At 38.2% G+C, this 72,089-nt stretch overlaps 1 pseudogene; it reads left to right on the plus strand.

Moving 5' to 3' along the window:
* Positions 1-29,524: 29,524 nt before the first annotated feature.
* LOC102926686 (triosephosphate isomerase-like) lies at positions 29,525-30,026 on the plus strand (annotated as a pseudogene).
* The last annotated feature ends 42,063 nt before the right edge of the window (positions 30,027-72,089 follow it).

Raw genomic sequence — 72,089 nt, forward strand, 5'->3', positions numbered from 1 at the left:
TACACACATATAATGGAATATTGTTAGCTGTTAACAAAAATGAAATTACGAAATTTGTAGGTAAATGGATAGAGCTCTACATAATAACCATGAGTGAGGTAACCAAGACCCCAAAGGACAAATATTACTTGTTTACTTTTATAAGTAGATGCTAACTTTTAAGCTTTAGATATGTGTGTTTCAGTCCAAAGAACCAAAGAGGTAAGGTAGCTAGAAAGGGACTGGTGGTGGGGAAGAGGATATCTTTCAAAGAAGGGTAAGTAGGGTATAGTGTTATAAAGAGGTAAAGGAAAATTAGAATATAAGGATTAATGAGAAGAAGAATGGGAGGTTAGAATGAAAGAATGAATATAAGAAAGGAAATTAACAGTAAAAGCCTTTTGGAAAGCTATATGGGAACTACTATAGTAAAATACATACATGTATGAAATGAATTTAAATAAGGTAAGCATATATGGGGGATACAATGCCCAGATTGGACATCTTATGCCCCAAAATTAAACCTCCAGGTGCCAGGGATGTCTTTCAATTTGTTGAGTCATTGACCAAAGAGGTCCTAATCATCACATGCCTTTGCTGAGATCATGTTTGAAGTGATTATGTCATGTCCTGAAGGTATCATTCCACAGACCTTCTCCCTATTTTCCAGATTTTACATTCTCTGATGGCTATTCTTGGTTGTCAACTTGACTATATCTGGAATGAACTACAATCCAGAAATGGAGGGCACAATTGTGACCTGGATCTTGAGGAGGGAAGATACAGACTTTTGATCTGGATCTTGAGGCAGGATGACACATGCCTTTACAGATCTTGAGGGGAGAAGGCACATTTAATCTGGACCATACTTTCTGCTGGAAGCCTATATAAGGACAATGGAAGAAGGAAGGGTTGTTCATTCATTCTTCATTTGTTTGTCCTCATCTTGTCAGCACATTCATTCCTTCACTGGCATTGGCATCTATTTCTTTTGGATTCCAGCTTTACAGAATAGCTGAGACATCGAGAGAGAGAGAGAGAGAGAGAGAGAGAGAGAGAGAGAGAGAGAGAGAGAGAGAGAGATTCAATCTATAAGTTCTCTGACTCTAGAGAACCCTGACTAATACAGACTCTTACCAGTTTCTCTTTCATAATGCTCCCTGAGTCTTAGGGGCTTGGTACAGATGGACTCATAGGGTGAGCACACACACCTCACTTCTTGTTAGAACCCTGAGCACCCATGAATCTCTTCATTTACCATTGTTCAGTGCAAAGAGAATAATCTCTTCCATGTATTTGTCAGAGTGATAAAATGTCTGAGTCTCCATCCCCCTAGGCTTGAATTGTTTGATGTATCACGGTAATAAGAGGTACATGAATATTTGGTAAAATAAATGAAATACTAAGATCAAATCACGAATTTTATTTTATTTCTGATATGTTACATGGCATAAATATAGAATGAGAATTCCAACTTGTGTATCCTGTGGGTCAAAAGATCAACTTTGATATATTTTAAAAAAGAAAACTTAGTAGAGAATGACTAATATAGGTATGGAAGATAGACTTTCATACTCCACAGGAGCAAACTAGAACATTGCAACAAAGATGAAGATGATGGCAGATGCTTTATGTGTGTCAAGCACTGTTTAAATTGTTTTTTTATGTTCTATATTTCAAAAATCTTCACAAGTTACCCGAGAATGGCTATTGCCATCTATTAAACTAAGTTAACATTCGTAAGTAGTTTGTCATGTTTAAAAGATTAGCTGTAGTGTAGTAGATAGAAAACTTCCAAGTTAGAAAGACCTGGGTTTGAATCCTAATTACCCAAATTGCTAGACAGGTACTCTTGGATTGGTTATGCAATGGAGCTTCAGTTTCTCATCTTCAAGATGGAAGCATCATGCCTCCTATGAGTGAGAATTAGTAATTATGCACAGAGGATTCATAACTAACATCAGGCTTAGTTGACATACAAGCAATAGTAGATTTCTATCTTCTTTGTACTAAGTGATGATTACATGTTCTCTTATTTAATACTTTCAACAGCTAGATGAAGAAAGAAAGTATTATCATTTTTCCATACTTGAGGAAACCAAGACTTAGAAAAATTATATAAGTTTTCAAAGACAAATACTAAATTGCAAGGGCAGGATTTAAAGTCTGACAACCACTTGGGTGAGATGACTGTCTACTTAGAAGAGTGGCATCCTTTAGTCCCTTTAAACACACACAGATATTCTGCTTGATGTCCCCTTGCAGGTTGTTAAACAGACAAAAACTAAGATAAGTATGGGAATTAAAGATCATTCCAAATTTTACATCTTAATCCATTACAGACTCCAAATAATATCATACTGAATTTTCTGTAGTCTCATTTCTTCACTGAATACTTTTAGTTTATTTACTGAAAAATCCACCAGATCAGTATTAATATAATTATTCTTGAAGATAGAAAGAACTCAACTTCTCTCCATTTTTATTTTTTCCCATTAAATGTTTCTGGGTTCTCAAAGAGAGAATAATAAATATAAAATTAATTGCACTTAAGGACAGGTTCTATGATTGATCAAAGGTCTACTTTTTTTCAATTTCTGTGAGAGAAAGAATTAGTCCTGATGGGTCAATATCGGTGATCAAATTAGTCCAAGTCTTGAGAATAAATCAAGATGTTAAATAAAGAGAGATAAATTCCCAAGCAATCATGTCTCATTATTATGATATTTAATGATAAAGTTCATAAAATGTATACCATAAAAGAAAAGGGAAGGTAGTCAAATATTTCTATAAAAATTCTATATAAATGCTAAAGGAGAGTTATTTATCAGAAACTACACACAGAAAAAGGGCTGAAAAGTAAGCAAATATAAGGAGTTCAAAGGTGCCATAACCTCATAGTTGATTCCATTGCAGTTTTATGAGATGCAACTACATTTTAACGTGATAATCCAGACGTGACATCCTTGTCAATGATCCTGGACCTTTTCTGAGCTTTCCTAATAGGTATGAACTTACTTAAGTGACTACCACTAAGTCTTACACATCCTCATTTCTTTCACTTTTATCAGAAGACTCTATATTTTGACCTAAGCACAGTGTCTTAGTTTAGGTTTTTATTGCTGTGAAGAGACACCATGACCATGCCAACTCTTACAAAGAAAACATTTAATTGAGTGGTTCACTTACACTTTCAGAGGTTCAGTCCATTATCATCTTGGCAGGGAGCATGGCAGTGTGCAGGCAGATGTGGTGCTGGAGTAGTAGCTGAGAGTCCTACATCTTTCGGCAACAGGAAGTTGACTGAGACTTTGGACAGTATTCTGAGCATAGGAAACATCAAAGCCCACTCCAACAGTGACCCACTTCCTCTAACAAGGCCATACCCACCCCAACAAAGCCACACCTCTATTTATTTATTTATTTATTTATTTATTTACTTATTTACTTATTTATTTATTTATTTTATTTTATTTTACAATACTATTCAGTTCTACATAACAGCCACAGATTCCCTTGTTCTCCCCCTTCCTGCCCCCCTCCCCTTCCCCCCAGCACACCCCCTTTTCCCACCACCTCCAGATCAAGGCCACCCCCAAGGACTGAGATCGACCTGATAGACTCAGTCCAGGCAGGTCCAGTCCCCTCCTCCCAGATTGAGCCAAGTGTCCCTGTATAAGTCCCAGGTTTCAAACAGCTATTTCATGCAGCGAGCCCAGGACCTGGTACCACTGCCTAGATGCCTCCCAAACAGATCAAGCCAATCAACTGTCTCACCTATTCAGAGGGCCTGATCCAATAGGGGGCCCCTCAGCCTTTGGTTCATAGTTCATGTGTAATAGTGCCACTCCCTTTGAGATTATGGGGGCCAATTGCATTCAAACTACTACACACAGATACTTGGCTTTTGGGTTATTACACTATGTCTGTTCATTTTAACAATAATATTGTGGACAATAATTGAAATAAATTGAATCAGTGGTAGCAACCAGAATGTATATGATGATATAATATCTTTAAATTGTTTTAAAAATAATGAAAACATTTCACTAAAATTTAATAAGAAACTTTCTTTATATCTCTGTCTAAATAGCTCTACTTCTTTTTCTAAGCATAAAAGGAAACTAATCATAATTACCTTTTGGGGGAAGCAATGAAAGCTTAGAATTTGAGGGAAGGGAAGAACAGAATGGTACTTAAGACTTTTGAACTTAGCTTTACTCCTTGAAAATGTTTTACATCCATGGGTGAGTTAATTGTTTCTTACAAATCAACAAGACAGTATAATTCTGAGACACTGTTTAGTCTCTAACTTTTTTTGATAAAACAACTAATTAGTGTCATCTTGGTATTATTTCATGGCTATACTCAAACAACCTTTAGAAATATTTCACTTGCATATAATAGAATCTGCCTGAAGTCATGAAATTTCATAGACTTTTGGTATGTTATACCTGTGGAAGACATGGAATACTTTGACAATAGTTACAATATCAAATGGAAAAATATCTGATGAGTTACTTAGGGCAGTGATCTCACATATGGTTCTAATCAGTTAGTCTTCATCTTGTTTAGTTGCAAGGAACTGACAACTCCAGGAAATTATTTCTTCAAAACTGGCACCATCCTACCCATAGACATGCTAACGTTCTCATAATTGAATCTGCTTGGTTCTGAGGGGAGTAAGCACTCTTATTAAACTTGCAATTCTCCTCTGGTAGGACCTCAAATTCAAAAACACTAGATTAAAACCAATACCTTCACACATACTTGTAGACATGGTTGTCCAGGGGGAATAGTTGGAAAACCCACAAGGACACTGAAGCACAGTTTTATTCCATTTCTTTCCAAACCCTTTTAGTTCTATGAGGCAAAGATGTTTTTCACAGTTGCTAAAGAGTGGTTTGGCAGTGATATATGAAGGTTAAGAGATGTGGCTCTAGGGTTAGAAAGACCTTGGCTCCATTCTCTATCTAACACTTAGGAACTACTTAACCTTGGACAAATTTATTTAATCTCTCTGATCCTCAGATTCCCCATCCATAAAATGCAAATATTACCATACTTTATAGTGTTGAACTGAAATTAAGTGGGCAATTAATTTAAAGCACTTATACTCAATTATTGTTGGTGGTTAATATTTTCATCCCCACACACTTTCTTTATAGTTATGAAAACTTAGTTCACAAAGTGAGAAAATTTGTAAAAAAGTACAATCTAAATAACTCAAACCCTCAGTGTTCATAACAATGATAGATAAAAGTCATTGGATTATTACAAGTAATTTTATTTCAATATCTTATTTGATTTTGCACAATTGAACGTCTGGTCAAAATGGATAAAGTGAGACTTTTCTGTCTAAAATAATGAAACAAAACAAAACAAATAACAAAATCCAGAAATAGTATATAAAGAATAGTTTTCATGATATTGTATATGAAGCCATTAGAAGAGAAGTTAGATTGTTGGGGTGAGCCCTATCGCATTTCTTGCTTACTGAGGGACTTTCCATATTGGGATGAGCAGAGTCCCATTGTACACACAAAGCTTCTTCTTCAGTTGAAACATTACAGTTGAAGAGTAACTACAAGGTTCATAGGGAAGCACACCAGAGAGGAGAGAGTTGCCTAGAGAATCCAGGCAGTCCCCAGAGATCTCCCTTTGATCATGAATGTGCACTCTATAGGAGAAGTGACATTTTAGACACTGTAGATGAAAACGCTAGTGAATTTGAAAACACAGAAACAGGAAAAGACATAATGATATGCAATAGTAATGATGACTAAATGGAGCTTTGGTGAGCTATAGAATTACTTCAAGTGATCTACTGTGTGTATTTGGAGTTCTTGGAAAGAGAGGAAAGAGAAAATCAGGGAAACATTTGAAGAAATAATGACTGAAAAATTTCCAAATTATATAAACCCACAAGTCCAAGAAATTCAATGAAGTTAAAACACATACACACACACACACACACACACACACACACACACACACACAGAGAGAGAGAGAGAGAGAGAGAGAGAGAGAGAGAGAGAGAGAGAGAGAGAGAGAGAGAGAGAGACCAGTACACTAAAGCATATCATAAACAAATATCTCAAGACCAGCAATAAAGATCTGTCAGAGGAAAAGTTCCACCATGGATAGAGCTGAGTGACATACAGAAAGACAGCAGCAGGTTTCTTATTGGAAGTGTTGCATTTGAGATGAGAACAGAATAATGTATGTTCTGGGAGAGAATGATTACCAACCCAGCATATATGTATTTGAAAATCAATTGTGAAATAACGATCTTTGTACTCCAAGAATGTAAAAACAAATTCTTCAGGTAGAAGAAAAATTATGGCATATGGAAATATGGGGCTAAGTAGAAGAATATTTTAAATGTCCAATTAAAGTCAGAATTGACATATTGGATAAAAAAACAAAACCCAAGAATATATTGTACAAATATTATATACTTTAAACATGATGACATAAACAATTTAAAAATAAGAGGCTAGAATGTTAGAAACAAGCTAATAATATTCACAAGTAAACTGAATAGCTGCATTTAATATCCAACAAATTTCAGATAAAGGATTTTCACATTCTAATGAAGGTAAGTATATTAGGTTTCTTCAGAACACACACACACACACACACACACACACACACACACACACACACACACACACACCTGGCACCATAGTCTAGTTAAGTTAAACAGAATTCATGATCATGTGATCACATCTAGGCAATAGCCAATTAAATAAAAATCAGGGCTCAGAGAGATTAGTTTCACATGGTTGTACAATCAGTGGTTAGAACTGAGACTGGCACATAAGGTGTCTGGCTGCCTGTGTTCAAAATACTCTTAATGCAGATGTTGCAATATCAAATTACCTCTTCATTTTGACATAAATTTCATTTGACTCATACATATAGAGTATAATACTATAGGGTATTCTCTTCATTGTATCTCTATGTGGCCACACCGAGGCTTTACAGTATTTCTTAGTTTAAAGCTGTCAGGTGAGGTCAGATTCTTCTCTTATCTTTACTTTACAGATTATTCTATATTTAGCCCATGGTGGCTGAGTGTAGCATAAAGGTGAACTGATGGTGATAAAACTATTGTGCATTTATTTTGTGACTGTTATGAACAGGCATATTTTGATTCTATTACATTATGTACTTTCAGAAAAAAGAAGGTATTCTCCAAATTATTTCCATTATAACTTTGTAGCATTAAATGTTTTGAGTCAATGGTCAAATTATTCAAAAAATGCATTCCTTTTAGCCAGGCAGTAGGGGTGCACTCCTTTAATCCCAGCACTCAGAAAGTAGAGGCAGGCAGATCTCTGTGAGTTGAGGCCAGCTTGGTCTATAGAGCAAGTTCCAGGACAGCCAGGGCTACAGAGAAACCCTGTCTTGATAAACCAAAAACCAAAACCACCAACAACAATAAAAAAGCATTTCTTTGATTTACTGTCTTGAATGATTTATCTTCTGTATTTTTTCTTTCTTATTTTCTTTTATTTAATTTAGTATATGAAATACTAAGCTATCTTTAAACATACTTTACATAGATATGAACTATGAAAATGGAACCATAGTTTCTCATTTGGTGTGGAATTCACAGGGATTTATCAACAAATCACAGTTTTATATCATATTTGGTACTGGACCTTAAAGAGTTAAGTACCCAAACTCCTGAGCTAAATCATGCACAAAAAATGCTTAATAGCTGTTTGCACAGGAAGAATAGTGGTGACCTTGTTTCTTCTCAATGTATCCATTCTCAATTCAGAGCCAAACTTGAAGCTTCTCTTCCTGCCAAAAAGAAGTGGGATAACCCCCTGTCTATCATACAGCAGAGCAGAATACTGATGTTCTGCAGAGCTTAGGCAGTCAGCCAAAGACTGAGAATTAGACAGCAGAACCTGCCCAGCCATATTAGGAGAAGCCAGGCAGACTCCCTGTGAAAAAAGTAATCTTTGGCATGCCGTTTATTAGATGTTACTGGGAAGTTTATAGATACTCTTGCATTTGAAGTTAAGTCTATTGAGAAGAAAACCAGAATTAAGGCTTCCTGAAGTTAGTAATAGGTAACCTGACGCAAGGAAACATTCTGTTGCAGATTGGCATGAACCACAAATGAGTAAGACACAAGGACAAGAGTGGGCCAAGTGAACTGAAGAGCAAAATTAGCATAGACCAGAACAGGAAATGTTACCTTTTCAAATTAGGTGAAGAGTTTTCCTAGTAAACTGGGGATGACATGCATGCAACCTAATCTCCTTTATTTCTTTAGTCATTCAACACCTATCTGAGCATCCCTGGGAGAGAAAGCCGGGAGGATAATGGAGCAAAGCAGACACTGCTCTGACCTCTTTGGAGACTATTAAGGGAGGAGCAGATTAATAAAATAACCAAAAGACAAATGTGACATAATAGCTGTGAAAAGTCCTCCCAGTCTTCCATGTTTACTCCAGCTGTCTTCTCTGCCTGGAGCACACACACATAGTCAGATGTCTGGGTAATTCTTCCACCTTTCCAAAGCATTCGATCTCAGTGGCACGGGCTCTACCCAGCTCCCTTTCTCAGCCTTCCCACCCACTGTGTCCCACACTGCATTTTGCTGGTGGGACAAAAACTAGACAACTCTTCAGGCCACTGCTTGATTTAGTAATTTACAAGCACATTGCTGCTGCCTGTCTACTATAAGGACGCAAATTTCTTAAAGAAAGCCATGTATTTTATTCATTAGATTTATATTTTCTGGTACCTACAATTGTACTCAACATATTGCAGGTATTCAGCATGTGTTAAATGTGTGAATTTGTGAGAGTCTATAAAAACATCTTACTGTGGTCAAAATAGTCAAGTTGTTATATATTACTATAAATGTAATTTATTTGTATAATGTATTATAAGTTGCTGTGGGACAGTCTTTCTGTATGCTATGAATAAATGTTGCTCCCATTGGTTAACAAATAAAGCTGCTTTGGCCTATGGTAAGGCAGGTAAGAGCCAGGTGGGAAATCGAAGCAGAAAGACAGGGAGAAGAAGGCAGAGTCAGAGAATATACCATCCAGGCGCCCAAGGAACAAGATGCCAGAAGGCCAGTAATGCAACGGCCATGTGGCAAAATATAGGTTAATAGAAATGTGCTAATTTCAGATGTCAGAGCTAGCTAGCAATAAGCCTGGGTCATAGACCAAAGAGCTTGTAATTAATATAAGCCTCTGTCTGAGTGATTATTTTAAAAAGGGCTGCAGGACACAGGACTGGGGCGGGATAGAGAAAAGTCTCTGGCTATAGTAGGTCATTCACTTTTTCAGTTTTCTTGATTTTTTCTTCTTTTCACGAAGTTAAAGAATTAAACAACATACCCTCAAATTCAAACCAAGGCTGAAACAGTAAGACAGTCTTCATCTAACTCTTCATTTCAATTCTGATACTCAGATTGTGAGTGTCAGAATGTGGCTTCCTTGAAGAGTATTATTCTAACCTGATTTGCTTTTACCTTAGAGAGTCACAAGGTATATAAACTCAACATTACATACATTAGAAAGTTATGTTATAGATTTCATGACATATATGTTGTCTTGGCCTCTGAATTTTCCCTTTTTCTGGGAAATACCTTTTCCAGAAATGGCACATACCCCCCCCCCTTTTTTTTTCCCATTGCTGTTACACTTGCTTCTTTCCATTACTATTTTTCAAAGCTTTAATTTATGGAATGCTTTCATAATTTACAAAGAATATTTGAAATCAGAATTATTATAGGAATTTTGGGTTACAGGGGTCCATCCCTCTACAGTGGTTCTCGACTTTCTTAATGTTGTAACCCTTTAATACAGCTCCTCGTGCTGAGGTGACCACCAACCATAAAATTATTTCATTGCTACTTCATAACTGTAATTTAGCTACTGTTTTGAATCATACTGTAAGATTCTTATATGCAGGCTATCTGATATGCGACTCTTGTTTGGGTGGTGACCCATAGGTTGAGAAGCTCTGAGTGAGTCTATTGAGTCCCCTGCATATTGTTAAACATTGGTTACTTGCCAGTATCTGGGGATTTATAAATGGGAGGACACAGATCCTCAAGGAGTTGCTTGGCTCTATTAGCCTTGGAATTGAGCCATTAGAAATGCTTCATTGCAGCCTAAATTCTGGGCCAATCATGTATAAGTGTTGCCATAATTTAAAGAGGCTGGTGAAACTACCATTCTCTGGTTAATAATGATATTCTCCTCCCTTTTCTCCAGTGGCCCCATTTACAATTAAAGAGTTCACTACTGAATTTGAATGTAGATGTGACGTTTGTCTTTCTTACACAACTAGAATATAAGGATATGTTTTAGATTTTGGAAACATTCTTACTATATTGTCAGACTGTATCAGATACATAATAAAGACCTTTTGTAGTCTTAAATACTTCTTGTGTATTCTCAGCTACATGTAGAATTACAACTGTTCAAAGCCTTGTTTTTATCACCCTGTGTTGTTTTAATTAGAAAACCACATACCATTTATTTTGACAATAATCTTACCCCTCCCCTAGCTGCTCTTCGATCTTCCCCCATCCAACTTTGTGTTCTTTATCCCTCAAACAAACAAAAATAAAACCAAAACACTTCCCTGCCCTTCAAAAAGAGCACAAAATGAGCATGGAGTCTGTTTTGTGTTAGTCATCTATTTCTGGGCATGGGGCCTGCTCTGGAGTGTTGTTGATGTACCCAGTGCCACTCCATTGATGAAAGCTGATTTTCAGTCTCCCAGCAGACAGCAATTGCAAACAGCTTCTTGGTTATGGATGGAACCGTGTGTCCACTTTCTTTTTTTGTGCTAGGATTTTGTCTGCCTTGAAATTGCGCAGCTCTTCTGTGTTTTCACAGCCTCTGTGACTTTGTATATGCATCAGCCCTGTTGTGCTTGAAAAAACTCTGTTTTCTTAATGTTGCCAACCATCTTTGGCTCTTACAGTCTTTCTTCATCCTCTCCCACATAGGGCACTGAGCCATGAGGGGAGTGATTTAATAAAGACATTGCATTTAGGGCTAAGGACTCTAAGGCTCTCACTCTCTGCACAATGTCCAGATGTGGGTCTCTGAGTTAATTAACATCTACGGCAAGGAAAACTTTTCCAATGAGAGCTGAGCAATTCACTGATCTGTGGGTATAGCAATATGTAACTATGCTATTGAAGTGTGCCAAAAAGTGGCTCATCATAGCTAAAAATCGCAAGCTTGAGGATAATGGGAGAGACTTTTGGAGTTACTGAAGAGCCACATAGGAAAAATATCTTAAATTTCATTGGGTTGCTAGAATTTTATCTTGAGTTTATGATGAGAAGTATTTAAAGCCTCTCTCTTTTTTTTTTATCAAGGAGATGATGTGGTCAAATGTATGTTTTGATGGTCACTATGGGTTTGGCATGAAGAGTCTATTGGAGGGGTTATATCTGGGAATGAAGGAGGATAGTGTGAATTAGATAAATAGTAAATATAGAGGAAAGAAGTACAGAGATTGCCTTCAGGTGGATGTGCAGAGGAATTGAAGAAGGAGTAAAATACAACCCCTTTCCAGCTTACGCTCTTAGATCTCAGGAAAAAGCACTCATTTAATGAAATCCACAGACAGCTAAATTCAGTATATGCATGAAGAACTTCATCTTCTTAAAAGACTAAGGACATAGAAGAATTTTATAACTGAGGCTGGCACAGTGTAAAGGGCCAGGACAGAAACAGTGGGGAGTCATGTGAAGTGGAAAGCAATACTAGGTATGATGGTAATAAAGGAAATAATATGGCTGGGCAGCGGTGGCGCATGCCTTTAATTCCAGCATTTTGGAGACAGAGCCAGGCTGATATCTGTGAGTTTGAGGCCAGCCTGATCTACTGAGCAAGATCCAGGACAGGCACCAAAACTACAAAGAGAAACACTGTCTCAAAAAAGGGGGGGATAATAGAAAGTCAGAACACTTTTCTTGGGTGTTGTTTTAAGAAAGAAGGGTCCCAAGTTTAATGAGGTAATGTTGACAGTCAGCTTTGGCCCCAGCCTGTTTATAGATGGATTCCCTGTGGTTTTCAGGGAGTTATCTTTGGCCAAAAGAATCCTATTTTTTGACAGAGACGTATAATCTAGATATGATAATACATGGCCCTGGGTTTGGACTAATTGTGTGAGCTGCATAAGTGGCCCCATTTTCTGCAGAGTGATCGTGCAATATTGAGTACTACATGCCAACATTTGCACTCTATCTAACACTTCCCAACTCAAGGTCTGAAGCTTTCTTTATCCTTTGAGTCATAGTTACATGATCCTTTCAAGTATCATATAATTTCCCAATCAAAGTACATTTTCAAATATATTATTGCAAATTTATGTAGATACATCCCATACTGAGCTGTACTACTTAAATGACATACATTTTTCTTATCTGCTTGTGAATTTTCAGCAATTGGTGCTGTAGCTGAAATGTTTCCATTTATAATACACATGCATGTGTATGCACACACGTGTATTTTTTAAAGACTGAAATGCCTGGGTGATCTAGAATATAGTGCAGACATTGCTCTTTCTGTTTGCAGAACTATTCTGTGCCTGAGTTGTTCTGCATTAAGGCAGAATTTTCTGCACTCAGTGTCAGCTAGATGAGTGGAGCAGGGGGGCTGAGTTGCTTGTCAGTAACTCACACAGATCATGGCCAAAAGAGGGCAGCAGACGGTCACTGACTGGAGGTGATTTGCCATGGTACAATGAATCAATGCAAGAGGATCCCAGTCAAGAATGAGAATTTGGAGTACCAAGGGCAAGGTGCTACTCTTTAAAGAAGCCGGTCCAAGATGATGTGGTGGCTTAGTTAGGTAAGAGCTTGGAGATTCTAAGGTCTAAATAGAACACTCAAGGAAAACTAGAATCTTAAAAGAATAAAGCAGGAAGTAGTTAGTTGGACATTTGATCTTTGGATAGGAGGCAATTTGTGATTATTGCTGTTTTTGCTAAAAGGAATTTCTTTACTCAAGCTAAACTTTCACTTTGTTTTTTATGTCAAAGGTACCAGAGGCTGATGCTGAATAGGTGTGCTGGAAAGACAATTAAACGTAGAAGAGTAGAAGTTGGAGGATCCTGTCTCTTCCTATTGAATTAAAGTGAGAATTACTACTGATGAGTGGGAACAGCAAGAATGAATTATTAGTGTTGTTTTTGCCTGTTCTCTTCTTGTCTGCTCTTCCCTAGACACATTAGCCTCCTGTAGGTCTTCAAGCATGCTGTTTCCTGGAGCATCATGATAAGCACGGTTGGATGCTTGTCATCCCTCAGGACTTGACTTAACTAATTTTATGAGAAAATCTTTTTATATTAGTCTTTTGTTCTTCTCTATCATGGCCACATGCTCATTTCATGTAGAGCATTCATTAGCATTTAGAATTGTGAACTTAAAAAAAGAGATTCAATCTGACTCTCCTTGATTGCCAGGACCACATGTGTTTTATTTTCCATGGTATACTGAGCAGGTACCATATTTTATTTGTAAGTGAGAAATATGGGCTGTCCTGGGAGGTAGGGAGTTGCCCATCAAGGATGGTGTTTAATGTTCACTGAATATCCACTTAACCAAGATATTGTACCAGCTGAAGTGTTACTGAAATGACTCTTATAGTCACCATTATCTTTTGATTTTATTACTCAAGGAAATGAAGAATATGAATTCAGTGATTTTAAAGTGGGGACAGTAAGGAATCCATTGTTTATAAAAGTGGAACAAAAGAACAATGGCCTGTCTGGCTGATTAGAATCATGAAGCTTTTGCTAAGCCACCAAGACAAGAAGAAAGTGTGATTTTAAGAAACCTGGACCTTGGATGTGTAAGTGCATTGAAGTTAAGTTCTTAGAGGAAGGTTTAAAGACAAAGGCAGACCTGAACATGACTCTTGATTTTCTCTGTATCTTTACTAACTAAATAACATCTGGCACAGAGTAAATGAACAATAAATATTTGCTGGATACAGAACCTTTAGGAGCTACAATAGCTCTTTCCTAAATTTATCTTGTTGTGGAGTCTGCATTTTTCCAGTACTGTTTGCCCATTTACAGCTTAACATCGTGTCACAGGTAATTTATGTACTGCTTTTTATTGAAATGGAGATTAAATGATACAGTCATGAAGACAGCCATGCTCTTCATTGACAAATATGGGCACAAGACCAAGTCACTGCTACAAATATTTTCAGTTTTCTGAAGTTGCCCCATAAGTTGCCATTATATATTGTTAGAACTGTCATTCTTAAACATGTGTGATAACTAATATCCATTAAGAAGACATGCTTTAGGGCCGAGGAGGTGGCTTGGTCAAGAAAGAGTTTGCTGCTCAAACAGGAGGACTTGAGTTCGATCCCCAGAAGTGATGAGAACCTGGCTGTAGTGATGTACCCTTGTGACGTAAGTGCTAGAGACATGGAGATGGGCAAATGCTGGGGACTCACTGGCAAGCCAGTGTAGCCCTCATCGGAGACCCTTAGGCAAGTGAGAGGTTCTATTTTAACCTTTTCTTTTTCTTTTTATGTGGAAGGGTGTCCTCCCTGCATGTGTGTTTGTGCACCACATTCGTGCAGTGCTCTTGGAGGCCAGAAATGGCTATCAGATCCCCTGTGACTGCAGTTACAGATGACTGTGAGCTGCCATGTGGGTGCTGGGAATTGAACTCAGAGAGAGAGAGAGAGAGAAATTTTGTTTTAAAATCTAAGGTAGATGACACCTGATGATCTGGCTTCTAGATTTATGCACACATATGTACATGCATACCCACACAAGCACTCTCACCTACAAATATGAACACATGCACACACACACACACACACACACACACACACACACACACACACACACACGAACATGTTTTAGATAATTCATCTTCCTTATTTATGTCAACTACTAATAGCACTATTTATTTTAATAATTATAAGCCATTCATAATATTAACACAATTTACTTTATCCTAGGTCCTTAAGGTGGAGTCTTTGGTTTATGAGCATGTACAATCATCCTTTCTTGAGTGTCCTAGGATGCCCATGATATGACTGCTCCTTTCTAACAGAATATGGCAACAGTAATACAATGTCATTGCTGTGATTATGTTCCTGTGTAAGGCCCTGCTAACTAGCTTGTTCTATCATCTTTCTTCCTTTCTAGCTTTGAATAAAAGCTTCTACGAAGCTTCTATACTCAGAGGAAAATGACTTCTACTAATAACCTGAAAGTGCTTGGAGGAAGTTCTTCCCCTGTCCAGCCTCCATATCAGCTCCTATTTTGCTGATGACCTGTTTTCAAAGGACTCACTGAGACAAATGTGCACTGGTTTCAGTCAGTAAGTTTGTAGTAATTTTCCATAAACTATTGAGAGTAATGTAGCTGTGAGCACATAGAGCAGAATACATGGCAAAACCCAGATGCTCTCCAGTGTGTGTGTGCCACAGCAGCCAAGAGACAACCCTGCCTCTCATGTGACTGTGTGTGAAATGTGCAATTTAAGTTATCTGGTTATTTTTAAACACTTCCTGTTCTCATATTTCAAGCTTAGTCATCGCTGAAGTTCAGCTTGATAATTTATTTCCTGGAGCCATTTGTGTCTGATAGCCATCTCTCTTTTTTTCCATTTAGTATTGTCTTTTTCCAAATTCACTTAAATTGTAAAATTTATGGGAAGCTAATTCAACACATTCACTGCATAATGATCAAATCAGGGTAGTTGACGTTTCCATCTTTTTAAATATTCATAAAAAGGATTTTGACTAACAAACAATAATTTAATTTAGTAGCTAAAATATGGAGTCAACATAGATGCCCATTTGTTATAGGTGAGATTTGGTTTCTCTACAAATGCATGAGATTTGGTTTCTCTCCAAACGCCCATGTGTTGAATGTATGGGTCCCAGCCTGTGGAGCTCTTAGGAGGTGGTATAGTCTTCAGGAGGAGGGTATAATGTGAGAAAGTTAGGTAATTGAGAATGTATCCTTGAAAGGTATCATGGGACCCTGGGCCCTCCTTTGCTTGGTCACTATGGGGTGAACAATTTCTTCTGCAGCATACTCCTTTTGTGATGAGTTGTGTCATCATAGGCTCAAGGTGACAGTGCTGAAGATGCATGGCTTGGAACCCCTAAAGTCATGAATTAGAAAAAATATTTTTATTTCACATTGATTTTTCTCATAGCTGTAGAAATCTGACGAGCACAACCATCCATGGGTGGATTGAAAAGGAAAAAAAGACTGCATACACATATACAGATATTGTCCTGCCATTTCAGCATAATGGATGACTCTAAGGGGATATGATGCTATATGCACAAATGAATGCAGAAAGACGCATTACTCATGTTTTCTCTCACATATTGATGTTCAGGAAAAGTGCAGTGGATATATGACAGATTACAAAAGGCTGGGAAGGGAGGAAGGGGAAGGAAAATGGTGGTTAGATGAAGATACTCAAGTATACTTAGATAGAACTGGTAGTTTCTGGTGTTCTGGGTGACTGTAGTTTATAATAATGTACTGATATGTATTTTGTGAATAAGTAGAAGAGAGGGGTTTGAAACCTCATAATACAGGGTAATGTTAAGGAGATGGGAAGTACTAACTGTCTCAGGTATGCTATTACAGACATCACCGCTGGCGAAAATCAATTAATGGGACTATATCACATTTATAAATTTCTGTGTATGAAAGTATTCATCTACAAAATGGCAACACAATCTACATCACTGGAGGAAAGAGTTTAGACTTTTATATCTCATAAGGGGTTAATATTCAGAAAATATGAAGAATCCCACAATTCCATGAGACTCAAATGATGGTTAAGGGTTTGAGCAACCATTTCTCTGGGTAAATAGACAGCAAGCAAATGAAAGATGCTCAGCACTATTAGTCATCAGAGAGAAGTACAGCAATGAGGAAGTGAGGAAAAAGAAGAAAACCTCCCCAGACAATAACAAGTGTTGGTGGGGATGTGAGAAACTGAGATTCTTGCACATCTTTGTCAAGATTGCAAAGCAGTATATCTAATATTGAAAAGCTGTATGAATTTTCCTTATAAAATTAAAAATATAATTTTCAGTCAATCTAGTGATTCCAAGTTTTAATATATATATATTAAATTATATATATATATATATATATATATATATAAAATTATATATATATGTTTCCAAAAGAATTGAAAGCAGAATGTTTAAGAGCCTGTGTATCAGTTGTTACAGCAACAGCATTATTGCAAGAACTGTGTGTGGTTATATATACAACTATAAACATGATCTTCAGTCCTGGAGTTTTGACAAACTGAGCTGATTCAAGTCTACTGAGCAGAAAACTACAGTGCAGACAACTTCTCTGCCTGTGCACTGTCTGATTTTAATTAACATAGGACTCAGTGGTTATTCTTGAAATTATTCCTATACAACCAAGCCCACCCTACCTCGACTTCTTCCTGTAACAGTTACAATACGTGAACACAGACTCAACTGAAAGTTTATTAAACATAAATGTGTTTTCACAGATATGCACATGCATATAAACATACACAGGAATCTTAGTGTCACTGTGAATTTGGATTTTCTTGAAATATTTTTTTCCTGAATTACAAAGAATACAAAGTTTCCCAATGTAAAGAATTTGAACTTCACTAATACTGTCTTGTTCAAATATGACTAGAGAGAAGCTCATCAGCCCCAACTTAAAATAATTTTAATTGGTTGTCTCACACACATTCAAGACGAAAATTTGTTTACCCTCCTATCACTGAAAGTTTTATATTGCTCTTCTTGCTTTTTTCTGTTAATATTGTATTGTTTAATGGATATAAAGACAAAATGACTATTTTTCTTTATTTCTATTTTATCTATAGGACCTCTGACCTTGTTCATGCCTCTGTGCTTCAGAATGAACATTGCTTCTGCCAGGACCTTAGTTCAGGTCTCAGCACCTGCATCTGGTAGCTTCTCACTGACTAACCCCAACTCCAGGATCTGGTACCTTCTTCTAGCCTCCTAGGGAGCCTGTACTCATGAGCACATACCCACACACAGGCACACACATACACATGCAATTAAAAAAAAACAATTAGAGTCATTAGATGAAGAGAAAAATAAATAAAGTTAATGTAACAGGAAAGCCCAAATCATTGCTATGACTGTAAATAGGTTCATGTTTTAGTATTTGAAGGCGAGGCTATTTAGCTTTTGCTTACATCTAACTCAGTGCCTTGCAGAGTTTAACAATCATTTGTGGAAGGAAATAACTTAAGCAAGTACTTATTTGAAAAACATCAGAGAAAAATGTCATGGACTGATTTAATAAACAACAAGCATTTTGGGTATATATGGGTTCATGTGTGTCTGCAGATGCGTGCATGCGTGCGTGCATGCGTGCATGGGTGTAGGCCAGATGTCGATGGCGGTGTCTTCTTCACATGCTCCCTACAGGGTCCTAACTGAATCTGGGCCTCACCAATTTGGCTAGACTAGCTGGCCAGGGAGCTTTAGGGATACGCTTGTTTCTGTGTCCCCAAGCATGTGCTGCTATGCCCAACTGTAACACGGTCTTCATGCTCACTGAACAAGCAATTTACTTGCTGAGCTTTCTTCTTAGTTTCCTAGAAAGTAAACTTTGTGAGCACAGATAATTTATTTTCCATTCCACTTTCCATAAAAATGCTCTATATTGAGTTCAAGGCCAGCCTGGGCTACCAAGTGAGTTTCAGGAAAGGCGCAAAGCTACACAGAGAAACCCTGTCTCGAAAAATCAAAAAAAAAAAAAAGTTCTATATTAAGTTATGAAAACTTCATTTAACTTTTCCAAGAATTGTAAGAACATATTACTCGACTTTAATGTGCTAAACCTTGAAACTATTTCTGTAATCTCCATATACTACCTAAACATATGTGTGTGGAATTTTGTGAAAGCATTGTCAGTAAGTATCGGGCAAAATTAAAATCGATGGATAGTTAAAAACTACTGTCATCAAAATCACTTTAAAAAAGTCTTTAGGTAGGTGTCAAGTTAAAATAGTTAAAAATGATGTTATTTCCCTGATGGCTATAGATTAACCAAACAAAGCATAGGGTCAGACCATAGAGTATGTAACTGTTGTATCTGATTGAAAAGGAAAATTGTAAGTCCTCCTTAGCCCAAAGGCTCAGCAATGATAAAAGGGGAAATTAATAGTTACTTACAATGCACCTGCTGAATGGATATGTCATTAGCATTCAAATGAGTGGACTCATTACTATTTGAATAACTGACAAACTTTTTTGAAGATGGGACTATTTAGCTTTTGTAAACAATGACATTTTACTAAAAATAACTGAGCAATAAAATACATCCTTATTATTCTCCTATAGCATTTCATGGAAGAGAGCTTAGTATCCTTAACATAAACCAAGTGATAAGAATCAATATAAGAAAGACAAATACTCTAATAGGAGAATAAGCTAAGAAGATGAGCAAATAATTCACAGGAATGAAACTAGTAAGAAAAACAGGGGAAAAAACCCATATTCAACCCCAGCACTTATCAAATGTAATAAATATAAACACTTATCAGTTATAAGCTTTCAAGCTTCTATTCTTGAAAAAAATTGTGATATATAATTTAAGTGAGGTTACATTATTGATATTCTAGAGGGAGGTTTTGCAATACTGCTTGCTATAAGAGACCTAAAAAATCTTCTTGTAACTGACTGTGTAATTTATCCCTTAGGAATATATTCTTTGGTCATTTTAAGGGCTCTGCTGCAGAACGAATGGTCAGTAATTTCCACAGAGTCATTATTTATATTGTATTGAAATATAAACATCCAGTTAATAAAATTGGTTATAAAATAAAGCTTAATAATAATAATGACCAATGATGTATTTGAATGTTAAGATACATTGTTATTGAGGAATAGAGGTCATGGTAGAATTTTTACTGCTTGCTCAATTTGGAAGGAAAAGTATCTACTACTTTTAAAGACTGCAGTCTAAACGATATTATTTGTGATTATCTTTGAGTTTTTCAGGACATATTTGAGAGACTGTAAAAACTGTTTTTCTTCATCTTCCAAATTTAGTAAACCAATGTAAATTGTTCACATATGAAAATAGGAAATGGCCATATGCGTTTTGTATAGAACTAGGCTTCACACAAGTTACATGAGATAATTAGGGTGCTCATGAAGATAGTTTGAAAACCATTTGTATCTTGTTTAACTGTTGATTGCATTCTAAAGAATCTAACAGCCATTGGAAGATGAATTTGAGCAGAGACTGTTACTTGGTGAAGAACTACAAATTAAGAATGTTACTGATCACAGTTACACAATGACTTTTCAATAAGGGGTTTTACTTTGAGAACCCTATAGATATTTATTAGTTAACTAACCCTCTAAAAACTTCAGCTGTGGGGGCTTGGAAAATACTGGACAGACAGAGAATGAAGGAACCTTGGGTTATTTGACACATTTTTTTTCATTCCACATCTCAGAATATAGGAATATCATTAATAAACAAGACAAAGACAAATAATTGCCTCTGATTGTGCCCCCTCTCTATGATATGCTGTGTCTATTTATATGAAGGCTATTTGACAAACTCCTTTAATTGCTCTTACAGTTAATGAAAAATTCTTTGTGGTTTGAACATACTATTGCTCATACTTTGCTCGATTTATATGAAAATGGACCTGTCTTGCTTATCTACTATTTACTTATCTACTTGCTTAACATAAAATGCTCTGGTCTACCTGGACATAGACATACTTTTAGATGGGGTTGTGTGAATTAAATTTTAATATTGTACTAATTGCCAAGAATGTGCAGTCTTTAACTATGATTTTTCCCAATTACAAGGTTCTGAGTATAGTTCACATCAATTCTTTATTTTACTCATTTATTTTTTAAGTTAGAAATTTGAGGTGATTAATTTTCCTTTGATGTGAACTTTGAAAATATCATGCTGTGGCTACCTTTGATTTAGGGTGCATTCTGTTTCATCTGTAGTGGTGAAGCAAGATCTTACATGCTGTGACAATTTTTGATTAAGTAAAAATGATGTCCAGGTTAAGTAATGGAAAACATTTTGCATATGGTGCAAAAGTGTTGGCTTCATGTTCCTTCTTATTTCATTAAATATCAACCTCAATCTTGGAAATATTTGGTATTTATCTTAAATTTTGCATGTGTGCACATTAGTCTTTTATGAACATTTCATTACTTATTAATTATATATGATTCTTCAGTATTAAAATGGTAAATATTTTCAGTAATTATATTGAATAAAAATATTAAGAAAGCAAACAAATGACATTTAGAAAGCAAGGGTTATTTTTTTTCCCTTTAGCTTTGTGATACTGAAATTATCCCCAGGGATCCTGGCTGCAGATTACTAAGGCCATTTAGGGACACAACCAGTAATTTAGTCAGTGTATTTCAGAGTCTGGTCCTCATCCTTGCAGGGCTAGGAATTTGGTCTTATCAGATCTCGGATAATTAGGCCCTGGGAAATCACTTCGTTTCAATGAATAGAGATATATATAAACTAGAATATCAATTTACTCTCTTGTAATGAGAAATATAACTGTAGCTAGGACTGAATTACTGCTATCAGCAGATCAGCATATTCTTTCCCTGTAGGCAATTTACAAAGTTTATAACATTTAATCAGAAAACTCATCTAATGAATATAGGTGTATGTATATATTTTAATTTTAGGGAGTGACTCTCCTAAATTAAGGTAAGACTAAATTAAGACCACAGAAAATGGTCTTACTCATTAGAGGACAGATATTGGCTCAGTGTTGTATCTATAGGCTTCTAATCTCTGTTCACTGACTGTACATGAATAATAATCCTTCTCTACTTGTAGGATGCTACTTGTTATAACTCTATATTATATATTTTAAACTTTTAAAATCATTTTCAATAGAAATCCAGTGGTTTGGATTCTAGTGTTATATACACTTCATCTGGTTTTCTCACTGATCAGTATCCCATAATTTGTGTAGGTAAATGTTTTTGAACTCAGTCTTTTAGGAGATTCCACTGTATTCATCACATTATCTTTATATAAAACCATGAATGACATGTTCTGGGTCAAATTAATCTAAGGATCAAACTTGATTCCCAGATGACATCATACAAAGCATTTTGTGTTTTCTTGGGATAGATACTGGCAACAGACCAATATTGTGATTCTACCCAAGCCCTACTTGGTGAGCCAGTAAGTTTATTGGATTTACAAGAGAATGGATGAAGGATAATTTACAGAAGTATGGATGATTCCCTAAACAGTGTCATCATTGAAAAGGAACCTCCAGTAATGGTTGATAATTAAGAAGATGTAACATAACGTTCCAACTTCAATTAATCTGCTACCCCTTGTATACTCTTGTAGCCCTCAACAGTAAATGCTGTTCAGGAAGGTACGGTGAAATGCCAGGTGAGGTCCTTCTAATATGGAGTATAAATCACCTCATCACCACAAAACTACTCATAGATATCACTCACTCATTTCATTTTCATAACTAATGTTATGAGTCAAAGTAATTTCTGCTTCATGATGGCTAATTGCCATGTCAGGCCCCAAGGAAACCATATTACTCCAAAACTTACATTTACTTATAAGTTTTCCCTTCTTATTTTTATATGGATCCCTGCAACTATTCTGAGAAGTCTCTGGAGGTATTCCACTCTCAGTTTCCCAATGGTCATGAAGGAGTGTTGCATTCTGGCAATGTATACCTATGTGAACACTGCAGATGTCCCTTCTTGTCATCATTAGCATTGGCTCCTGCCTTTAGGCTGCAGTCTTGTGCCTGCTGCATGTGTTGTCTTTCACTGCAAGCAGGGCGGAATCTCATTTTCCTAAGAGCTACTGTTAATAAGTCATGTCACTTTGGAAGCAGCTGGAAAGGAACATGCTGAAATAATGAGATTTGCATATATGAAAGTAATGGTCAACAATGAAATTAGAGATTTCTGGATAAAGTCAGATCCTGAGGAAATGGATCAGCAGAGACAAAGTAAGAGAGTTAGTGATAACTTAGACTGTACCTGAGAATAGAAGAGGACTTTGGAGATAGAGAAAGCAGCTCATCATTGCAGGAGATTAGTTGTAGCTAGAGTGTTTTTGGTCCTGCCTGGCTCACAGTCAGGACAAATCTCTCTCATCCACCAGTTTCACAACCACTCAGACCCAACCAAGAAACCACACAGAGACTTATATTATTTATAAATTGTATGGCTATGGCAGGCTTTTTGTTAACTGTTTTTATATCTTAAGTTAACCCATTTCTATTAATCTATAAGTTGTCATGTAGCTCGTGGGTTTACCAGTATCTTAACATCTGTTTCTCTCTGCCTCAGCCTTCTACTTTTCAGAATTCTCTCTCCTTGTCCCACCTATAATTCCTGCCTGGCTACTGGCCAATCAGATTTATTAATCAATCAATCATCCACAGCACTTTTTCTTTTTTTTTTTTAAAAGGAAGATTTTAACTTTTACATAATATAATTACATATAACAAAACAATGATCAAGCAAGAATTACAGTTTTAATATCTAGTCTATTTGTATTTGGCAAAATTAAAGAAAACAGTCTATCTATTTTATTTTTTGAGTTTAAGGATTTATATCTAACTTTTTTAAAATCATAACTAAGGAAAATTATAACTATCTAGTCTTTAACTACATCAAAGGCCCCAGAAAGATACAATGTTATCTGAGCAATGAAAAAAGGACACAAGTAACTTTTGGGAGTCTTGCGACAGTAGACAGAGACAGCTGGCAGCCTGGACAGTCATCTAAAGTTTCTCTGTAAAGCTGGGGCATCTGTCTTTAGCCCGCAGGCCTAGAGTTTCTTAGTTACTTTTTTTTGTGTCCTGTAGAATGTTTGGCAGTTTCCTCTGAGAAGCAGGCACCTGAAGGACCATTTTGTTAAGCAAAGTTTAGTGGTTACCTTTTTATGGGTCCTGTATGTCCAGTAGATCAAGCAGTCCAGGCAAGAACAGTTTCTTGCCCAAATGGCTATTTTTGTCAAGGTGGAGATAAACTCCATATGGAGTGTCTTTGATGTCCATCCTTCTTTCTGAAGTAAATTGGTGTTGCCAGGAGCAGATATGTCTCACTATCCAGAAAGTGTAAATTTTTAAAAATATTTTAAATGCCATATTTTGTAGGTCTTTGAAGTGTTTGAAGATTACCTGTCTATCTGAAATATATCTATGTATATCTAGAAAACTTAACTAACATGTTACAAGTTTGATTATCATAGAAGATTAATTATTAATCTGTATTTTTAATTATCTATTTTATTTTATTTTTTTTTTGGTTTTTCGAGACAGGGTTTCTCTGCGTAGTTTTGCGCCTTTCCTGGAGCTCACTTGGTAGCCCAGGCTGGCCTCAAACTCACAGTGATCCGCCTGGCTCTGCCTCCCCAGTGCTGGGATTAAAGGCGTGCACCACCCGGCCTAATTATCTATTTTAATCTAAATGAGTTACATAAACATAACACCTTAAATGATAATATATATATATATATATATATATATATATATATATATACAGTATAACAAAATTAAGTTTAAACTTGTATCAATAGACTAAAATCTACAGCAATGTAAAACATTTTAAACAAGTTGGTCTTTAAAAGTAGATTCAACACTGCTGGTGGGAATGAAAGCTTGTATAACCACTTTGGAAATCAATATGGCGCTTTCTTAGAAAAATTGGGAATCAATCTCCCCCAAGATCCAGCTATACCACTCTTGGACATATACCCAAGGAATGCTCAATCATACCACAAGGGCACTTCCTCAACTATGTTCATATCAGCATTATTTGTAATAGCCAAAACCTGGAAACAACCTAGATGCCCTTCAATTGAAGAATGGATAAATAAAACGTGGTACATGTACACAATGGAGTACTACTCAGCAGAGAAAAACAATGACATCATGAGGTCTGCAGGCAAATGGATGGATCTAGAAAAAAATCATCCTGAGTGAGGTAACCCAGACTCAGAAAGATAAACATGGTATGTACTCACTCATAGGAGGATACTAGATATAAAACAAAGATGACTAGGCTGCTACTCACAAATCCAGGGAGGCTAACTAGAAAACAGGACCCCATGAAAGACAGAGGGATCACCCAATGACAGAGAAATGGATGAGATCTACATGAACAACTTGGATGTGAGTGGGGGTAATGAAGGGCAAGGGTCAAGAGAAAAAGAGCTTAGGGGAGCGGGAGATCCCGGCTGGATCAAGAACAGAAAGGGAGAACAAGGAATAAGAGACCATGATAAATGAAGACCACATGAGAATAGGAAGAAGTAAAGTGCTAGAGAGGTCCCCAGAAATCCACAAAGATACCTCCACAATAGACTACTGGCAATAGTCGAGAGAAAGCCTGAACTGACCTACACTGGTGATAGGATGGCCAAACACCCTAATTGTCGTGCTAGAAACCTCATCTAATGACTGAGGGAACCAGATGCAGAGACCCACAGCCAGGCCCCAGGTGGACCCCCAGGAGTTCAATTGGTGAGAAAGAGGAGGATTTGTATGAGCGAGAATTGTTGAGACCAAGATTGAAAAAAGCACAGGGACAAATAGCCAAACGAATGGAAACACATGAACTATGAACTAACAGCTGAGGAGCACCCCCCCCCCCCCAATTGGATTAGGCCCTCTGGATAAGTGAGACACTTGATTAGCTTGATCTGTTTGGGAGGCATCCAGGCAGTGGGACCTGGACCTGTCCTCAGTGCATGAACTGGCTGTTTGGAACCTGGGGCTTATGCAGGGACACTTGGCTCAGCCTGGGAGGAGGGGACTGGACCTGCCTGGACTGAATCTACCAGGTTGAACTCAATCCCCAGAGGAGTCTTTGCCCTCGAGGAGATGGGAATGGGGGGGTAGACTGGGGGGAATGTAGGAGGGAGGGTAGGAGATGGGAGGACATGTGGCTGATATGTAAAATTAAATTAAATTATAAAATAAAAAAAGAAATAATAAAATTGACATTAAATTAAAAAAAACTATATTCTTCACACTTGTCTGATGCAGATTCTAAAACCTCTGAGAAAGAAACAATTATTTGAATATTATCATTAAAAAGTAAATTCAATAATCTACCCTTTTATCTTATATCTGTATCAGTTAGTGTAGAATCAATAGTAGGATTAGGCTAGTCAGATAACTATTAGGCTTGGAGGTCCATTGGCGATGGGCTCTTTCCTCCTAATCAGTGGCTTTTAAATGCAAATGTTGAATTTTAGGACCCTGATTATTAGTCAACAGAATGGGATCTGTTGGGCTGGTGAGATGGCTCTGCTGATAAAGGCTCTTGCTGACAAGCTGACAACTGAGTTGAATTCCCACGGACCCACATTTTCAACCTGTTGTCTGATGTCCACACATGTGTCATGGCAGGGGTGCTTTCCATGCCACCTCCTATTCATAGAAAACATGATTAATTTTTTGGTCCTTGGTCCACTTTATTTATGCAGAGCACAAACTATACGGCTTAAAAAACCCTGGACATTTAGAAAGAATATTAGAGATATGTAATTAAAGGAGACTATACCTCCAAGATTGAAAGTGGTTCTGGTGTTTACCATAGAATAAGACTTATCAAGTAGTAAGGAGTTCTATTTTAATGACTTCAAAGGTAAGAATGGAAGTTTACCAGTTTATCAAATAGTAAGTAATTCTCCTTGATTGGAGAACAGTCGTAGAAGTTAATTTTTCTATTCTAAATATAGATTCGACTAGAGTTGTCTGGTTTATGTTGTATTAGTCTGCTGATTTCATCCTCAAGAGAATCAGTGCATGAGCTTGACTGCACAGCTTCTCTCAGAGAATACTGTCTTGTCACGTTTCATCATACTTGGTTTCCAAAATTATGATCAAATTTGTCATTCACCCACCTCCATCTTTTGTTCTTAGACTGCAGGTATACATCACCATGCTTGGCTACTGTGTTTGGTTTCTTAGCAGTAGAAAATATTCCTGTGTGATACTGCTTTTCCAACGTTTGTGTATGGTACTAATAGAAAATTACTTTAAATTGTGGTACTCCCTTGAAATGTTCTCAAGTAGACATGTACACACATGTATACACACACACATGTTTATAAATTCTCACTTGACTTACAATATAATTTTGTCCCAATAAAAACACTGAAATGTGAAAACTTAACAACTTGAAAATAAACTTAGTGACTGTTCTGTTGCTGTGGAGAGACACCATGACCAAGGTAGCTTATGGAGGAAAGCGTTTAATTGGTGACTTTTACAGTTTCTGAGTGTTAGTCTACAATCATCATGGTGGGGAATGTGGGCACAGGCAGGCAGGCATGGGGCTGGAGCAGTAGGTGAGAACTCACATCTGATTCATAAGTTGCAGGCAGATAGAGCAAGCTGGGACCTGGCTTGGGCTTTGAAATCTGAAAGCCCATCCCCTGCGACACAACTCCTCCGACAAGGCCACACCCTCTCTAACAAGCCCACACCTCCCAATCCTTTCCAAACAATCCACAAACTTGGAAGAAAGCATTTAAATATATGAGCATATTGGGGCCATTCTCGTTCAAGCCATCTCATATACTTAATACACTTTCTACATGCTGTTGCTTAGTTTAGCCTACTTTTACTTCCTTGCCCAGAACAACTGGTATTTCATTTCCTCAGATGGAGGCAATCATGCATATTCTTTTCCATAAACTGATTTTATTCTTGTTCCTCCCTGTTTTCCTACTTCTGGAACTAGCCGTCAAGGGCAGTGATGTCTATTTTGAAGAGGATGGGAAAACAAAACCAAAAAACTCTAAGCTTGCACACCTAAAGCTGTGGGAAACATATTTTTAACTCATCTTTTTAACATCTATGAAGCACAGTCACAAGTTTGCACTTTCCCCGCTGATGCCATTTCTGTCTTCTCAACACATTAAAAAATATGACACAATAATTGAGATCTAACTTTAAGTTGCTTATTCCTGTAGCACCAAATTGCTTGAGTTATACAGCCCCCACTGAAATGAAGCATTAGACATTTTTCCTCACTCTTCCTCTTCCTCTGACTGTGAAATTTTGTTCTACTAGGCTCAAACCAATCTGTATCGTTCATTAACAATTTATAAAGTCACAACTTTTGTTACATACTCTTCAGCAATAAAATGCTTGCTAAGGACATTTTAGTATTTCCTTATTAATCAGGGTGAAAGATCTATGTGAGAACTATGACTTTATAAAAGAGTCACAATAGTTATATGATAGTATTTGAAGCACAAAATGGTCTTTGTCTTTTGCTCTCCTTTAAGCAGTTAAAATGAAGTCCAGAGACTTAAAAGCCCACTGTGAGTCAAATAGTAGATGTTATTCTCTGGTATTAAATACTATATGAGAATTAGCAAGGAGAATAAATTAATACTTGATGAATGGTGAGAAGTTAGTGACAAGGATGGCTTTATCGTTTTCCAAAACTCACGGAGAAAAGATGGATGAATTCCAGTGTCAGCAAACTGACAGCAAAGTTACCCATCTGCTCACTGTCCTGGGGAGATAACCATGGCCAGAGATTTTGTCAGAACTTTGCTGAAGCTTGTTGGCAACAATTAGTGATGAAACGCCCAGTTCCTTTGACTTCCATTCTTAAAACATTTTATTAAGCTACACTGGTTGTAATCTTTTTTCTTTTCTTTCTCTCTTTCTTTCTTTCTTTCTTTCTTTCTTTCTTTCTTTCTTTCTTTCTTTCTTTCTTTCTTTCTTTCTTTCTTTCTTTCTTCTCTTTTTTTTTATAAACAGGGTTTCTCCGTGCAGTTTTGGTGCCTGTCCTGGATCTGTAGACCAGGCTGACCTTGAACTCACAGAGATCAGCCTGGCTCTGCCTCCCAAGTGCAGGGATTAAAGGCCTGTGCCACCGCTGCCTGGCACTGGTTGTAATCTTTATCCCACTATGCCTGAGCATCTTGTCAACCTCAACATCGTTACCATGATGCAGTTCTCTAGGTAGTGAATTGCAATCACTAAGAAAATAGAGTTTTGCTGGTGGTGGTGGTTCATGCCTTAAGTCCCAGTACTCGGGAGGTAGAGTCAGGCGGATCTTTGAGTTTGAGGCCAGCCTGGTCTACAAAGTGAGTTCCAGGACAGCCAGGGCTGTTACACAGAGAAACCCTGTCTCGGGGGGAAAAATAATTTTTTTTTTAAAGGGGAAAAACAGAAAATAGAGTTTTGCACCTTACATACTGACCTTCAGTGAGTCAGTCTCTGCAAAGGAGCTTTCCAGGAAGTTCTTCATGGGGGGCAAACTGGAAGATGAATGGGAGAAGAAGTGCCTGGGAGAACTCATCTTCACTCTGAACATGGCCAAGGTGCCAGCAGACACTGAGGTGGTTTGTACACTCCCACTGCCTACATCGACTTCTCCAGGCAGAAGCTAGATCCAGGATTGCTGTGGCTGTTCAGAACTGCTACCAAGTGATCAATGGGATCTTCACTGAGGAGATCAGCCCTGGTATGACCAAAGACTAAGGAGCCAGGTGAGTAGTGCTAGGGCACTCAGAGAGAAGGCATATCTTCAGGGAGTCAGAGGAATTGATTGGGCAGAAAGTGATGCATGCCCTAGCAGAGGGGCTTGGAGTGCTCATCTGCATTGGGGAGAAGTTAGATGAAAGGGAAACAGGTACCACTGAGAATGTTGTTTTCTAGCAAATCAAAGTCATCGCAGATATTGTGAAGGACTAGAACAAAGTCATCCTGGCCTATGAACATGCACAGACCATTGGTATTGGCTAGACTACAACACTTCAACAGGACCAAGAAGTATGAGAAGCTCTGGGGATGACTGAAATCCTACATCTCTGATGTGGTGGCTCAAAGCACCCAACTCATTTACAAAGGTTCCATGACTGGAGTCCCCTGCAAAGAGCTGGCAAGCCAGCCTGGTGTGGATGGTTTCCTTGTGGGTGGTACTTCTCTCAAGCTGGAATTTGTGGACATCACCAATGCCAAACAATAAGCGCCATCCATCTCCCCTATCCTTCTGCTAAGCCAGGACTAGGTTGCCAAGAAGCTTAGTAACTGCTCCCATCAGTCGCATGCTGCTGATGTTGTAGTCTGCCCCATCTTGTGGCCTAATCTGCACTGTACCTTCTGAACCTTTTATACCCCCTATAATGGTTGGGACTAGACCATTCCCTTTACCACTTACTACCATGGTTAGAATAAAATGTCACCAAGGTGGCTTCCTGGCTGAGAGGTGGAAGGAGTGGAACTGACTCTGTCCCTTGAGGTCCTAGCAAGGGCAGGAGAGTGAAATCACCCTTCCTTTCCCTTCTCAGTGTACACTAAGGCCACGATCCTCTTATCCTAGGAGGTCAGGGATGCTCCCTTCTCCCACAGTGATGAAGCCCTAGTATTGTGTTTGTGAACCATCCTACATGTAAGGAAAGTAAACATCTGCTCCTCCTTCAAAACAAGGTAGTTTTTTATTTATATACTTAAACACCTTAAAGAAAATCTTATTTCCTTTATACTTCTGTTATTTCCATATACAAATATCCTTTTCCCTTTTTTCCTTTTTTTCTACAATTTACAAAAGTCTCCAAGACATCATTTCTGCTGTATGTATGATTTGTCTCATCTTATCCCACATTGTTTGAGGCAACTTTCTCAGGCCATTTCATGTGAGTGTTGTGTTAGAGAGGGCCAGAATTTCATTTTCAAATTGCACATTGGAAGAGATACTTTTTTATTGATTATTACGTTTTTTGTTTTCAGCGATTGCCATTAACTGAGGCTGACTCTAGTGTATGCCTTGTCCTATTGTTGAAAAATTGCTGAAGGCCACCGTTATATCAACGTTTGGGTAGCAGTTTGGTTGATATGTCACTATCAATCAATGTGTCCATATCTGTAACAATTCAGCCAATGTCATTCAGAGCCAGAAGGAAAGAGCATTCTCTGTAGAAGTTATTGCAATATGTGTCAGGAATACATCTATTTATAACTGATGAGAAGCATTCTTCACATTTATAGTCACTTAATTGTTGTTTTAATGGTGAGATTAGCCTTGGCTATGAATTGGATCCCTTGAGAGGCTTATGTCCAAAGACAAGGTCTCTTTTTCAAGGATTTAGAGATATCAGCATACAGCTTTGAGTGTTCTCCAATTGAAGACTAAATATTAAAGAAAGAAATTGCTTCCACTGAAATGTGGAAATGGCCAACCATATCATTTAGTATTGTGGAGTTTTCCCATTTCCTTTCTCTACAAAGAGTCTCATCATGGGATAAAATGCACACCCAAAATAACATGGCTTACTCATGATTTTCATAGTAAATTATTATTGTTGTTGTTGTTGCTGCTAGTTTATTTCTTTCTTCTAGTTCCTGGTGGTAGCTAGATCCACCAGGATACAAATATTTGACCAAGCTTCACATTTCTTTAATTCTTTACTTCTAGGCACAATAAAGTTATTGAATAAAAATGCTGTGATGTATGGAGGGTGATATTAATCCAGCTATCTTTCAGATTCAAATAAAGAAAATCTGGTTCGATTTTTATAATGGAAAAGCGAATACCTCATTGAACCCAGCATTTGTGATGCTTATTACACAGAATAAAAGAATTAATTCATGATAGGCTCTTGGCAGTTCACCTCAGTTGATTTTACACCCTGAGTTTTATGGTTTAAAGCAAATGAACAAAAGGGAAATATCCATATTTATCAACTGGCATTAAGGTTAGAGGCACATCAAAATCATACTTCTTTTCTTATGTAAACACATCCTTTACTTTTACTTAATTCAAGGTCATTTTTTGAAGTCATTTCTAATTGCTGTTTTAATTTTCATTGATCTTCAGGAAATTTTATCAAATTGGTGTCATTTTCTAGTTTTATAAATCTAGTAGTACACTTAGTATTTCTATAGTGTTGTGCCAGGCACTCAAGAATGCAATGGCATAGAATATAGGACCTCTGTCTTGAAGGATATGACAGTTTATCTGGTGGGACAAGCAGTGTGTTGCCAAAAGTTTGATACCAAATTTGTAATTAAAATCAACAGAATTACTGTGACATCTATATTTATACATAGAGATACAGGTTCACTTGGACTTACATTTATGGAATGTACAATGGAAGGTGAGTAATCTGATTTAGATTCCAGTTTTTCATTTTAGGATTCCTGAGATATCATAGTAGATGGATTCATTTGATCTTTCCAAAGATGATACAATTGGTGTTTGTGAATATAAACAAATGATCAGAAATGACTAGAGTGGAAAATATATTTGGACCAGAAGAGTTTCTGGTTCATTCCCACAATATATGCTCTTTAGAGAAATTAGCCTTAAGTTTTTGTCTCTTCATCTTCAAAATAATGGAAACAACAGCTCACACTTGTGTTGGATTGATTACTTTAGGGACCATAATTAATGCTATCTCCATTAGCAACATCTTTCCTCTCACACTGAAACTCCAGTGTTGGCCATGGAAGAAATGGCAGCAAATCTGAGGGAATCTGGGACATGAAAAAGTGCCTGCTGTTTCCTTTACTTGCCTCTCTTCCTCAAGAAAACACGCTTAGACCAGGAGATAAGTAGATGGGGCGCAGTCCAGAAATGCAGTTTTTCCAGCAAGGCCAAAGGCACATGAAAGAGCCCAGTTAAGGTAAACAAAAATTCCTAGTGATCTGCCTATGATCTCAGGTGATGAAGAACTCTGCTGAACTCAGCTGAACTGTTCACACTGGGTATCAAGGTAGGAGCAAACATGCATGATTTTTGCATTATACTCCTGAGGTCTTTTACTGCTGTAGCACGAATCTTAGAACGTCTTATTAATAAAAACAAACCTGGAGCCGGGTATTGGGGTGAATGCTGGAAGATCAGAGAAGCAGAACAAACCACAGCCACCTCACCTTGTCAATTCCTCCGCTGATTCTATTTCCTCGGACTGGATGCCTCTCAGCTGAACTGTGCTGCTCAAAAGCCTAAAAGCTTAATCAGCCTAGTTCCTGGTTTTCACGCCTTATATACCTTTCTGCTTTCTGCCCTCACTTCCTGGGATTAAAGGTTCACTTCTTGGGATTAAAGGCACCATGCCTGGCTGTTTCCAGTGTGGCTGGCTGGATCTCTGCCTCCCAAGTGATAGGATTAAAGGTGTGAGTGCCACCATTTTCTGGCCTCTATATCTAGTGGCTGTTCTGTTCTCTGACCTCAGATAAGTTTATTAGGATACACAATATTTTGGAAGAACACAATACCACCACATACTGCTTTATTACAGAGTGGTAGAAAACTGATAAAATCCTTCGTTGTTCCTGTAGCGATCATCATAACATGTTTTACAAATGTAAAATGCTGTACAAATAGGGCTTTAGAATTCCATAGGATCAATGGGTTACGGCAGGTGAGGGTACAAAATAGTTTCAAGATGTTGCTTTTAGTTATTTCTTGCATCCATCTACATGTCCAGATTATCCTGTTTATTTTACTACACACACACACACACACACACACACACACACACACCACACACCTGATACACCAATACATATACACATATATACTGGCTGGTAAGTCTATTTTGTCTAAATGGCTTAGATTTTATTATTACTTACAAATGATTACTAAAAATTAAAATAAAAGTAAAATAGAGAAAAAACTCAATGCTAAAATCTAGGCATGGAAAAAGTTCTTCAGATTATGTTCACTTATATCATTTACATGCAAACATATTTTCAAGCCAATCAAATTGCTTAACTTAGAAAATTAGTAATAATCTGTCTTCATCAAAGTCAGTGTTGTGGAAAATGATGAATTTGACAAAATTTGACATTAATTTATGGAATATTTTTACATTGCTGAAATGTAAAAAAGCCAAATGCTGCCAACATAAATAAAAAATGAATTGTATATTTCAGTGTAGACTATGCTCTGTAACTTAATTTTTAAAATGGGTCCTTTGAATTCGGAAGCATACTCCCCCAGAAGCAATGAAAATCTGTTCTGAGGATGGGCTACCATGGTACAGTAACTTAATGAGCCCTTTTGAAATCTTACATAGTCTAGAATCTGCTCTAGGGGTCATGCTACACTATGGGAAATAACAGAGTGGCCATGTCCTCAGGGAAAATGATAAAGATAGGTAGGTGAATAGGTAGCATGAGATCCACAGTAAATGTTATAGAGAAAAGCAAGTCAGGGAAGAGGTATGGACTGCAATTTTAACTTGTTGAATTTTACTGCTGTGGTTGAAGAAATGGGCCTGGAGCTGTGAGCAGAGATTAAAAAAAGCAATGCTTTGTAGGAATATTTTTGGTAGTTTGACATTTCATCTCCTTTTTCATTTGCCCTTCATAAGGCCATAGTTTGCACTCCGGATTTTTTTTAGATAAAAAATAGAAGCGAGGTGGGAATGCATTGAAGGTACAGAGGCATGCCGAAGATGCTAAGACAGAAATGGAAAAGGGATGAGAGGGAGATAGAGAGCAATGGGTACTGGTCCACTTCCTAAGACGGAGGCTTACAGCAGGGTAAGTGATAGGAAATGGTGCCTTGAGTTTTCTATCTCAATGAACTTTTTCCTTTTCAAAACTTATATTAGTCAAAGAAGGGAAATGCAAGTACGTGCTGGAGGAGAGAATAAAGGAGGTCTGTAGGGAGCTTGACTAGTTCTCTAGGTATCTTGAGGGTGTGATCTTGTATGAGGTGATAGGTAGCCTTTTGTACCCAGTGCCTATTGTTAAAGCACAATGCCGTAAAACAGCAATTTTAGATTACTCCTGGTTTTGTAGGTCAACTATGAAGCTCCATCCGGTATCCTATTTAGGACCGCTCACATGACTGGATGATGGTAAGGCTTGTTGTCTGCAGTTCAGTGGGACATTGGTTTTTCTCTGTGGTGCTGTTTCCATGGGGCTGCTTGGTCTTCTTCACAACAATGGCCATTTTGGTTTCCTATATCTCCAGCCCTGAATGTCACTTCTGTACCATTTCTGCTCCTTAAAGTGATTATACAAGGCATGCAGCATTGAGGGGGAAGGACAAGCACCTCCATGTCTCCATCTTCAAATAAATCTGTTAAATTTAAAAAAAAACACGTGGCATTTCTATAAGTGTGTAAAGAATTTTTGAGTTTAACAATTTAAATCTGTTCATTTTATTTATTTTATTTATTTTTTTTTTTTTTTGGTTTTTCGAGACAGGGTTTCTCTGTGTAGCTTTGCGCCTTTCCTGGAACTCACTTGGTAGCCCAGGCTGGCCTCGAACTCACAGAGATCCACCTGGCTCTGCCTCCCGAGTGCTGGGATTAAAGGCGTGCGCCACCACCGCCCGGCTTTGTTCATTTTATTTTATGTATGTTTTCTCTGTACATATGTATGTGTGGATATACGTGCAACACCTGTGTACTTTTTGCCCTTAGAAGAGGGCATATAATCCCCTGGAATTAGAGTTACAGACAGCTGTAAGTCACCATGTGGGTGCTGAGAATTGAACCCGAGTCCTCTGCCAAGAGCAAACGGTGCTCTTAACCACTGAGCCATCTTTCTAGCCTCAAATTTTTGAGTTTTAAATCTATTTGATTTAGAATATCTAACACAATGCTTTCAGTCATCCTCATTAAAGTTAATTTATTGACTCAGACAGTGATTTCTTATTACTCAATAGTTGAGAAAATGTGAAAGACATTTCTCTCTGATTGAGAGAGAATAAAACCAAGATCTTTCTTATGTTCATTGTTTTTCTCTAAGCATTCCCCCTTACTCCCTCAAAGCCATTCTCATTTCATTTCAGACACGGTTGGCTGACCAAGTAGGCACTAGCTATAAAAGTCAGAGTGAGGGGAATTGTTTTAGTAGATTCAAAGGAAAGAATGCTTCCTGCATTATGAACCACTAAGCTGTAGGTGCTGGGAACTGTGGCTTTCTGGGGATCCCTGAGAAAATTGGATAGCTTATAAAGAGAAGACAGCTTAAGGCCAAGCTGCAGGGTGCCACTGTCTTAGGGATTTTAAAGGAGTGTTGACTTTAACTGTATTGTGCTTACATATGGAAAAAACCATTCATCATTACTTCATTGACAAAACTCTGCTCAGGATTGAGTAGGAGTACAACCTTATGAAGCTCACAGGGAGAGAGATTCTCATGAGGCAGAAGAGGAAATATTCTAGAAAGAGACACATGTGCCCCTCTCTGGTTCTCAGACAGTTAAAACAATGGGTATCTCAAACTGACATTTTCTCAGGAATTGAAATTGTCAGCCAGAGGAGGGACTTGCCTCTCAGAATGAGATTCCATGCCATTCTGAGAACTTACTGAACCATCTTGCTGGATAATCTGGAGCTGAGACAATAATGGGTCAGAGATGAGTAGAACCACACCTCCAGTGGGATTGCTTAATTATGCATATCTTTTGTCCCTCATTGAAGTCCAAACCTCAGTCCTTCCTCTTCTCCCCAAAGTATAGTAGGGGTTACTGGACCTCTTCAACCTCTTCTAATTGTGGCCACATTGAATAAATCTATTTCTGATTTTTCACTATTCATTGCCTCTTTAATTGGCATTTAGGGATGGGTGACCAAGTCCAACTTCTGGCTTTCGGAGCTCAGGATTTGACCTCCTAAACTCTGGCAACAACAGAAATCCCGCCATTGGTTTTTGTCTGTATTGGTTAATGATATACTGAAAAGGCTTTCAGAAATTAATAACAAGATTAACAACAGCAGCCAAGTTGATATCTGAAAACAAAACAGGATGGGTACCCCATGAATGTCTTGATGGAGATCAGTATTCCTTGCAGCATGTGGTAAATTTTTTTATGATTCATAAAGTCAGGTATACTTTTTGGAGGCTAAGCTACCCCTAAAAATGTTCCTAAATCTGGGGACAGGATCAGGAAAGTCTTGTCTCTGGGAATTTAAGGGATAGTTGTACTCTAAAAACATTTTTTAAAAAAACTGGATCAGAAATTATGGTGGCAAGTGAGATGATTTAGAATGAGCTGTTTTCTATAAAGGGTTTTTCTTGTTCTACTAGCAAATCATGTTGCAAGTCTGTGGCAGATAGTGTCTTTGAGCCTGAAGTTAAAAATCATGAAATCTAAAGAGATGCAGAGAGGTGCTGCCTTGTCACTTTGCCTTCACCCTCTAGATTGCTTAGTCTAAAGCGAAAGCCTTTTAGTTTCTCACGCACTGCCTCCTCTACATCTACTCTGAAGTGATTATTTCACAGTCCTAACTTCATGGTCCTGTGTCTGAAAACTGTACTTCCCCTGTGCCAGCTACTGTTTCTTAGGCATAATTACCATGGGTATGCAGAGACAAATCAGGAGGTTGGAGGAGGAAAAGGGGCTTGTTTATCTGTTCTGTTTTATGATCCTGGATCTTCCAAGGGTTACTCTTTTCAATGGGCTCCAGCAGCTGCTCTAGCTCCAGTTTCCCTTTTCATATTCCAAATAATTAACAGTGAAATCGGTTAGTTAATACTTGTAGTTTTATTATATAAAGTATCAACTCTGCTTCAAAGTAACACCCCCCATCTTAACTTGGGGAACCCTTACTTGGAGACAATGGCATCTTCTAGGAGAGTAAGAAAACAGAGACATGATAGCCCTCTCCCTTCTACTCAGTAGAATCAGGTAATAAAATCATCATATAACTGTGGCCAACAAGAGTTCTATGGGACTTTGAGTCTTGTGATGACAGTATGGCATCTTTTGGAAGTGTATGCCATTCCTTGGCTGTGTTCTGAACAGCCCTTCAGAGTTTATTCAGTACCTGCTATGGTTTCAAGCTGTTTCTCTAGCCATCCAATGTCATTTCAATACGTTCTCTTTCATTTTGGCTTCAGATAATATATGTCATTTCCTGTTGTTTGCAACCAGCTTCTTCTATGATAGAAATGTGTTTAAAATATATGAAATCACAGCATTTTTATGCTCACTAAAACCCAAACATTATAAAGAAGCTCAAACACTATAAAGCTGAATATTGACCCACAAAAAGAGCATTTCAGTCTTTAATTTCAACCATCTGTGATGAATTTCCCATGGGATGCAATGATTTTGACAAGTGTTATGAATGTCTGAAAGACATATACTCTTGTGTGGATGGGGATTGCAGGTTCTCCCCTGTGCATATGAGGAGCTGTCCAGATGGTGCCTTGATAGCCATTCAGCAAAGTCCTTTAACGATTACGATTAACAGCTAATTACATTTAATGCCTTGAAAGGATTCCAGTTGCATTAGACTGATCAGAAATCCATCCCTGAGTAGATCCAGAAGAGAGAAAGGAGTTCCAGCACAGCCATCTGGATGTTCTTTTCCTACTCCTGCACTGAAGAGGGTTTAACTGCATCCACAGCTCCCATTACAGTAAGGATTCAGTTTCTGCAAGCTGAAATAAAAAAAGAAAAATTGTTTGATTTTTTTCTTCAATATAAGAATACAGCTGGATGAAAGTTCTGGTTGGATGGAGAGAATAAGAGAGAAGAATCCACCCTACACATTTGCCATGGATCTAAGAATTAGAACTTAAAGAAGAATCAAAGTAAAGCTGGAATGCCATGGCTACTATTGACACATTCTAAGAAACACATGCTGATTCTTACCATAGTTTTTATGCAGAGCAAGTTCATGCAAAATTAATATAAAAATAAAATATGATTGATGTAGAGTCTCTTAATTTAGATCATTTGATATTTCGTAGAGAACATAGTATTAAGAGCATAGGCTCCATGGCATAGTATTTATTTTCCTATTCAACTGTTAATACTGCCCACCTGTCATGTGTATATGGTGCCAAGTTCATCCTCATCAGTGAAGACCACTGAGATAGAGAGATTTTCTATCCAGAAACTGCATCTTGGCCTCACTGTTAATGGTGTCCAATCTCCTGGAAGTTGAGTCATGAGCAGCAGATGGTCTAGGAGGGAAATGTACTAAAATTTCATTTATTCTCCTCTAAAAATGGCTTCAAAGTGCAGTGAAGGGCTCCCCAAACTCAGTAAGTTGCAGCCATATTGTTGAATCTCATAGTGTTATGCAAGTAATTGTGGTAAATTGTGCTTGTTGGATTTTAATGTTTGGAAATCTCTGAATCTTAGAAAAAGGAGTCTAAAGGACTGAGTGACAGGTCATGCTAATGGCAACACTTTAAAAGGGAGGTGTTTATGTACTTTCATGTCTTAAAATATGTCTTCATAGCATCTGAACTACAGTATTCTTACTTCGTATGTAGAAACTCTTTAGTTTCAGTCCTGCTGTCTTTTCCTATTTAAGGGGTTGTATCACTTCATTCAGGACAGGCTAATATGATGTCATGTTTATGGCACATTTTCACTGGGGTCAGTTGGGGCCTGTGCCCCATTAATTCTCCCACGAAGCCACGTGGAATGTGGCCAGCCATTGCGGCACTGCTTCCAGTATTTCTGCTCACATTCCACTGATTAATTCAACTCACATCAACTGAGACTTGATTCTGGAGGAGCATGTGATCTTATAGTGTCCTGAAATTATAAAGAGAAGGAACACTGAACATGGTGTCTCTATGATGCTTTGGTTGCAGGATTCTATAACTTGTTTTAGTTATAATCAGAGAATATCGATTGTTTACTATTATTAGAGCAGGACATATTTTTAAGTACTGATTGGATTATTGATTCATTTGCAATGCTTTGGACTGATATTGGATCTTGCATATGTTTGGTGAATGCTTTACTCACCAAGCATATGCAACTGAGCTACATCTCCAGCATCGGTTTGTTCAGTGTATCATCAACTATTATCAATTTGAGATACTCTAAGGAGCAATATTTTTTTTTTTTGTGTTACTTTTTTTTTTTTTTATTATTATTATTATTATTTTACAACACCATTCAGTTCGACATAATAGCCACAGAATCCCCTGTTCTCCCCCTCTCGCCCACCCCTCCCCCCAGCCCACCCCCCATTCCCATCTCCTCCAGATCAAGGTCTCCCCCGAGGACCGGGGCCGACCCGGCAGACTCAGTCCAGGCAGGTCCATTCCCCCCTCCCAGACCGAGCCAAGCGTCCCTGCATAAGTCCCAGGATTCAAACAGCCAACTCATGCAACGAGCCCAGGACCTGGCACCAACGCACAGCTGCCTCCCAAACAGACCAAGCCAAATGACTGTCCCACCCGTTCAGGTGGCCCGATCCAGCTGGGGGCCCCTCAGCCCCTGGTCCATAGATCCTATGCTTCCATTCATTTGGCTATTTGTCCCGGTGCTTTATCCAACCTTGGCCTCAACAATTCTCGCTCATATAAATCCTCTTCCCACTCACCAATTAGACTCCCAGTGCTCCACCAGGGGCCCAGCCGTGGATGTCCGCCCTCAGATTCCTCAGTAAGGAGCAATATTTTTACAAGTACCAATTTCAAAAGACTAAAGTTTGAACATCCTAGCTGTCATTTCCCAATATAATTCTTCTTTACACATGAGCTACATTTGTGCTTGAGAAAGCACTGAATATGTCTAGTATGTAGACCAAGGCAGTTATAATCTAGGCACAGCTATAAATTCTTTTGATCTTCTCTAATGTATTTTTTATTATTACTTGCACTGGAGAGGTAAGAGCATTGGTATTTGAATTTGAGTTGTGGTGCAAAAATAAACAAAGCCCTTTCGTCTGCTTTGCTTCTCAGAATCATTTACATAAGGTAGAAGAGATTCTTCACAAGGTTGTGCTGGATATGTAAAATTCTCTGTTGGACTGTGGAAGAGCAGTCACCCAGAAATGACATGCTCCTTTCCTAGACCTATTTTCTAACCTGTTTCAGCCTCCCTGAAGATGGGATTCCAGGCCTGCCCCACCACACCTGGTTCAGTTATCGGTAGTTCTTAGTATTTTTCTTGTCTGTTAAATCACTTGGGCTTGATCACGGGAAATATTCTGGACAAGTGTTATCTATCTTCTTGATTTTACAGTCAATGTTGCTAAGATCAAGAGTTGTTAAACTACTTGCTCAAGGTCATAATTGAAGGTTCTTTATAAATCTTAAATTGTGAATCCAAAGCGCTCCATGCTTTGCATTCACTGCTTCTATCTAGTTGGTCAGGTTGAAAATTCAGCAGTGGGATGGAGAAAAGCTTCCACAGGTTCTGTTGTTTCTACTTCAACAGCAACAGAACAGTTTGATCCACTGAATTGTCACTTCTGAAAGTTCATGGGAAATGAATGTACTTAACAGACTTGAGATGAAATATTTCCTCATGTCCTTTCTACAACAAGCATACAGTATGAACAACTTGTGAGGTACAAGGGAGGGATTAATAAACACAGAGGAATGAATTACCTGCTTGGAATGGTTATAGGCTCTTAGGGATTCACACTTCTGTCTATACTCTAGTGAGACACACAGGGCCTTTTTGGACTTTCATCATTCTCTTAGTGCTGTTAGTAATTATTTACCTTTGGTGTCAGGGCAACATTTTTACCAACAGGAATTTTAAAAGAGAGTAGAGTGCAAAAATACGCAGACAAGTGTAAATGAGAATTTCTCATCTGCACTGACAGTGTTCTCTCCAAGACCCAATGACCATATGACAAAAAACCTCAAAGAAGCCCTCTTCTGAGTTATTGGTTAGGAACATCCAAGAAACTCCCCAAACATTACAGGATATTGCTATTGCTCTTGGTTGACCCCCAGAGTTGGAAGGTAAGTCCCTATTGCACTATAGACTTTAGACAGGGAACCCAGAAGCCCCTCAGCTGGAACTGACATGAATGTATCCTCCTTGCGGACTAGCTTTTATGGAGCCAGAAGGAGCCAATCAAGCTATGATGCCTGTGAACCACAACAACAATCAGTGTGGTATGATAACCCCAATGGTGCAGTAGTGGTAGGTGTACCTTGAAAGTAACCAACTTTTCTGTACTTGGACTTAAGAGTCATTCAACAAAAGGGAAATCATATCTGGTACTGAAAACCTAGCCAACTACCCAGAACTAATGAAGTCACTAGATACTAGATACATGCAACCACCAGTTTACTAAATAAACATAATCCCTAGCTATATCATTTTGTTCTTAAACCTAGAAATAGTTGTAGCCTTCACCCCTCATCCAAGGAATCTTCTGTTTGTAACAGATGGAGACCGTTACAGAAACCTACAACTAATCAAAATCAGAGTTGTGAAGCCCAGTCCCAACTGATATATTTAAAAGCAACTCCTATACCTAAGGTTCATGAAACATTGTGGAAGAGGGGGCATAAATTTGTAAGAGCCATAGGTTCAGGGAGTTTTCTGTGTGATTGTTTCTCACTCAAATGTCTGAAACTGTATCTACAAGGTCTCACCAGCATGACTGCCTAAACATGAGGTGAACAAGGACAACAACAATAGACATGCTGAAGTGGACAAGGGGGAGGCCACAAAGCCTCAACTCTTCACAAAGAACTATATAAAACTGGGGAATACTGAGAATAGGAGAAATAATCTTCCACATTGAAGAGCACACCAACTGATTACCAATACCAAATGGTTATTCCTGAAAACACACATATCAGTAACATTATACATATATAGATTGTATTTATGTATTTAGGAATATACATGCATACAAGTATACAGAATTGTATGTAAAAACAATTATTGAAAAAGAGGCAATGAGTTTGAAAGAGAGCAAGAAGAGGTATATGGGAGGACTTGAAAGAAGGAAAGAGAAAGGGGAAATGATATGATTATATTATAATCTCAAAATTAAAAGAAGTAATAAAAATATAAATCATAAAAGGGGGAGTAGGCAAAATAGTTTGCTACTTTAGGCTTAGGGTTTCTGTGTTGTTTCTTCTTGTGGATGCTACTGCCTCAGATTCTTTAAACTATTAAAGAATTTAATTTAAACTTCCCGACCTTCAAAAATCTTTTCATCTCTTCAGCTTTGTCTACAAACACAGACTCACCCATTTCCTGATGTCTCCTGACCTTAACATCCTGTTTTAAGATTCTCAGTTTGTAGAACTTGTTGGATTCTTGAATTTACATTTCTATCTGAATGCTTAAAACTGTTTACTTATAATGATCCCTGGCCCTATCAAAACTTTAGTTTGATTATTCTATAGGTGTGTTAATTCTTCGTGGATGTTTTCCAGAGTTATGTAAGTTAGTCATGAAGAATATGAAATATACAATAAAACCCAAAAATTGTTGGAATCATGGGAAGTGTGATGATCTTTTGTCTAGGAAAAGCATAAGATACTTCTGTTTTTTCATAAGTTTTTCCACATGGAGCCTGTGTCATGTTTAACACAAAAGAATATATTTATTTATCAAAATTAGGCAGAAGATTTTATAACTGTTGACCTCACACTGAAATCCTGGTAGGGGATAAAACACTTTAAAGAGACACACCTTTCTTGTTATGATCAGATTGTTGCATTTTTCACATTAGTGTGTTTGACAGAATGCATGCGCTCCATCTTGAAGATAACTTCCAAAGAAAAGGTACAAAAGACTTAGGTGTGTTAAAGGAATGGGCCTAGGGACAAGGACTCCTCTAGGCCTGTAAACGTTTTCAAACTATTTCTCATCACCTACTTAGTATTTAATGAAAAGGAAGATCCCAGACAATTTGAATAGGAGGGGCAAGAGTCATTGCTTCAGCTTCTAGCGGTGGCAAAGTTAGTTTTCTTTAACTACATTTCACAAATCTAGAGGTTTTTGATTTGGGATGTTGATGTTTTGCTAACTATACTGATAACTAAGTGCTTTATTAGCTTGGAAATCTGGAATTTTAACAATTGATGCTGAGGCACAAGACCAAAGGGTTGATGTTTAAGAACGTGTTTAAGAACCACTACACAGTGTTAGGATAACAATTATGCAGATCATAATTGAGATCGAGAGACATCTTGTAAGATGCAGTTGACAAAGACTCTATATTTAACTCACTTTGACAAAAGAGCAATTGGAGGCAGCAGAGAATTCTCTGTAATTTATTATTAAAGTCCTTGACACAAGAATCTGAACAACTTCCAAATTTCTCAGGCTTTGGAATTTGGAAGAAGAAGAAGATGAGAGAATCATTATGAAAATGAAAATAGTCTCTAGATTATGAGAAGAGGCATTTCCTTATTAGGTCTTAGAGAGTCCTGACATCTAACTAGATTGTTTCAGATCTCTATGACAATGGCTTGAAGGTTCTTTTTTGTTACCTTGTGATTTAGAGTTTTTGTTATTGTGCTCCAGTTATATTTTCATACGTCTTTCTTTATTGTACAAATTTAATTTTCTTGGGGTCAAGGTGTTATTTTATCATGAATATCTTCCTTTTAAAACTGTGATGCTTTCCCATTTAAATACACCTCAGCTCTTCTAATTGGCAGGTGATGTTAAGTAGTGGTGTAGTCAAGAACCTGATAGTCGCAGTGGAAAATACTAAAAGAAACTTCTCTTAAGTTAAAACTATAACTTGAGACGTGCTTCTATCTAGGTAAGATTTAGGGGGAAAAAGATGTAACAGCTGGAATGATATAAATTAATGAATTTATAAATTCATTAATGGATAAATAAAAATTGCATTTATTCTCCAAATAATAATGTATGTGTATATAAGAACACAAATATAGTCAGTTGTTTTCCTGGTACCATACATAATAATAATGAGTATTATATTGTTATTACTATTTTTTTAAATGTAGTGCTTGATATAGCTTGGGTTGGCCTTCCATTTGGTATGTAGTCTGGGATGGTCATAAACTCCTGATTCTTCTCTTGATCTCCTAAGCCCTGGGACTATAGGTCTTGCCTGGCAGCGGTATGAATTATTAATTCAATGTAATACATTAAAATATTTTATTACTTTTTTTATGTGTGTCTGTGTGAGTGTATTCCATGTGTATGCAGGTGCCAGAAGTGGTCATTGGATGCCCTGGAGCTTGAGTTACAGGCTATTGTGAGCCACCTAGCAATGGTTCTAGGAACTGAACGTGGGCCCTGGGGAAAAGTAGAAAGTACTCTTAACTTCTGAGACACTAATCCATTCCCTCAATGGAATATATTTTAAATCAATAGCTGATTTGTTAAGAAGTCAGTAACTTGATTTTGTTTACCATGAGGATAACTTCAGTATGTTGCTCCTTTCAGAATCATGATCTAATGCTACAGACCACAGAATGCTAGCTAGTCCAGTGACTTCATTAAGAACAGTAGGTTCTTAGCACCTGTGCTTCTGTATGTTGGGGGTGGTTGGCTGTTCTCTCCCATGTTCATAGCTGGTAAGCCTGCATTTCAGTAGCAGTGATAATGGTGTGGCTAGTGCCACTGCTGCTGCCATTTCCTCTGTTGTGTTGCCTTTGTGCTGCTCAGAAATAGTAGGTGTGATCTGAAGTGCCATTGCCACTGTGGCTGCAAGGCCTTTGATCTACTCAGCAGACATCAGGGGTTGTCCATATCTGAATCAACAAGTTTCGCAGGCTCAGCTTTCCTGCCTTTGTTGGTGTTGATGTCTTCCTTTATGCAAAATCATTAGGTAGAGTTTGTTCCAGCAGCTCAGGTGAAAGAATTTCATCTTTCATAAGGCCTGGTTTATTGTTGTAACCTGGTTGAATAGTAGTTCTAAGCATTGGATTGAAGTTCAGTTATAACAACACGTAGATTCAACATGCTAGTGGGTTAATTTTCTTATTTGTTGTTTTAATTTAATTTCCCTTCTATTTTTTTCTTTCCAACTCCTCCAATTTCCTCCCATATCTCACTCAAACTCATGGCCTCCCTTTTCTTTAAGTATTATTGTTACATATATATGTGAATAAATACATAAATACAGCCTGCTGAATCTGTTTAGTGTTGCTTATATGTATATTATGTTTTTAGCCTGCCTAGCAGAAATTACGTGAGTGAGAGTTCACCAAACCTTTTGCATATTGTAGTTGAACTAACTGATCAGCTCAAGGGTTAGTCCTAGATTAATTAAGTGGATATTCCTGGCACAATGCAACTAGCTGTCTTTCTTTTGCCAGAGATAAATGTTGCAAAAGTCCCTGAATGTGTCTTAAGAACTGTCCTACTACTAATACATCCAATGAGAAAGTAGAGCAGTTCAGTGCAAGAACAATGACCTATTCGATGGCTGGGTCACACTCTAGGTTCATTTTCTTGTGATGTGTTGGTATTCTTGATATTCTGGTAATGACTCAAAATAGCTTTTCAAATCCTCTTAATCATATTATATTCCAAGTGTCAAGAAGGATGAGTGTAGAGGGAAGAAAAGTGATGTCTTCCTCTATAAATAATTAATGTAATACATCATAGAAATATGTTTGTTAGCTTAGCACTTAGGTACAGTTCCATTTTGGACTAGAAATCAAGGGAGACTGAGAATATGGTTCTTGGGCTAGCATTTCAAGTCTACAGCTTGTCATTCAGGTGGTAGTAAAGCCTGAATGTTGCAGACACAGTTAACACTGCCATAGCACACTGTGATGAATCCCCAAGTTTTCTTAAGGGTGGTAGAAAAAAGAATAAATAGATGGAACACCCATTCCATTTTTTGTCTGAACATAAGTGGGTTCTGGATTCTGAGGTTAGAAACCATATATGCAAAAGAGCTTGCTTCCATCAGTGTTTGCACATTACACACCCAACAATCCTTCCCTCTCAGAGCCTCTGGACCTGAACTTGACACAATTATAGCAATAACATCTTTAGTGTGAGTTTTTCAGGCTTTGGGGAAGGAGAGACACTCACTTCTGGATATTCCTAAACATGGTTGGTGCTTGTAAGAAAACCAGACTGGGACTAAGTACACAGAGTTGTTGAACTGAAGCCATTAATAAAGCTGCACTCACTTGTAAAGGATTTATGAATAGAAACTACATTCTTACAAGATCTTTAGTGTGGGAAGGAAGGGCGGCGAGGATCAATTCTGACATATCATGTCAGATGTTTGCAAGAAGGCCCCTGACTGAAGGGTTTTAATCATTTCCTAGTCACTCTGTTGGTGAGGAGTGGATCCTCACCCTAGGGTTATGGGATTACTGGCCACAAGGCATATGACACTGAAGGAACAAAATCAGCAGCAATCTATACTCATAGCTTGAGAAAGGCTGGCCTCAAGTGTCATGCAGGGTAACATAAAGGTTGGACACAGAGTGAACAGCCAGAGTCTGCAGGAGGCAGACTTTGTAGTGTCCAGAGGGTGAAGCATTCCTTAGTTCCTGTGAGAGGATGTGATTGGCTTTGAATAACTCTGTAGGCTGGCAGGAAATTGAAACTCCATCCTCAGATGCAGGAATTGTGCCTGGTGCCTTTGATAAGGAGGACTGTTTGGCCAGAAGACCTTATCTATGAGGCCAGGACTAAAAGGTAACATGACATTTGATTATTTAAGGCTCTTCTGATTTTGCCACATATCAGGGCAGCACATAGCACTGAACTTCAGTTTTAGGCTTACACCACATCACATTCTGAAGACTTCATTGGGTTGAGATTTTCTGTTTCCCATTGAAGGTATATTTAATTAAGGAGAATTGAATTTTGGTTAATTTTACCCTTGACTTTTCATTTATAGTAAATGTTCAGGAATTTGGTAATTTTCATTCTCTAAAAAGATACTTTTATATAATTCATGTTGTAGGGTTTATAGGCTTTATACTCTAATAGGAAGCTGCTAAGCATATGGCTTTTCCTCTATTTTCTCAAAGGATGTATTAGTAGTAGGATAGTTCTCAAGACATATTCAGGGACTTTTGTCTCTGGCAAAAGAAAGACAGCTAGTTGTATTGGGCCAGGAATATCCACTTAATCTAGGAGTAACCCATGGGCTGATCAGTTAGTTTAACTACAATATGCAAAAAGGTTTGGGGAATTCTCACTCACATAATTTAGAGTTTGCACTTGTATCCATTAGAGTAAATATAGGGGATAGCTCCCATTGTGAATGGTTTCCAAATTCAGTCAGAAATGCTGACAATGAAGGATTAATTTACTGGCCTGATAAAGGAGAAAAATCCAGCCTTGACACTGACAGATTTCCAGTAGGACATTCTTGATTCTTCCTATGAAAAAATACTACTGTGCTCAGCCATTAGAGATTGAATGATTCTGTAAGGTAAGAGACAATGACGCTTAGTGAAAGCTTTAAGTTTCTGGATTTGACTAGAAAATGAATTTTCTTTCCTTTAGCAGCTGTCACCTGCCAGCCACTCCTCAGTGAAGAGTGGGGTCTCATGAGCAGCCCCTGCCCCATGTCCGTGTTGAAGGGTTGATTGGCTTGATCTTATGCAGGTCTTGTGTCAGCAACCACAGCTGCTGTGACTTCATGATAGCAAGGTCCATGTCATGTCCATAAACCCCCTCTTCTATGATGCTCCCCTAGATCTCTCTCTCTCTCTCTCTCTCTCTCTCTCTCTCTCTCTCTCTCTCTCTCTCTCTCTCTCTCCATGTGTATGTGTCTGATAAAGATGTCCCAGTTAAGCCCACAGTCACTTATTTTCTGCATTTTGATGAGCTGTGAGTCTAAGTATTAACTATCCCTCCTGCATAAAGAAGTTTCTCTGATGAGGGATGAGAAAGAGAGGGGTGCAAACTGATCTATGGTGTAAGGATAAGTGTTTATAAGGTAGATTGCTACTATGTTCCTTTAGCAAAGTAGTATATGTTCTTTAAGGCTTATGACCTCTGCCATGAGTTCTTTGACAGGTTTATGGTACCACGCATGAGCTCCCTCTTGTGGAGTGTGTCATAAATCCAAGTAGAAAGCTGTTTGTAAGCTTTATCACATAAATTCCACTATTGCATCAATGAGCGTATGATGCTAGGCCAGTTGTTATTATAGCTCAGAGAATCCATGGCTGGGTAAGTTTATTTGTTGATGACATCCCTTCCTCAGCATCCTGCAAAGCACCTTTCTTTGGGAATATGGTCTTACCACCAAGTTCTGGTGGGTAACCAAAAGCATTGCCAATAGCCTGCGTTGTTTACAGGGTCACTGGGATCCCCCAACTGACAACTCAAGTGAGGCTTCAGTGAGTTTTATAAAGTAATAAAAAAAGAAGTGGAAGGCATGCAATTGGGAGGAGGAAGGGAAAGGTCTGGTAGGAAATTGGAGGGTCTCTCTCTCTCTCTCTCTCTCTCTCTCTCTCTCTCTCTCTCTGTATCTGTGTACATGTATAGTGGCTATTATATAAAGACACTGCATTTCTTTATGAAATTACCAAAGAATATACTGTAAGGAACCAACATATACAATAAAAGAAATTAAATGACATTTTCCAATATTTCAAATTTTATTTTCTTGGTGATGTGAAATGTAATTAAATAAGACTACTTCTTTTCAAATTCACTCTTTGTCCTCTGTGTATATGTTATGTCTGTTAGATTAGTGTTTTTGTGGGACTCCTGACAGTGAGAACAAGTCTATCTCTGACTCTTTTGCCTGGTCTTGAGACTCTTTTCCTCCTATTGGATTGTCTGGGCCAGCCTAGATATGAGGCTTTTGCCTTGTCTTATTATATTTTCTTTGGTTCTGTTTGACTGTCCTATCTTGGAGGCCTGTTCTTTTCTGAACAGAAAATGGAGGGGGAATGTATCTGGGGAAAAGAGGAAGTGGGGGGAGCTAGGAGAAATAGGTGAGGGGAAACTGTGGTCAGGATGTATTGTATGAGAGTAAAAAAATCCATTTTCAATAAAAAAAATCTAAAAAAAGAAAGGTGAAAGAATACAACTGTCAATTTGATGGGTAAAATATATGTTGTTTGGAATACAGAAACTAAACAAAAATGAGGCTGACAAACATGAATTGTTATTTGTATTGTACTATGTGTTAAAAGTCCTACAGCCAACATGAAGCATTCCAAGATACAAAGAAAGTATCATTAGACTTAAAGTAAGTCAGACTCTAATGCAGTAACAATATAGAATGTCAATGCCTCACTCTCATCTTTGGAAATATAGGCAAAAAAAATCACCTTATGTGTCAGAGTTGTTTCATACTATGTAGTGAATGGGCTTACTACATTAATAGAACATTTCATTCAACAGAAACAAAACATAAGCTTTTCTCACCAGTAAACAGAATATTGTTTATAATGAAATCACATTTCCAAACAAATCAAATCTCAATAAATTAAAAATTTCAATAATATCATATATTCTCAAATCACAATGAAATAAAAAAGCAAATTATGAAGAACAAAGAAAACATAAACCAATATTCAGAAACTGAGCAACAAGCTTCTGAAGAACAAATGGGTCACCAGAAAAAATTCAAAGATAACCCCAAATTTCTTGGGACACAATGAAAAATAAAACACAACATATAAAAAAATGTGGGATAGGGCAAAAACAGAATTAAGTAGAAGTTTACAGTAATCAATGCCCATGTTAAAAATAGAAAGGTTTAAAACAACAAATGTAATGATTCACCTCAAGTTCTCAGGACAAGCAAGAACAATTCCAGTGCTACATTAAAGAATGGAAAGGAGGGTTTATATGAGCGAGAATTGTTGAAACCAAGGTTGGATAAAGCACAGGGACAAATAGCCAAACGGATGGAAACACATGAACTATGAACCAAAGACTGAGGGGCCCCCAACTGGATCAGGCCCTCTGAATAGGTGAGACAGTTGATTGGCTTGATCTGTTTGGGAGGCATCTAGGCAGTGGCACCAGATCCTGGGCTCATTGCATGAGTTAGCTGTTTGAAACCTGGGACTTATGCAGGGACACTTGGCTCAATCTGGGAGGAGGGGACTGGACCTGCCTGGACTGAGTCTATCAGGTTGATCTCAGTCCTCAGGGGAGGCTTTGCCCTGGAGGAGGAGAGAACTGGGGTGGGCTGGGAGGAATGGGAGGGGGGCAGGAAGGGGGAGAACAAGGGAATCTGTGGCTGTTATGTAGAACTGAATGGTATTGTAAAATAAAATTAAATTAAATTAAATAAAAGAATGGAAAGGAATAGTAAAGCTGATAGAAGAAATAAAATCCAACTTAAAAACAACACTAGGCAGGTGATGGTACACATCTTTAATCCCAGCATTCAGGAGGCAGAGGCAGTCGGATTTCTGTGAGTTCAAGGCCACCTTGGTCTACAGAGCAAGATCCAGGACAGCCAGGACTACACCCAGAGAAACCTTGTCTTGAAAAACCAAAAATCAAACCCAAACAAACAAAACAAAATCAATGAAACAATTAGTTGCTTCTTAGAAAAGATAAGTAAAATGGACAAATCTTTAACTAGATTAATAAAGAAAATGAGAGAATGCTCAAAAAATACAATCAGAGATGAAAATGGAGCTATTATAACTGACTTTACAGAAATACAAAAGATGAGAAAAAAATCTACTACAAGAAATTTCAGCTAAAATTTGAAAACCTAGGAGCAACAAATAAATTCTTATAATATACAGCTTTGAGTTAGTTATTTAGTTTTGATAGGTATTTGAAATGCTTTTATTTGTTTATTTTTGGTTTTGGTTTTTTGAGACAGGGTTTCTCTGTGTAGCCTTGGATGCCCCAGAACTCACTCTGTAGACCAGGCTGGCCTTGAACTTGGAACCACTTGCCTCTGCCTCCCAAGTGCTGGAATTAAAGTCATGTGCCACCACTGTCTACCTGAAATACAGTTTTATTGTTGGTAAATTTAGATTTTTCCTAACAGGTCAGTAATAGTTATTAAACTGAAACAATAATTTAAAAACTACCCTATCAAAAAAAAAATCCAGTTCTTGATGGCCTTGACAGACACTCAATGAAGGGACAGATTCCAATATAATAATAAAACAATAGTAATGACCTCCTAAGGAGGTCATTTTATGAGATCATGACCTTTCATGATATCACTGTTACCGGAGGAGGTCATTATTATTGGTGTCAAAACCAGACTAAAATACAACAAAAAAGAAACTACAGGACAATATCTGTGTTGAATAGAGAAGAATTTTTTGATAAAATACTAATGAAAAATTCAGTAACATATAAAAATTGTCATACGCCATAATCAAATGGAATTATTCTGAGGCACAAGGATGCTTTAACACTATCAAATCAATAAGCATAATTCACCCTACCAACAGAAGGGTAAACAAAACAGTCACGTGACCATCTTAATAGATATAGAAAAATATACTTTCTAAGATTCAACATTCCTTCATAATAAAAAAACTCAATACTTTAGGTATAGAAAGACATATTTCAAAATACTGGAGGCTTTTATATAAAAAAACATGCAGTCAATACCTCACTAAAATAGGAAAAGTTGACATTTTTCATCTAAGATCTGCAATAAGATAAGGATGTTCCTTTTTATCATTCTTGTCAAATGCAGTGTTTGAAGTCTTGATAGCAGCAATTAAAACAGTAAGGAAATAAAGAATATCTCATTGAAAAGGAAGAAGTCAAATTATCCATATGTGCAGATGATATTATTTTATATATGGAATCACTATATACATTATAAAAAAGCTGTTAGAATTGATAAATTAATTAGGCAAAGTAGATGAACTTTAAAAACTTGCAAAACAGTAGCATTTTATATAGCACCAAAAAGTGTGCAAAAAATAATGAGTCAAGAAACGCTATTCATAATATCTACAGGACTAAAGATTAATTTAACTGAGAGTATTAAGTGTCTTTATACTGAAAAATATAATTACTGATGAAAGAAATTTTACCATATAGAAGAAATGGTAAGTTATCCTATTATCACAGACTGAAGAAATAAATATTGTTAAAATGAGTATAGCACACTAATTGATCTACAGCTTTTATGTTTGTGGCCACCAAAACAATAATGATATTCTTCACAGAAATTGAAAAGTAATCCTAAAGTTCACATGGAATTGAATATAAATTATACGAAATATCCAAAACAATCAAAAAAACAAAAAAAAAAAAAAATGAAAACAAAAAGTAAAGAAGCTGAGAAATAGTAACACCTGACTTCAAAGCATACTTTAAAGTGGCATGGTCAATAAAAACTGATGCACAGGCCAACAAAACAGAGTAGTGAATCAAGACATTTGTCTCTGTGACGCCAAATTAATGTGGATAAAGTTTCCAAGAACACACATGGAGAAATGGTAGTGACACATTTGGGCTAAAATATGTGGAAGAATGAAATTAGGTTTCTATATGTCACCACAAACAAAACTTAAATCAAAATGTATCAATTAAATAAATAAGTAAATAAATAAAAATGAATGTGATGTCTAATTAAGATGATTTTGCAGAGCAAATGAAATAGTCAGCAAAGCAAAGAGACATCTAACAGAATGGCAGAAAATATTTGCAAAGCATTTGTTTGACAAGGTATTAGTATTTAGAATATATATAAAAGCTCAGTAAAAACAAGTACTTCAAGTAAAATAGACTTACCATCAGAACTTGAAGGCAAGAACTTGACAACAGCACATACTTTGGTCACAGGATATAGAGAAATTAATCCAGAACTAAGCTAGTAATTTCCTCTTTGCTGGCTACATTTCACAGTGCCAAAATATGCTATGCAGGTTTCTGGGAGAAAATCATCAATGTTTTCATTCAACTGTAAACCTTATGAAATACAACAATACACTGCTAAGCAAGATGTGCCCAGTGGTACAACAGTAGCATGAATACAATGGGGTTAACCAACTGCTTTGTGATTAGATTTCAGGCCCACTCAACAAGAGAGAACTTATGCCTGGTATTGCAAGCATGGTCAAGAGTCTATGGCTGGGAAGGTCATAAGGCCAAGGGGTGGGGATTCAAGGATGCAGAGGAAGTTCTACTATTGTTTGGCTAAGGTGACATGGCATCAATCTACTTTCTAAATACAGGTGTTTATGTCCATACATTGGGGATCCTCTCAGGCCTTCATCAGAGAAGCTTCTCATTGCAGTGGAAGGCAGTTAGTGCAAAGATTTGTAACTGTTCAAAGTGCTGAGAAGTGATGGTGGATGGCTGTGTCCTAAATGAGATGTGTCATTCCCTTCCAGGCTCAGGGAATAGAATGTAAGGTGGTAGAAGAAAAAGTATAAGAACCAGAAGATGGAAAGTTGTGCTACAAAAAGACATTTCAGGACATAGCATGGCTGCTGCATTCATGAACTCACTACAGCTGTGCACACGATGATACAAGAGCAATGCAATATTGGACCAGTGACATTTTGTCATGAAAGAATGACTCATGAAGTCCTGTCCCTCCTAGAGAAGCTAATATTGTTAGTCAATGGCTGCTGTCACTTTCTTCAGTGGTGTAGCCACTGATAAGTTGTCTGTGGTCTAGTAAATAACTTCCCACCTATGCTTGTGGGAACTCTCACTAGACTCTGTGGGTAACACACACACAAAAGACAGGAAATAGGAGAATGAATAATTATGAAGAAGAACGGTCCAGGGAAGAAGGGGCAGACTGAGAGAGGATAATGGGGAATGATGAAAACAACTAAAATTCATTACAGACATGTTTGAAGCTATCAAAGAAGAAAATAAATGAGCTGAATAATGTGGACATTTCTCAAAATGTCTGAATAGACATTTCTCAAAAGAAGACATATAAATGACTAAGAAATGCATGAAATATGTTCACTGTCATTAGTCATCAGAACAGTGCAAACCAAAGCATGAGTGAGATATCATTTTGTGACAGCTAGAATGGGTGTTAGCAAAAGAGACAAGAAGTAACAAATCCTAGTGAATATGCAGAGAAATAGGAAGTCTCAGACACCATTTTTTGAGATTGTAAATTCTTATCTATATTATATAAAACAGCATGGAGAGTCTATAAAATCTAAATCAAAATGTCCACATTAAACAGCAGTCTTATCATTGAGTACATATAGAAACGAAATGAAATCATTATATCAAAGAACTATCTGCTTTTCATGTTTGTTGCAGGACCACTCATAATAGCCAGTGCATGGGATCATCAAGGTTCCCCACCGATGGGTGAATGGTTAAAAAAGTTAGTGTTTATGCACAGTGAGAGATTATTTATTCATAAATAGAATGATCTCTTGTATTTGCAGTGAACATGGATAAAATTGGAGGTTATTATGTTAAGGGAAATAAGCTAGACTCAGAAATATAAACACAATATGTCCTCACTAATTTGTATAAACTAAAATCTAGTTTTGCAGAATAATGGAGTGGAATAGTGGCCACTGTGGGAAGGCAAGGGAGTTGAGGAATGGAAACAGAGTACACAAAAGGCACTAAACACAGCTAGAGAGCAGAAATTGGTTCTGTTTTTCTACAGCACAGTAGGGTAGCAGGGCCTCCAACCATCTGACAGATTTCAAGATTTCTAGGAGAGTTTAAAAATAGCACACATATATATGATAGGAGCTTGAGGACATTCAGAGTTTCAGTACCCTGATTTTTTAACTTTAATTTTTGTTTATTGTTTGTGTGTGTGTGTTTGTGTGTGTGTGTGTGTGTGTGTGTGTGTGTGTATGTGTGTGTACGCACACACACATGCACGTGCCTGTGCTCCTATAGGCTTGTGCCATAGTACTTGTGTGGTGGCCAAATGGTAGAAGTCAGTTCCCCACCATGTAGATCTGAGAGATCAAATTCAGGTCATCAGTCTTAGAGGCAATTATCCTTACCAGCTGAGGAATCTCAGTGGACCTTAGTACACTGATTTCTTCATTCTCATATAAGCGTGTTAATTATCATGAACCCTATAATAATCCCTGTACAAATTATATAAATATATCACAATAGAGTAAAATTGTCCTATGGAGAAATGTACATGACTTTTTCCTTTTCTAAGCTCATAAATAACTGAAAAAAAAAAACCAGCATTTTTTTAGTCTGTTGGTAGATTTCAGTTGGAAGCTCAGTGCACACAAACAATGTCAGAGAGATAGGTGCCGGGGACAAAGATTATATTTTATATCAAAGGAATGGAGAAAAGGAGCTGTGCTTACACATTAGCTTCTCAATTGTAGAGGGACCGAGCGATTATAGGCATAGGAAAGAAATGACAAGGGAGAGAAATATCCTAATACAGGGGAAGAATATTTATGCAATTTCCCAGGAGTAGGTGGAGAGCTTCCAGACCTCAGGCATCACCTCTTCCCACTCTTAATTGTCTGGTTTTCTAGTCACTGTGGCTGGCAGGTATCTTTAGCCTTGAAGAATAGGGAGAAAGAAGGAGAAGAAAAGTTGGAGTCATGTTACCCCTCTACTCCATTTCTAGACAAAACTTTTCTCAGTTGCTCCACAGGCAGAGCTGAGCAGGAGGATACGGTTGAAAAAAATGTCAGGTTGAATATGAACCTAGAGATTTTACCCTTCACCCCAATCCAGTTGAACCCCAGACATGTGTAGGCCAAGCAAGGAGTCAGGGTTTCAATAGATGTCGTCTTTAAGTCTCAGACAAGTGACCTTGGCAATCACTCACCAGAGGAAGGAGGGGTTATCTACAGCAATTTTGGGGGAACTCATGATGTGATACTCATCTGTGTGACCTCCAAAGTTGGACTTTTATGTCAACTAATAGCTAGTGAAGCTAGAGGGAAAGACCTTTATGACAGGACTGTGATTCCCCTATGAAAATCTGGTTGGCATCAGAGTTGATGCTAAGGGCTTACCATGGGCATTTGAAGAGGCAAGGCTTCTCCTAGGTAAAAGTTCTGTGAGGATTGTTGTGCAGAATTTTGGACTTGAGGAAATAGTACACTGTGACAGTCTGTTTAAAACAAAACAAAACAAACAAACAACAACAAAGGAGTTAAAATAAGATGGATAATTTTCCCCCCAAAAAAGCAAAGGTAATTTTTAGTGCTTAGGTAGAGCTAAGTGGTAGAGTGTCTGCCTAACTAACATGCCTAATGGTCTGAGTTCAATCCCCACCACTGGGGGAAATTAAATGACTTACAAAAAACATAGTTGTTCCAACAGGGGCCTGCACCTTTAATCCAGATCCTACAGCCTAAATCAGACACAAGTCCCTGCTGCTCTCTTTGATACAGAGTTTAGAAGCTGTATGTGCTGTGTCTAACAGTGTCCCTGATTTATGGTCCTAACCAGTGCCCAGATCCTCCATGCTTTCTGTTATGCATATCACACCAAACAAAATCACATGATGTGAAAGCTTCCTGTACCCCTAAATGGTTAAAAGGTAATATTTCTCTATTGTTTGTGAGGATTTGCATAAGAGAGACAGACTCCTCTGGGAGGAACCCAGAAGGCTGCTCTCTGAAGAGGTTCCTTTGGCCTCTCCTGGTATCCCTCTCTCACCAGCTCTCTTTCCCTACATCTGTTGCTCTCATTTATCACTCTGTGAAGCTTCTCTCGAGGCTTTGCAGAGAAGCCTCTCTTTCTCTTTAAGGCTCCACTGGGCTTAGACCTCCATAGAGGTCTGTTTAATCCTCTGCCTCCCACCTTGAGGTCTGATCATGACCTAGAGGCCTGATCATGAACTTGAGGCCCTTCCTTTCATTCTGATAAACTTCATCCTTGAAGGGAATTGTGAACCGTGAATTCTGTGCAGCTCCCTTTCTGGACTGACTGCTGCTGTTCAATTCTTTTCTTGTATTTAACAAGTAATTTTTAATCAAGATAAATAAGTGCTCAAAACCAGTTTCTGAAATGTAAAATAAACAATGATGCCTTTACTTTTTGATCACCATTCATGGCATTTATGTGTATTTGCTATTGTCTTATACATGACAATAAATTTCTAATTTAAGATTATCAAAGTCATTAAAAATTATAGGACATTTATATGCATTGCACAAAACACATGTTCCATAATTAAATTCATTCTCACTCCTACAATTTGAACTTTGTATAAATTATTCTGAAGTTTTAGAGACGATTAATCAAATAGGAGCCAACAACTCTGATATGTAGTGCCAAATATATTGCATATTTTTTATCGATTCTTCGTGGGTTTCACATTCATGTTTGAATCCTATCCATCTCCCTGTACCCTCATATCCACTCTCCATCCTTGCAACCTACCCCCCAAAATATAACAAAACTCAAAAGGAAAACCAAAAAATTAAAACAACCAAACTAACTTAAAAAAAAAGTCTCTGTGTAGAAACTGTAGTATGACCAAGTAAGTCACACAGTGTACCCTTTAGCCCGTACATCTTTACTTGTGTTTATTGCAATAAGTCATTGGTCTGGTTTAAGGCCTCTGGCTTCTGCTGCACTATTGATAATAGGTCCTCAAAGGGACTCCTCTTGGATAGTCTGTTGCTGGAGGGCTTCTCTCCAGGTTCCACCAAGCCCCGGGGAAACAGGAAGAAGGAGGGGACACACTGCAGCCACTGCCAGGACAAGCAACATATAAAGAAGCCGGTAAGCCACAAGCGACATGGCAAGGTATAGATTTATAGAAATGGGTTAATTTAAGATATAAGAACAGTTAGCAAGAAGCCTGCCACGGCCATACAGTTTATAAGTATTATAAGCATCTGAGTGATTATTTTATACATGGATTGTGGGACTGCAGGGATTGGTGGAACCTGGAGAGAAGCCCTCCAGCAACAATAGTCTGTTGCTGTTCTGTGCTGTGGAGATCCTGCACCTTTGGTTCTGCAGGCCGGGTTCCTTCACATGCTCCAGCAGTTCACAGAAGAGGTGGATGCTGGGGTGGGCCAGCTCATAGCCCGGGTTCTGGGCCTGGGTGGTAACTGGATTGGTCAGCTTGTCAGCTTTCCCTCATTCATATCAATAGGGTGAGCTCTCCAGCATTGTCTTGGCTAGCTCACGTACTGCAGGAAGCAGTAAGGAGTCGGCCAGTTCTTCTGCTCTCATACCCTCAGGGGTGGCTCACCTGCACCCACACCACCAGCACCGGCTCTACTGTTTTGCTCAGGCAATGTGCAGGGCCTGCTATCCTTGAGTGCTGCAGCTGGTGAGGGCCAGGGTCCGTTGTTTTCCTCCTCTTGTGCTCTGGAGGCTAGTTCTTCTGCTTGCTGCAGGTGGCAAGGGGCATTGGGGAGGTGAGGTCATCTTTCCCTTACCCAGGCCACTAGATGGCAGATGAGGTGGGGCAGGGGCAGCTCTGCTGCTTTCATGTGGCTGACTCACCTGTATCCCCATCAATGGCGTCAGGTCCACTGTGTTGTCCAGAGGAGGTGCAGGGCCTGTCCTGGGTGTTGCAGCTAGTGAGCGGCAGGACAAGCTCTCCCACTCTCACGACCTCAGGGTCAGCTCTCCCACCCACTACCAGTGGCAAGGGGCAAGGATAAGGGAGGGCATCAATCCCTCTCCCACTCCACCATATGGCAGATGAGGGGTAGGGCTCTATTGTGCAACCTAGGTTAGGTGCAGAACTGTTTTCCTGAGTGCTGCAGCCCAGGAGGGGCAGGACCAGCTCTCCTGCCTTCAGTAGAGTTGAGAGGCTAGTGGGGGGTATCCCTCCCTCGCCCTGATAGGCAGATAGTGTGGCCAGCTCACCCCCATCCCCACCAATAGGGTCAGTTCCGCTGTGCTGCCCAGGTGAGGTACAGGACCTGCTCTTCCAAGTGTTGTAGTTGATGGTGGTCGGCGGAGGGCCAGTTCTCCTTAGTGCTCAGCCCGTGAGGGGCAGGGCAAACTCTGGGTAGCCCTACCCTTGTTGTCTTTAGTGGTGACAGGAGCCATGGACATCAACACAGACCAAGGCTGCATCAGGGCCATGGACACAGACATGGCCTTTAACTGCAGTTTGAGTCCAGATGTCACCATGGCCCCAAGTGGTAGCACATGCCATCCAGATCTCTGTGGCCCTGACAGTTGCATGACTCTCAAATACCAACATGGCCTCGGGTGTAGGCTCAGACTATGGGCCACTACATGTCCCTCCATGGCAACAGGAGCCAGTAACATCAACAGGAGACCTGGCTGCTGCAGGGCCATGGACCCAGACACAGCCCTCTGCAGCAGTCCAGGCCCAAACATCACCATGGACTTGGGTGGTAGCACAGGCCTCTTAGAATGGCATGGCCCTGGTGGGGACATATCATTATGGTGCCAAGTGAGCTCAAGGTTGATCTCTGTCTGCCCCAGGTGAGAGTTCTGGGATGGAGCTGCATCTATGCTCCATGCCAGTGGGCCTCATGGCGCTGGGCAGCTGGTAGTGCACACGGTTTTAATTATTTAAAGACATTGCTAGGGAATGTGTTTTGCATATACACTTGGCACTATTATGTTTTAACATTTACTAATTTATAGATGAGTTTAATTTAATTTAATTTAGTTTAATTTAATTTATTTGGTTGATTATCCAATTTTTGATGACATTTCATATCCAATGCGATTTTCAATATTTTGCTCATTTCCTAGAGTCATCCATGTGTTTGTTCTTGGTATCAGTAGGTGGGAGATATTCTTTTGGAATGCTTTTCTTATCTTTCTCAGATTATTTTTAGATGCTGTTCAATTGAATATTTTAATATACAAACCTGTCCATTTACTTTTTATTAATTACACTTTAAAGCTCTCTCTTGTGTTGGGATTTTATTGTGCATAGACATATGGGGACTATTAGATTTCAAGAAAGAAGCAGACGCAACAATAGTGAACTAAAGGCCTGGTCTACTTGGAATAAGGATCTGTGTGATGAATTCTTATTGCCTAGAACTTAAAAGTGGTTGGAGATAAAAAGTTATAGCTTCTAGCTCAGGGCAGACCTTTACCTGAGTGTTGGGGGACCACTGAAAGTTTTGAATAAGTGTCACGATAAAAATGACTTTTTAGGGAGGCCAATTTGTTACTGTGAAGAAGATAAATCAGAGGTAGGCATGGATGAGTGGGTGGCAAGAACACAGTCTATTTGCGAGTGCTGTTATAACAATTTCCCACACAGGTGGTAGTTTAAAACATCTCTTTCAGTGTCTTATAGTTCTGGAGGTCAAAAGTATGAATATCACTAGACTGAAATTAAGGTGTATGCTGTGGATATCTCTCTATATAAATAAAACACTGATGGCCAGTGACCAGACAGGAAGTATAGGCGGGACAAGGAGAGAGGAGAATTGGGAAAAGGAAGAAGGGGGAGGAGACACTGCAGCCACTGCCAGGACAAGCAACATGTAAAGACGCCGGTAAGCCACCAGCCACGTGGCAAGGTATAGATTATAGAAATGGGTTAATTTAAGATATAAGAACAGTTAGCAAGAAGCCTGCCACGGCCATACAGTTTATAAGTAATATAAGCGTCTGAGTGATTATTTTATACATGGATTGTGGGACTGCGGGGCTTAGTGCAACCTGGAGAGAAGCCCTCCAGCAGCCAGTGTAGGCAGAACTGTGTTGTTCCTTGAGACTCTGGGGAGAATGCTTCCTTGTCTCTCAATCTTCTAGAGGCTACCTATGTTCCTTGGCTAGAGACCCCTTTCTCCCACCTTCCAAATGAGCAGTGAAACACTGATTTTTTTCTGTGAACCTGTTTTCAAGTTCACATCTGAGTTTTACCCTCCTCCCTCTTATGTAAGGTCCCTTATAATGATATTGGACCCAGCTGAGTAATCTAGGATAGTCTTTCATGTTAGGATACTAAAGTTAATCACATCTGCAAAACCTTTGCCAAATGAAGCCACATATTCACTGGTTCTGAAGATTCAGACATGGATTCTGTGGAGGACCATGCTTTTTTTCTTTTTTTTTTTTTGTCTGAAATGTAATGTTATAATATAAATTCATACACAAATTAGTGAAGAAATGAACGAGAGTGGTAAACATGCTGCTGACAAATTCTGTGTCTCTGTATCTAATTGGTCCCAAGCATCTGTTCTCTCCTTTTCTTCATGATCCCCTGAGCTGTTTATTCTTATTTTTCATTCATTCTGAAACATTTTGAATTGACCATTTGAGCACTTGCTAAAACTCTTCACTTCATCAATGATCTTTTTTTAAATCTTCTTTTCCTATCTAGATTTTGTTTACCCAGTGTTAAATTGCATTTCATCCCGTGGTTAAACTAAGAGGAACACATTCAAGTTATCTTCTCTATACTATGAGACTTCTATTGCAATGTTTTGTTATTTTCTTTAGATTATTACACGTTTCTACAAATACTCTATTCATTACAAATCATACACTAAATTAATTCAAGTGGCCAAATTTTATATTAAAAATTTCCAAATCAGAAATTTGCATATGATCTAATCTCTGAATCCTTTCTGAGTGCTCCTGAACTTTTCTTCCCACAAGTGACTATGTGATTTCCATCAAACTAAACAACCCTGAAGGACAGTAGGTAACATTTTCTTCTTTTAGGAAGGAAATCTACAGATAGAAAGTTTGATCAAGTTACTAAATTATTAGATAGGATATAATAACATTTAAAACCCAGATGCTGGAATCAGTTTTATGACAAAAAGTTTGCTATTGCACCATACTACCTGAATCTTAAATTACTGAAAATTAAACTCCCACATATCAAGCAATTTCTTTCTTCAAAGATTTATGAAGAAAAATGAAGCTTCGGGATTGGTCATTTTGTAAATGACCCAACATACAAAAACGTGGAAAGAAAACATGAATTATCCTTCCAAATGCTTTTTAGTGAGCATGTTCCCCAGTGTGCTACTGTTAGATACCATTTCTCCTTTCTCATCAATGAAAATCAAATGACAAAAACCAATATCCAATATTTACTATGACACAGAGAGATATGTAGTAGACATACCAGAGTAGTCATCTAGGGCTAACTGAGTTTGTTAATTTTCTGTCTCTGATCTTGGTAGTGGTGTTCCAGGTGATAGGCAAGCATGGTTCATTCCCTGGGGCTCAGACAGATATGTGAAAAGATGATGGGTCATTGGTCATTGTTAGACATGTGATGCATGGTCAGATGCATGGGTTTATTTTCACTTATAAAGAGATTTTCACCAGCTCTAGTTTCACAGGTCTGCAAATTTGGGGATTGACTCATCAAACCATTTATTGGAAGTTGGGATGAAATCAAATTGTTATTGCAGAATGCCTTAGAAGGGTGCATAATGAGTGTTGGGTGCAAATGAATATATCATAAAATCTAAACTGTTGCATCCTCTTTGAAGATACAAAATACAGCAATGAAAAGAATAAAGAAAAAGTTATAGAAGGAATCCATAATTCCCTACTAGCAAACATATCACAGGTCATTTATTTCATCACAGAATGATGACCAATTGACATGTAAGATCTTTAGAAATTAGGTTGCTCATGATGTCTTTCTGTTTTTACTTTTGCACAACAACCCTTCTCTTCTTGTTAGGAAATACTGCAAGTTCCCAGTGATTGGGGTTTCAGATATAGATACATAGGAGAAGGCTAAATACAGAATTTAAAATGTTATATCCAGAGCAGTGTGTGTGTGTGTGTGTGTGTGTGTGTGTATTTGAGTATGTTAAATTCTGACTGGCTACTCTAAGATTAATATACTATGTCCTACTCTTCACACAAAAGGAATATTGCCACATTCAACTTACTGTGGATATAGCAACATTACAGGGTTCAGTAGTTCAAGTACAGCCGGAAACAATTAGTTATTTGGAAGTGTGTTTGGGAAATCTTTTAAGATCATAGTTGTCTACAACTCTGCCTACAAGGAATGTTCATGTAGTTTCTGTCATAGCCCATAGAAGACCTCTTCTTCATAAATGGAGGAGCAGTTTTTCTGATATAGAATGATTGCCTTTCAGCCCCCAGCATGGGAGCATGCATAAGCAAGTAGGAAGTAGGGAAGCTTCCAGAGGACAATGCTTTATTACTCTGAATAGCTACCTGGGCTAACTTCACATTAAATTACTATGGTAAATGACCACAGAGAGCCAAAAGGAACAAGACTTCCTGACCACTTTGACACCTGTACCTAGCACAATATTTTAACTGACAAGAGGCTTAAGCATGATGAAGTGACAGCTCCAACAACTTTGCTACTCACAAATTCTACTCAGATAAATTCTGGCCCAATATGTGAAGTTAAATATACAGTAATTCAAGTATTACAAATAGAGCAAGAAAACAATAAGGTAATAAAGCTTAAGGTAAGGGGTGAAAAACTGAGATGGAGTCACTAGGAAGGAAATCTAGGAAGGAAAGAAGGAAGGGGCATAGTGGTTACTCTAAATTAAGCACCACTTTTGGTTCTGCATGAAAGCAGTTGGTAAAGCAGGTAGGTCTTAGAGTAAAGAGGGAGCATATCAGTGACCTGTCAGATTCAGTGGATATAAGCCTATGTAGCTGAGAAGGTGAGTCCAGGGTCTGTAGATGCAATAATTGACGTCTGTTATAAATCAAATTGACATAAATGCATTTTTTTTTTTTTTTTTTTTTTTTTTTGGTTTTTCGAGACAGGGTTTCTCTGTGTAGCTTTGCGCCTTTCCTGGAACTCACTTGGTAGCCCAGGCTGGCCTCGAACTCACAGAGATCCGCCTGGCTCTGCCTCCCGAGTGCTGGGATTAAAGGCGTGCGCCACCACCGCCCGGCTGACATAAATGCATTTTAAAGGTTTATTTTTGAGATGATGACATAATCATATCATTTCCCCCTTCCCTTTCTTCCTTCCAAGCTCTCTCACCCAAACTACCTTGCTCATTTTCATATCCATGGCCTCCTTTCCCATTAACTGATGTTATTGCCATGGCTGGACCATTAGTCCTTTTGTTCCTAGCCCTCACTGTAGGAATTTGCTGGCTCAACTGCCTACTTAACTACGTAAAGCAGAGTTAAAGTGTTAGTGCTGAGGGGAAGGTATAACCACCGGTTCCAAGATGAGTCCACAATTTTACTAATGCTATAGAACCAGTAGAGAAAGTAATAAGCCCTAAGACCTTAGCACAACTGATGTTAGTGGCGTCATTCTGACCTAAAAACCCAGCATTTAGGCCCACAAACCCCTGCCAAAATGGGAACAAAGACCGCATTTATCACCTAGTCCACAGGTATAGGAGAGTCCCCAAATTTATTAGCTTTGCTTTTGGTTTCTGTAGTTCTGTTTCATTCTAACTGAAGTGTGTGTGTGTGTGTGTGTGTGTGTGTGTGTGTGTGTGTGTGTGTTCACCAGGATATGTTTTTTTGTGCATAAAAGACAAAGGGCTGTAAGGCTTAGGGTTGCATTATTTGGGTAAATTCCTCATGCAGTCTCTAGAGGCAATAAAGTTTTACTTTTTGTCTTTAACAGTGTCCGTGTGGTGGTCTCTGGTGGGCTTACTTTGAAACAGTTATAGATATACATATATGTTCCTAGATATAACCTGCTTAGTCTCTATAATGTTATTGTATGCATATTTTTAAGATACAGAGAATGTATTCTTGATACTGTGAGGATAGATAAACAAGTGTGTATAATCAATGTTGTGTCATTGAGAAGAAAGAAGTAAATACATGCTTGCATTCTAAGGACTGTTTCTGTCTTATTCTAAACTATAATTCAATGTCTCAGAGTTGCTCAGAAGATGCCTTTTACATAAACATAGGCAAAATAATTTGATTTACAAAATAAAATTCATTTTTATATGTATTAGTACTACTTTAAGTATTGCAAATCTCTGATAGTAACTTTTAAAATATAAGTGATGGTGTGTGTATGCATGCATATAAAGGTATAGATACCATAATTGATTAGAGTTATGCATGTGGGGGTCTAATTAGAAAACATTATTTGAAATGATCAAAATATATGCATGTAAATAGGCTAAGGATAACTAATTCAAACTTGTGATTATGCTATCAGCAATTTGAGATAGACTTTGGAGAATTTAGTACAACTTTTTCAATAAAGAAGTAATTTTTTATGAAAATGGTGAGTTTGTTTTTAGCCTTTTACAAAAGTATTTCATTTATTTTTTGAGAGTATAATTACATCACTTACTCCTCCCCTTTCCTCCTCCTAAGCCCTCCTATGTAGTCCTTCCTTTCTCTTTTTCAAGTTTATGACCTCTGTTTTTTCATTAACTGTTGTTACATATGTATATATGCATTTAACAATATATACACATATGGATATATATATATATATATATATATATATATATATATATATATATATTCCTAATTATGTAACTACAACCTTCACAGTCTCTACAATGTTGCCCATATATATGTTTGTAGGGATCCATTGGTGTCCTTTTCTCTAGGGAAGAATATTTTACCTTCTCTCAGCATTCCTTAGTGATCTGTAGTTCTTTATGTAAGGTTAAGGCCTCTTAGGCTTTCCCTGTACACCTTACCATGTCTACTGTTGTCCCTGTTCAGCTCATGTTTAGGCAGTCATGTTGGTGAGACTTTGTTGCTGTAGCTTCTGAAATTTCTAAAAAGATACCATCTCACAACAAAATCACTATTCCTCTGGCTCTTACAGTATGTCTGGCCCCTCTTCTGCATCGATCCCTGAGCCTTAGGTGAAGAAGGTGTATCCTTTGGGACTGGGTTCCACAGCTCTGAAGTTTGATTGGTTGTGGTTTTCTGTAAAGGTCTCCATCTGTTGCAAAGAGACATTTCCTTGATGAGGGGTGAGGGCTACACTTATCTGTGGGCATAAGGACAAGTGTTTAGAATGTAATTAAGGATTATTCTGGTTTGGTAAAGTAGTGGCTGTAGGTTCTCTTCCAAGATCCGTGACTCCACTAGCCCTGGATAATGGTTAGATTTTCAGTGCCAGGCTTTATTTTCCTTTTATGGAGCAAATAACATGCTGTTGGTTACCAAAAGTATGCATGCCACTACTGAACTCTTAGGTTATGGTGCCATACTGGTTGTTGCATGGTTCACAGGTGTCATAGCTGGATGGGACTGCAGTTTGCTTCTCTGCTTTGGAAGGTTGCATGTTGCTTCCCTGCTTTGGAAGTTTGCATGGTGCCTTCTGTTACCATGAAAGCTAATCTGCAGGGAGGAGGCACTCAGGTCAGTCCCAGCTCAGGGTTCTTGGGATCTGTGTCTGCAGTGCATGGTTTCTTTTTCTTTTTTGTAACTTTTTTATTTAAAATTTTTTTCTTTCCTTTTACATACCAACCCATGTTCCCCCTCCTTCCCTCCCTTTCTTCTGCTCCCCCCACCTCCATCCCACCCTTATCCCCTACTTAGAGGGTAAGGCCTCCACAACCCCAGAGAAGCTAGGTAAAGAGGAGGACACTAAGAGGGACACACATGGATCACCCCAGGGAGGGGAAAAAAGTCAAGATCTCTTGGCCAAGGTCCTGGAGTGCATGGTTTCTTTAGCAACAGGGACCTCCTTCCACCTCTGGGTTAGGGTGTATGCAATTAATGGCGAAGCAACATCCTAAAATATTTTAGGAGTTTCTTAGACAATTCTGACCAACAGCTCAAAAGGGGGCATCTGCATGATGTTGGGGGTTTTGTTAGATGATTTTTGGCTCCTGGAGGGAGCATTTTCAGCCCAGATTGGGGAAAAATATCCATATGTATACTTGCATGTATCATTATAGGTATTTCTAAGTAGATATAGTAAGATTAAGCTGTGTTTCTTTAGCATTTGTTCTTGTTTACCAATTGTATTATTTTACACCATTTATGGAATTAACACACACACACACACCAACTGGATTAAGAAGCTGAAAAATGACTATTACTTTTTTCTTCATTATATTTGGCATATATTAGAGTATAGTGAATATAATTAGTTCAAGGGTTAAGGAGCAGCTGCATGCGGCCTCAAAGCTTTGGGCTTTGTCATCTTCATTAAGTTCTAAAGTGAGATGAAGGCACATAGGATTGTCCCTCTGCCAGCAGTCAGGTTTGAGCTCCACCGGCATGAGAAACTGTACTAGAACACATGCTTTCAGACTTCTCACCATAGTCCATATGATGGTTATCTTCATTATTCCCCCAGTGATTGTGCAGGTGTGTATCCACCTATATAAATTTGGACAACAATGCCTGCAAGCAGTCTCCTTCTCCTTCACCCAACAGAGACACCAGATAAGTGACAGGCAAAGACTAGAAAATGTATGGAGACTACTAGATGTGCAGATCAACTGGCATTTCCATATTGATGTTTGAGAAGGAGATTTTAAGAGTACACAGGTGGCTCTAGAGAAATTATGAAGGACTATGTAGACTCCACTCATGAGTCTATACTGTGCTTGCTTGAAAGTGTAAGTAAAATAAAAGAATATGTGTGAAAATTTATCTGGCACAGATCTTTTTTTGTGGCATTGAAAGAGCATTTCAGTGCATCCCTAAACACAACAATGATGCACTATGGTACATGGGCTCCTACCCCCCCTGACCAAGAAGCTGTTTGCAATTGTTACCCCACCCACCCCTGGCAAAGAAATAATCAATTTTTCTTGAGCAGAGTCTCACTGGGTATATTAATCATATCTCACAACAGGCCTCATGCCCAGGAGTAGATGGCCAATACAAAACAAACTCAGTTGTCTTTTTGTAATTTTTTTTTTTTTGTGTGTAGTGTGTCTTATTTTGCTTTGTTTGGCCATTTTTTTGTCTTATGCGTTTTTTGCTTATTCATTTTAATTTTCATTTTTTTGTGTAGTTTTTGTGTTTCTTTTTTGTGTCTGTATTTTTGAGAGAGAGAGAGAAAGAGAGAGAGAGGGAGAGAGAGAAAGAGAAAGAGAGAGAAACAGACAGAGAGATAGAGAATATAAACTTCGTTAGGAAAAGAGGTATAGAAGTTCTGGGAGGAATTGGAGGAGAGAAAAATATGATTAAAATATATTGTATGTTTTTTTCAATAAAAAGTTTTAAAAAATTCTTAACCATTTGGTTTTATAATTTTTATAATTTAAAACACAAGTGTTAAGATGATGCTCAATACTGCCAGCTGAGAAAAAAGATGTGCATTGAAAGTTGTAACGATGAAAAAGTGACACCACCTAACAAAGGAGTCAGTGATATGAGAGGCTTGAAGGAGGATTTCTAGGATGCAGGGCAGACAGATTAAGATGAGAAGATGATGACAGTGGAGATGAAAAATGAGAGATAAGGAGTGTCCACACAACAGCCACACCAACGGAGATCAGAACAAATGGGGGAAGAATCAGTCATCAAAGTCGTGTCTGTGGAAAACTTTCCAAACTGGAGAAAGTGTTGAGTTTGCAGAATGAAGGGTCTCACTGGGAAGCAGGCAGCATTAATGAAATGAAGCCAATATTTAGACATATCCTGCTGAGGTCTCTGAATTTCAAAGGAGAAATTAAAAAAAAAAATGTTCTGAAAGCATTCAAGTAAGAAAACTGAGGTTATTTGTGTAGAAAATAAATGCGATCAGTCCATGATGTCTCCAGTACTGAATGACAATTCTAGCAGCAGTATTTGATGGTGTGTTGAGGCAGTGCCAATATCATGAATTGTGGGAGTCTGTCAGAGTCCAGCTCTGACCTGTCAAAGGGTTCTTGCAGGGAGGAGAGAGGAAAGAGGAAGTATTAGAAATACAGACGGAGATGGAGAGAAAGACAGAGACACAGGACAGCTTTGGAAGGGCCCTGAGTCAAAACCTGGTTGCCTCAAGGTTTATACCAAAGGACTTTTTATACAATGCCGAGGGGCAAGGCAAAAGACCTCCCTGTTTCAAGATCAAAGCACAATGTACAGCCAAGTGTAGACCCTTCGAAACACCTGGTAACTATGCCCGTGGCCAAATCATCCCATTATGCAGCCCTGCTGGGTGAAACAAGCCCAGACTCTCTGACCCTGAGTAAGGTTTTACTAGGGAGCCTCTGTGGTCCTCTACAATGAAACAAGGGCCCACATGCAGGCATGTTGCCTTTCTTGTACAGTGTCAACAAAAAATATAAAATATCCATAAATCATAAGTTGAATCACACAAATTCCATCCTTGATTATGTTACTCAGAGATGCTCTCTGGTGAAGAGATGAATTAATAAAAAGAAATAATCCTCTAGGAATCATGAAGCTATATTGCAGAAGCTTTGATAATGAGTCATAAGATCAGTTAAATGAAAAATTCAACTAATTAATATAATGATTACAAACATAATCAAAATATAAATTTTGAAACAAATTCTAACAAGATTAATAATATAAATTATTAAAATGCAATAAATGTTTGGGTATAAAAGTTTAGTTCGGACAGTGAGAACAGGAAGTGGGTAAAACTAGAAGTATGAATGTTAAATCAGTATTGAATTTTGCATTCAGTTAAGAAAATCAGCAGGGCGGTGGTGGCACATGCCTTTAATCCCAGCACTTGGGAGGCAGAGGCAGGTGGATATCTGTGAGTTCGAGGCTAGCCTGGGCTACAGAGTGAGTTCCAGGAAAGGCATAAAGCTACACAGAGAAACCCTGTCTTGAAAAACCAAAAAAGAAAAAAAAGAAAATCTTAGTCATGTAAGGTTAACTTATTTGTGTTTTTAAAGCACACCATCATTTTATCCTATACTTCTTCATCATTTGTATTTGTTCTGCACAGTAGGGTTTTTTTGTTTGTTTGTTTGTTTTGTTTTTGTTTGTTGTTCTGGAAATTGAGCCTGGTGTCTTATTCTTGTTACTGAACTACATCCCCAACCTTCCTTTCTTACTCTTCATTTTGGGACAGGGATTCATTAAGTTGACTGGCCTTGAATTCTCCATCTCCTGTCTCAGTCTCCCCATAGCTAGAATTACAGCCCTGCATCACTACACTCAGACTGCACAGTTGTTTTCTCATAATTCTGCTGCTTATTTCTCCAGTCTTTGCAGAACTAAGCACAAAACTGTGATGCCTCTGTGAGAACAAAGGAGTGAGCACTGCCCTCCAGGACTCTTTGTTACCATCCCGGGCTCTTTTTCCCCTTTGTTGTTAGGACCAGTCTATTAGAATTGCTACTGGTGAAGCTATTTCTGTTCAAAGGAATCCTTAGAAGATTCCTAATGCTTGATTTCCTAAGACTTTGAAAGGCATTCAGAGGCAGTCCATTTGTAGACCACTCTGTGTGGCAAAAATACTCCTTTTGATTCTTAATTACTTCTATGACCTGCATTAATAATGTCACTACAATGTCAATGTCATGTATTGGCATTGGGAATGTAGCTCTGTTCTTTCATATCCTTACTTGTTCATGATTTTAGAAACATATAATGGTCACTATTACTATCGCCTGGAAATGACATGAACCAGGGACTGTGCTGTGCATTTAAAACAAAGGGAACCAATCTCCAAGGTGATTCTGCGGCAGAAGCATGTTGCTGTCATTGTTTTAGCCTGCTCTCTGTGCTCAGAGGTTCTCACAGCCTCTGCACTCTTGGCTTTCTGTCACGTTTCTCTACCCATACCTTCCCACTGATGTCAGCGGTAAAGTTATAGGTGCTGTTGTTCTCTCTGAACCTGGACTCACATTTACCCTTTGTCCTTTCATTGATTGCATGGTTTCCCCTCTTCCCTACTCTTTAGACCTTTATAACTGGGGCCATTTAGCTTCCAAACTTCAGTGTCTATCCTGCCCATAACTCCAAGGGTGAAATCTGATTGGATTGAGAAATATTAAAGGAATTCTGTCTCTAACACTGTTCCAGTTGCCCTTCATCTGAACCTCCCATCCACCTAAATTCTCTTACCTGGATCCTAATTTGATAACTAGGTTTGTTCTGATAATCTGTCACGTTCCTCAGGCAGCAAGTTGTCATGCTGCTGTTAGGAGTCTCACTTTAAACCGCTATATGGGAGCTAAGCTCTGACTTTCTGACCCATAAAGCTTCTAAGGAATCTCTGTCCCAGAGCTGTACAAAGTCCCTGAGATACTCTGATGCTTCGATTTGAAATCTTTTTGTTTAATGCTTGTGGGTAGAGGCCAGGTACGAACATTTCCTTCTGCTCCTCTTGATTGTTTTCTTGTTTCTCTTGTTATATTTCTGGGTTCTCAAAGTAAGTGACTACCGTTCCTGACAAGGTCTTTCTATCCTGCCCGAGTCTCCCAGAATTGCAGCACCAAACATCTCAGTTTCAGTTTTGACTGCTGAGCCACTGCATTCTCCAAGGCCTTTCAGAATTTCATCATGCACAAATGCAGCCTAGCAACCTCCAAAGACCCATGAGGAAACAATCTGCCTGCTTTTTTACGTAGCTTCTTTATGAGGTCCACTCAAGAAACTCAGCCCTCTTAGGGCCCTGCTGTCCAGTGTCTTTCTTTCTCTGATCAACTGGGTTATTGCTCTTTGCTGGGGCATCATGTCTGGGAAACTGCTCCCTGGGGGAAAGATAGGGCGAATATGGAATTA

Source organism: Peromyscus maniculatus, chromosome 2, assembly GCF_049852395.1.
Source record: "Peromyscus maniculatus bairdii isolate BWxNUB_F1_BW_parent chromosome 2, HU_Pman_BW_mat_3.1, whole genome shotgun sequence".
NCBI classification, from domain to species: domain Eukaryota; kingdom Metazoa; phylum Chordata; class Mammalia; order Rodentia; family Cricetidae; genus Peromyscus; species Peromyscus maniculatus.